Source organism: Barbus barbus, assembly GCF_936440315.1.
Source record: "Barbus barbus genome assembly, chromosome: 13".
NCBI lineage: Eukaryota > Metazoa > Chordata > Actinopteri > Cypriniformes > Cyprinidae > Barbus > Barbus barbus.
The window spans coordinates 28736288-28808376 of NC_136741.1; the positions used below are offsets into that span (position 1 = coordinate 28736288).

At 35.5% G+C, this 72089-nt stretch overlaps 3 protein-coding genes across 3 annotated transcripts in view; all 3 read right to left on the reverse strand.

Annotated features, from left to right (window-relative positions):
• Positions 1–1579: 1579 nt before the first annotated feature.
• On the reverse strand, positions 1580–28501 carry LOC306879082 (matrix metalloproteinase-24-like; the record flags this gene model as incomplete). Its single annotated transcript, XM_079431787.1, has 9 exons — positions 1580–1917; positions 5748–6014; positions 7426–7564; positions 8295–8509; positions 8638–8799; positions 11300–11604; positions 13070–13186; positions 13607–13755; positions 28376–28501. 9 exons carry the CDS (start codon positions 28499–28501, stop codon positions 1580–1582), a joined length of 1818 nt encoding a protein of 605 aa, XP_079287913.1.
• A 14106-nt stretch (positions 28502–42607) lies between these two features.
• LOC306879714 (protein FAM83C-like) lies at positions 42608–49009 on the reverse strand. The gene is made up of 4 exons (XM_079432858.1): positions 48284–49009; positions 47369–47536; positions 46926–47050; positions 42608–43764 (listed from the first exon to the last, which is right to left on the reverse strand). The coding sequence occupies exons 1-4, from the start codon at positions 48788–48790 to the stop codon at positions 42831–42833; spliced, it is 1734 nt and encodes a 577-aa protein (XP_079288984.1). The 5' UTR covers positions 48791–49009; the 3' UTR covers positions 42608–42830.
• A 9625-nt stretch (positions 49010–58634) lies between these two features.
• The window catches only part of LOC306879271 (ubiquinol-cytochrome-c reductase complex assembly factor 1), a 20279-nt gene continuing 6824 nt past the window's right edge, over positions 58635–72089 (reverse strand). Inside the window, exons 7-9 of the mRNA XM_079432077.1 lie at positions 64485–64562; positions 64243–64356; positions 58635–59559 (exon numbers count right to left, since the gene is read on the reverse strand). Coding sequence (XP_079288203.1) covers positions 59425–59559; positions 64243–64356; positions 64485–64562 — 327 coding nt within the window. The 3' untranslated portion in view covers positions 58635–59424. The remainder of the gene's footprint in view (positions 59560–64242; positions 64357–64484; positions 64563–72089) is intronic.

Consider the following 72089-nt stretch of genomic DNA (forward strand, 5'->3'; position numbering starts at 1 on the left):
AATACAATATGTACACGATTCTCTGCGGAATAAACAAAAAATGGCTTTTTTGTAGCTAAAAATGCTCGTTCCACAGAGAAAAACAAAATGGACTTTATAACATGCAACCTAAATGTGTTAAGGCAAAAATATCAGTGAAACCCCAATATTAAATGATAAACTGTGTGTTAAGTGAAGCCTTATAGGTAGTCTCGCCAAATCTACCATCTTAATATTGTGATTAAGATGCTACAAACCTTTTCTAATATACACCTTAAGCTTGTCAGGTTAATCCATAAAGTTCCATTCGAAATTCTGAAAACATCAATTACATCTCAGCTCCTTCCAATGTGCAATGTATCAGATCCATTCCCACAGCAGATGAGCACAAAGAGATGTGTTAATATGGTACAGTAAGACACACTTCACCGTTAAATAGCACAGTCGAAACCATAAAAGCACCCGACAGACATTTTTGAGCTAAGTGTTAGACAATCCACACCGAACACATGAAATTGAAGTCACTTCAACGTAAGACATACAGCATATTACGTTCATTCAAAGAGGATGGATGAACCGTTGAGAGATCATCTCTGGTAGGCAACGGTAACAAAGCTATTTCAAGCTATTACAAAGCTGTTCATGTTCCTGCCTGGCACCAGTGTTTCAAATATTACACTTGGTGAAAAGGTAAGGTCGTAGCAGGAGACCGTGCAAGATGGTTGGAAACATGACCTAATAAAAGCAAAATATAATATAGAGATTGCAAGAAATCAGGCCTATTGTGACACAAAATTACTCTCCTATAAAGACCTAATGCCATCAAAAAGAGATCCTCTTTTGTTGTCGACTGATAAAAACGGCAAAAGAATAGAGTACATTAGTGAGTGGGAGGAGGTGTTAAGACTGCCCTAGTTATTATAAATCATTCTTCCTACTCTGTGGAAATGGGTAGGCAGGTGAAGAAAGGAAAAAAAAACGCAAACAAACATTCAGATTGATGTTATGAAGCTAATTAGTTTGAAACTGCCTCCTAAACACCAATAAAAAACATGTTGAAGTCTTCAAGGAGTGCCAGCGGTGAATCTTTTCCCCCGTAAATGACAAAAGACCGCAAGTATTCTTTTCTATGGCCTTTCTACCTACATGGTTTTCAAGTCATTGTTTGTTGTTTTGCTTGTTTTGTTTCTTTGATAATACTTGAAATTCATGTACAAGTTTACGTTGACAATGAGACAAGGATTTGCTGGCGTTTCGCAAATCTGCGGTTACTCTCTGGGAGAAGAGAAAGTGATGGTCTCGGTCAAACTGGAGTGATGGTTCCTCGACCGTTAAGACTTCACCTGGTTAGCATAAGGCCAGGGCACAACTTCAAACGTTCAATCCTAAGAAGTTTTGTCCATTGGGCTCATGCTAAAAAAATTGCAATATTTGTTGTAAAGTTCTGTCTCAAGTGGAAAGGAAAAGGATACTCCCTTTCCTCATCTTTTGTTCCCGTTCTGGGACAAGGTTGTTCTGAAAACAGGCACTGGTCAAACCTCAGCATAGTAGCCCTCACTTATGTTCTCAAGCGTTTGGGGTCCATCACGCCCCCGGTCCGTCATACCCACTCCTGCACGGGGTGTTTGTAGTAGGTCACGTGCTGTTGGACGTTTTTGTTCTTGAACTGGAAGATAGTATATACAAGGACCAGAATGCACAGTGAGAGGATGCATGGGATGACCACAGCGATTGCGTTTACAGTGCTGGGTACGTCATTAATGGCAACCATGATGTCGACGTCATCGTGAGGGAGGTGACGGTTCTTGTTCTTTTCTACTTCAGACTGATCGCAGCCCATCCAGTCTTTGAGGATTGATTTGGGGTAGCCTGGCTCCACCGTTAACTTCTGGTTATCGAACTTCCAATAATCCTTTCCTTTGTAAAAGTAGGTATAAACTAGAACAAAAAACATATAAACAATTTATCAGTACATTTCCATAACCAGAATTCCACTATAGGTCAACAAACAGATAGTTCCGCCTCCAAACTCACATCACTGGTTTAGGCCCCGTTTACACTTAGTGCGTTTTCATTTTAAAACGGCATTTTAGAATGAAAACGATCCCCGTTTACACTGGCGTTTAAATTATCTACGTTTACACTACACAACCGAAAACGCATGTCACGTGACCATTCATGCAGGTACAACCTTAGATATGTATAGGTAGATTCCCTATTATTTAGATGGCGGACGCGTCTGCGTGCTTGGAGCGATCGAATGGGGAATCTACCTATACTTATCTATGGGTACAATAATGAGCATGATGTTATTGTTTACACGGTCGTCAAGGATACGCAGTGCGAATGTGGGCAGCCACGCCATCGTTTTCCAAAGTCTCAGTTTTGGTCTGTTTACACTAAAACGCAACCCCAGAGTTTTCAAAATTAAACAGGGTCTGTGTTTTCAAAAGTCTCCGTTTTCAACCTTTAAAACGCCGGAGTAGTGTAAACGATAGGCGTAACCGTAGCAAAAGTTATGCATTTTAAAACAAAAACGCACTAGTGTAAACGGGGCCTGAGAGAATGCTGCTGATGGAGATGCTCAAACAAAGACAGAAATGGTTTGAAATGCCACAGACCCAGTGTTTGCTTATTTATAGTATACTATCTGGAATCATTTGAGTTGTGTATTCATTTTATGACTGGAAATTTGCATAATTTTATGACTGGAAATTTACTGACTGGAATGAGTTATGAGTTAATTAGAAAATAAATGATTGACTAGGGATGTAACGATGCACCCTGTGCTGGTTGAAAATCTCATACGGGATCATGAGATGTTAAACGAATCGCGATACAACCTCTGAGGGGAACTAACTGTCTTTAGAAAAGTTTAGATGGTATTTTCTTTTCACCTTGCCTCTGTATAATTCATATTAAAGTAGTTCATAACTGCAGCGCTGCTTTGTTTACAGTGGCAACCAAGGAAAGACTGTATTGCGGCTGTTCCATAAGCGCCACCTGCTGTCAGAGAGTGAATTTGTTTTTTTCATGTTTCAGCCCATCTGCCGATTTTGTTGTGTGCAGATGTTTTATGTTGTATAGTTTCACAAAACTAAAGTCGGGCCATTCTGTTTTTGCTTCAAATTTCGAAATGATACAATCTAATTTAGATTAAAAACTGCTCATGTATCTTTGTTTGGATTGTGATTAAAATACAATGGTTGCCTCTAATTTTAAATGGAAAGAGTACAGGCAAATTGATTTCTTTTATTTGTGTTATTTATTTACTTTGTCCAAGCAATAGTAAAAGAACACCTTTTCATTTATGCCTTAAATCTCATTTTGTTAAAAAAGTGAGAAAATAGTATTGTGAAATCAGCATCGCGAGTTGAGTGAATCGTTACATCCCTATCATTAACTGTCAAGCTGTAAACAAACAGTTGTAAACATGAAAGCAATCATAGAAAGGAATTAATATAGACCTTATGTAGCTCCGTCCCTTTTCAGCACTGTGCTCTTTGTCTTTTGCCTTCTGTTTGTATTTCCACAGCGTGAAGGTAAGGTTGTGCAAATTTATGAATGAACAGCTTGTTTTAAAATCTTCCCAGTCTACTGACATTTGTTATCAAACATTACAATGCACATGATAACTTTTGTTAACTCTACAATAAGTAAATCCACTTCACCCGCTAATTACTCTGCTAAAGAGCTGCTGCAAAACCAGAAGTTCAAAGACAAATATCTAAAGATAGCTGTGCACTTGTTTCTCTGACACATAAGGTCAATAAGCAAATATTTGTCTTCAAGATGCACGTCCTTTTCAGAAAGCTCAATTCATATTCATGATCACAAAAATAGCTGTCCTTGTAAACACTCAATGACACAGTATTTCAAAAAGTTGTTCCAGTGTTATACAATCCCTCAGAGAGCTGTCAGTCTGATTGCCAATGCCACATAAACAGATGCTTTCGAGGCACTCACAAACCGAACCTATACGAGCACAGACCCAGAACTAAACGTAAATACCGTGAATAAGCTTTAGACAGCAACCCCTGAGAGTGTGATTGATGAAGTGCTCGTCCTTCCTATCTTACTTTCCCTGGTTTTACTCGCGATCTTGCCGAGCAAGACGTGCCAAATCCCTCTTGCAAAATCTGAGTGACAGAAAAATCATGAGCTATGGGCAAACCAAATAGTCCATATAACCCTCTTGGCTTCTCCATCTTGTGTCCTGGCCCTAGGCTCCATGTTGAGATGGAGGTTATGACATGACTCACAGAAAAGATGATCATTCCTTCACTGGATAATACTCTAGAGAGGAGGGAAAATCTGCAATTCTATGCAGCCACAGCAAAAATACTTGACTCTAGACTAGTGTGACACTTGAGGATTTACCATTCGACCTGACTGACACTAGCATCATCATCAGGCTCAGTATCCATATAGTCAGTAGCCATTTTGGTTTCTGTAGTGCTAAACTTTCATTTTGATTCTGATTATTTACAAATCCCAACTTTATTCACATTTTAGTTATATATTCAATATTTTGTTGGCAATACAACATGAACCAACATATGGAATATTAGAATGTTTTTAATCAAATATTGTATATATTTTATTAAATATTTCATTTAAAAAATTGCATAAATATATTTATTTACAAATTTTACATTTGAAAATGTTTGTAATTTTGTATATTTTAATTATAAATATAGAAAATATTACAGTTTATTAATATATTGTTTTATCAAATATTTCATAAAAATAAAATGTGTTTTAGAAATATTGTTAAAAATGTTTATTAAAGTCTAGTGGATATAAATATAAATATATAAAATATTGTAGTTTATTTCTATTGGGGCATGTAAATGTCTCGCTCAACATAAATTTCTCCTGTATTCCATTTCTTTCTATAATTAAACCACATTCCCTCTTCACAAAGTACCTTTCAATGATTTCCAATCATTTAGACATTATGTTCCCTGCATTAAAACATTGAGGGTCATATGATCCATTATATTAGCTCTCTACTGTAAACATAACATCACATAATACTGTATCTTGCTACAGTCAGCTGCCATTTTGCTATATTTGTAATCATGCATCGATTGTGACAGTGAATTTTAATACCCAAAAGTTGTGTCTGTCTTTCCTCCGGACCCTGTGCCAATCCAGACCAGCTATCAGATCACCACTGAGGATGAGTCAGAGCCAAAACAGTCCCTGTCTCAACACAACAATATTGCAGCGACTGCGCCACACAAACACTAATCAATTACTCTACAAGAATGAGTGGAACACAAGACCTCAGCGCATTTACTTCTATTACCTACTCAATAAAATAAATAAGTATGCCGCGATAGATGAACACTGTGTCAAAATAGCAGCAGCAGATAATACATGCAATAAATAGTTCAATGCATTCATTATAATCTGAATAAACCATTCTTCCTCCAAGTAATTTCAATCATGCTTACCGTTCCCAAGCAACACTGCGTTAATATTAAATGTACAGTTTCAGGTGTGCATTTATTGGTATTTTAAATCTGCTTCGACTGCAATTTATCCAGTGACAACTATCCATTTTATAAAGCTTTGCTGATTATAACAGCAATGTGTTGCACTGCAGTGCACTACAGATTAGACCAGTACTTCTCCAGAATTAAGATCAACCAACTTGAACTCCTCAAACCAAAGGGAAGCAGTCATATAAAATGCCCACCGATCACATGGCTGATTGCCACATTAAATATTGATCGGTTATTGGAAGCTCGATGACTCACATCCTTCTCGACTGATGAAAGCACCTTGCGGTGCATCAGGGATGCCCTTCCAGACGCTGATGGGTTTGGGATAGCCTGGGTCAGCCGTACGCTTCTCCTCGTTGTAACGCCAGTACTGGTCGCCCTTGAAGAAGTAGGTTTTGCCCACAGGTTCCCAGCGTAAGGCTGTGTCGATGCCATCGCGGGGCAGACAGTTGCCCAGCTCTACTAGGCTGTGAGGATACCCGGGCTCTGCTGTAACCTCTTTGAAGACCCAGTATTTATCCCCTAGAATCAAAACAACAGGCAGAAAAGCAGCAGTAGATAAGGTCTATTAAATGGGTTATATTGAATTATATTATCTCATAATGAAACAATGTGCTTATCTACGCCACATGTTTGGATATATATGGAAGCTTATTTTAACCAAGGAATAATAAAATAAAAATTGCAACATTTTATACAACAATGCAGTCTGTTTTCCCGCTTAATTCTGTGTTTATCTATCACAATTCTGTCTTTTTTTTTTTCTTTAAGGTATAAAGTCTGCATTTTGAGATATTAACTATATACAAAATTATATAAAATATAAAAAAGTAAGAATTGTGACAAGCTTGTTTCCTCTAAGGAGTAAGGAATAAATAAAAAAGGTAATTGCAACTTTTTATTTCACAATTCTGACTTCTTTTCTGCGACTGTCAATTTTTTTTCTCAGAATTGTGAGAAGATATAGATAGATAGATAGATAGATAGATAGATAGATAGATAGATAGATAGATAGATAATTCCATCTTCAGATATTTTTTATTGCATGCGACATTACTTGTGATTGTGCACTGAATTTTGCAAATAAAATACATTTTATATACATTTTATTTACAATACACATACAATAATACATTTAAAATAAGATTAGGCTCATTATAGGCATTATTTCAGCACAGACAGCACTTGGGTAAACCGCATCATGTGTAGTTAGTGAATAAGATGCTGAAATGCCAGCATAACTTGAGTTCATCGCCCCTTTATCTGTTAATACCGATGTGCATTCTCTGAGATAACCATAGGGCATCCTGCGAGCTTGTTTTCTCATGAAACATCACAGAACAGGAGACTCGGGCTATAAATATCTCACCCAACCTCTCCTTGCGCAGCAAGACTGCGCGGGGCTAATTTAATGAGAAAGAGAGGGGGGTGAGGACGGCGAGATAGAGAGAGATCGTTTGAAAGGAGGGGAGGCGAAGGAGGAACAGACAGAATAATAAAGTACTGAACGGATTCACCCACAATCTAACAGCATTTATCTAACCTTTAACTCAGTGTACCTAGGCTTGTATTAAAAAAGGTACATAAAATGTACAAGTGCTGATCTAGAATTAGTCAGCCTGAGCAAAATATGGTGGTTTGATTTGAAACTGATCCAAAGGCAACAGATGTTTAATGGATCTGGCTTCTCTTTATTATCCAGGCCATATTCAGGTAGTTAATTTTATGGCTTCGGGATGTATTCGGTATCAATTTATAGTTATGACAAAAGATGTTACAAAACAATCAGAGTTATAAAAACTAGCCTGAGGCTGCACTTTTCATATCAAGCAATAAACACTGGGTAGTTTTGTTAATGCTTGATTTTTAGTTGTTGTTGTAATATTGTTTTGATTAATGTCATAACATCTGTTGTACGGATAATAAATCTTACCTTTGAAGAACACAAATTTGCCATCTGATCTCTCGTAAGCAGCGTCAATGCGAGGAGGTAGACCCTTCCAGAACTGCTCTATCAACATGGGATAGCCTTCCTGAACTTTGTTGTTGCGCAAACGCCAGAACCAGCGATCCTGTGACGAGTAAAAGAGATTATTTTGATCAATTACTGTATGTAATTCAGATCTTCAACTGAGTCGATTTCAAGTAGGGATGCATAATATTAAAAATCTGTCTAATATTGATGAGAAGATCATTATTTTCACACTGATTAACTGATAAATGGCCTAAATAAATAAATAAAAAATACTACAAGTGATTCTAGGCCATTATGATATAAATAATACAGTATAAAATAATTTCAAGATTTACTAAAAAAATACAATTAATAGAGTTATTAAAGGGAGGAAATGAGATGCACAATTAAATATCCAATATTTAAAAAATATCCAATTATTTATTCAATATTGTAAGAAAGCAATACATTAAAAAAAAAAAAATCACCAATATCTCTATAATACATTGTGCATCCCTTCTTTCAACAAAGCATACTGTATGAGTTTCTTTCTTCTGTTGATAACAAAATAAAATATTTTGAAGAATGTGGGTAACCAAACAGTTGCTGGTAGCCATTGACAACGCTGGAAGTCAAAGGCTACAAGAAGCTGTTTGGTTACCAACATTCTTCTAAGTATCTTCTTTTGTGTTCAACAGAATAGAGAAACTCGTACAGGTCTGGAATGAGTAAATGATGACAGAATTGTCCATTATGCCAGATATCAGATGGATTATGCTAATTTTATTAAGATCTGCTTATATAAAGCATCTGTGTCAAATACTGGTAAAAGAACTGATGCAACTCACCTTAAAAACAAACATCTCCCGCCGAAAGAAGGCCACAGTGTTGAAGTTGCCATCGCAGATGTTGGGTTTTCCATTTCCGGGAGAGGACGGCCGATCTCCAGAGGGTGGGCGAGCGGGGCGATGCCGGTCGTGTTTCCTCTCAGAGGTGGGGTGTGTGCGTCGTGCAGGTAGAGTAGGAAGAGGTCGGGTGGGCTCCAGCATGGCTGTGGGAATACCTGTAGAGGAACAATGTTTATTCTTCAAAAAAATACATGCAGCCATCCTGGCATCCAAAGTATATTCTATATCCTTGCTTAGCTCCTTAAAAAAAAGATAATAGAGTTGATAGAGATGATAACTCTACCGTAGATTTTCTGGATCCCCTGAAGGTCATCTAGAGGCAGTTTGAAGTTGTGTGTGTCCATGTACTGGTAGAAGGGGGCCATGATGGCACTGGGGTCGTTGGAATGTTCCAGACCCAATGCGTGTCCCAACTCATGTACGGCCACCAGGAAAAGGTCATTCCCTGAAAGGTAAAGGTTAACGGTCAAACCATCTTTGAATCAGTACTAATCAGAACTCTATGTTGGATGCAAAATGTAAAAGTATGGCATGTACTGCATGAATAAGAATATGGAAGCAGGAGAATTACCAAAGCAAAGCTTAAGGCTCTGCATATTTGATGTATATTTTGTTAAAAATAGTCCAAAATAATAAGAGCTCCCATAGAAATTCATCAAATGCTGAATCAGCAGTGAATAAATGTGTTCATTCTATCAATATAGGAATAGTTCACTCATAGTTCAGCACACTTGGGATTTATAAGTAATGTGCTACTTTTATAGTGTGTTTGGTTTCTTTTGGAGCTTGACAGCATCCATACTCATTTGCTTTCATTGTATAATGCACCTGGGCAATTGCATATGTATATGAATATTAAGTTAAGAATCAACGTAAAAGTTAAAAGTTCTGTAAAAAAGGTATGGAAATCAATTCTGCTGTCTTCTAAAACAAGGTGCAGTCCATTTGGTTATTAGTTTAGAGAGGAACTAATGGTGACAGGAATTTCCCAACAGTTTTTCCCAATACTCGCAATTGCTAGGAAAAAACTCTGAATTGTTATTTTATAACTCTTAATATTTCTCACAATTGCGAGTTTGTATCCTGCAATTCTGACATTTTAACTCGCAATTGCAATAAATATATATATATATATCCAGTACATATATATATATATATATATATATGCTGTGGATATAAGATTGTTTTTGTATTGTTTTTGTTTTTTGTATACATCAATTTATCAGTTTGCCCTATTTAGTTCTTCGCCTATGTAGACAGGTAAAAAGCGCTCTTTCTACCCAGAATCCTAAAGGAATATCTTGTGCATGGGCTGTAAGTGTACGCTAATACTAGAACATGAGTCAGTCAAGACTGACATGTTCAGATCTTTGGAAACACAGAAAGGATGTGACACCATATCACTCAAATCACAGAAATAGCCTGATCTGTTGGTTGGCGTCTCTGGGTGCTACAAGTATCAGATGGCTCACAAAGTGTCTTGTACATTTTGTTTACAGACTGCGTCCCTTTTCATAGAGGACTCTTGGTCAAAGCCCTTCTGCTTTATCAACCCTCACACTCTCTTCCTGTCCAATTTAACTGTGTATTCCATTCCCCATCTCTTTGAAAAGCAATAGATTTTGTGTTCTGTTGAGGAGTAAGTGTCATTGTGAATAAATGAAATATAAAATCTACATCAGCCGCTGAAGATAAATACATCTACTAATTGTAAACCGCTTACTTTTGATCTGTATCCACTAGGGCTGATAGGGTGTATAGAGAAATAGATCTGTAAAGAAATATGTGTGTGTGTGTGTGTGTACGTGAACAAGGTACAGATTCTGTGGTCTATAAAGCGTGTACTTGAACTGCTGACACTGCAGCACACAGGCAAAGATAACACAGCAAATATGCAGCACGCAGGCATGGCTGATGCAAGTGAAGAAAGAACGCAATGCTCTGTGTTTCTTTATGTTTCCCCTGTGGCATCTACTGATGCTCCTCAGCTCCCTGCTCCAGTTTACCACTGGAGAAGCTCCCAAAAGATTCGCCTCTACACATCTGACTGATCTTTCTATCTATAGCTGCAGAACATACTAGAAAAACCATCCTATTTAAGCCATCCATTTAATCTAATGTTTCCCTACTAAATAAATTAAAAACATACATTCATATGAATGTAAATTCAAAATAGACCCACAAAATTAAATAAAACTCATATTACCATGTCAGAGATTGTGAGACCAGACAAGCCAGGTCAATCTCTCTATATTAAACCATTAGCATTCATCATTAAATAGATCCACAAAAAAAAATCTAAATAATATAAATAAACATTAAATAATAAAATAAAGTTTAATATAATATAATATGAAAAAATATTACTATGTCAGAGATTATGAGACCAGACATGTTAGGTCAATTATTCTATATTAATCCATTACCATACTTGATTAAAGAAAATTAAATTCACATACAGGAAAATTCATCATTAAACAGAGATACAAAAAATTTAAAATAATACAATAAAATAGATCATAAAATTGAGCCACAAAAAATGTAATAAGTAATTATTTAATTATGTAATTATTATATTAAATTATTCATTATTATTACAAATAATATCAAGCAAAATCAAATAAAATTTTATTAAAATTATATATAAATATTACTTATCTACATATTACTAGGTCATTATGCTTGATTAAATTAAAATATATAAATTCACATCCATGTAAATTGATCATTAAATAGAAACACAAAAATTGCCAAATGAAAAGTAAAATAAAATTCAAACAAAAATTTTATAAATTTAAATAATAATACAAAAAATTATTTGTGAATCCAGACATCTTAGGTCAGTCATTCTATATCAGCCACTGTCATGTTGGTTTGATCAAAAGACATCCTAATATTAGTTTAGATAATAAAATCACAGTTTAGCATCACAGCACCACACTTACCGTCGTGATTGGCGTTTCCTAACGTCCAGGGCTCATCAGAGTCGAAGTGTGTGTCTCCGCCAATTCCAGGACCGGGAAAATATGCGTGAGCTAAAAAACCTCCCTCTCCATCAAAAGGAGAACTGTCACCATGGAAACCAGAGGCAAAGAAGATCATGATGTCCGCCTCTTTACCCTCGTTCTTGATCTCAGAGTAGGCCACTTCCTGAAAGGTCAGCGGGGTCACTGTTTGCCAGACGTCGAAGGCCTGGCGAATGGCCCTCTGGGTGTCTTTCTCGCCCACCTTGGGGGTGAAATTATGTATGCTGGAAACAGGAAAAAAAGGAAGAACATTGGAAAAAATCATAAATACTTTATATTGTGCGACTTAATATTAATTACTTAATTAAAATTAAATATTACATGGAATAATGCATTAAAATAATGCTTAAAATTGTTTCCTGTGGCTCAAACATGGCAAAACTTGATGCAAAATGTAAAATTAAAATGGTGAAAAACAAAACAAATATACAAACTTAATATGTGGCAACATTAGCAAGTAACTTTAAGTTGAAGTACTAAAATGTCTAAAACTAAAGCTAAAATAAAAATATAAAAAACTAATACAAATGACAAAAGCACAAAACAAAATTACAAAAACTTGAAAATATAAAAATAAAAGCTAATTCAAAATATTAATAATGCTATAATAGTATATAAATAATACTAATTTTTCCATATCAAGTTCCCTATGACAGCATGCAGTGCACTGAAGCAACCTGCTCTATCATTGCACCGGTGTGTTTAGAAATGTTCTTTCAACATGAATCCGCTCTGCAATAAACTGAAGCGAATGCCGTTTGAGTTCACAGCACTGCACTGTTACATAAGAATTAATCTGCATAAAAAATTTCCTTGAATATAGGGCAAAAGTTAAACCAGGCCAGACACCTAAGGCAGAAGCAGATGGTTGTCTCTGACACACAACTGCAGGCACACACGAGTGAGAACATCACATTGGATTAACCAGTGACTGCAAACCAAGTTCTACACTGCAGTAAATGACTAACTGAAATGAACAGAGCTTTAAAACAGACGGAAGCAGACAAATGTTTGCAAATGATCTGATTTCATGTTTACGCCAATAGGAATGCACCACAAGTACAAAATATCCCAGAATCCCTTTTCTTCAGCTCATTTAAGCTGAGTCAGCATCATGTAACTGTCTAACATAGTCTACTAAGATAATATAAATATTACTTTTATTACATTATATTTTTATAATATATTATACATTTATGTATGTATATATAACAATTTATTCTATATCACTACAATTATATTATTCATTAAAAACTATATTTGTGTGTGTATATATAGTTTTTAAATAATAGTATACATGTAGTTATTTAATATATATATAATTATATACATATTATATCTATGTATATTACATTAGATTTTTTATAATACATTGTAGTGTAAATTTAGATATGCATATACAACATTGTATTCTATATCATTTCATTATATAAGGTAGTTTTAGGTTTCAGAGACAGACATAAAAAATAAATAAATAGGTTGAGTGGATTTTGTGAGGCATAACAGCAAAAAAATTAAAAAAAATTAAATCCTACAATGTGATTTCCTGGATTCTTTCCCCCCATTCTGTCTCTCATAGTTGAAGTGTACCTATGATGAAAATTACAGGCTTCTCTCATCTTTTTAAGTGGGAGGACTTGCACAATTGGTGGCTGACTAAATACTTTTTTGCCCAACTGTATGCTTTACCTGTATGTGATCTTTTTCTCCCTCCATTTCTGACCAGTGAGGGCATAGCGTTTATTTCTCCTCCTTCGGCTGATGTGAGGGTGATCTGGGACTCCACACCGAGGTTTTCTCATCCACCTTAAAACATGTAGATAATGAATAAACCAGAAGACACCAAACAACTGTCAGAGAAAACTCTAACACTATGTTTACAGTTTTCATACTACCGTACATCAAATATTTTAAATGTAGTGCTAAAATCATATGGAACACCAACGAGACCAAAAACATGCATTAAGTAAATAAACTGGATGAATTTTCATGTTTACTTTACACAAGAATATGTTAATTCTGACAGTCTGAGGTAAGTTATCCTTTCATTTTAGTGCATATTAACTCAATCTAAGCATAAGACATGGCTGGTCATTTGATCTCAATGACTTTAAACACTACTGTTCATCTTATTAATCAAAGACACAGTATTGATGTAGCGTATGCACTTTAGCAGCTATATTGCCTGTTCATGATTTTCATGCAGTAAAGAGGGCTGTTACTAACTCGATGGTGGTTTGATCAAGCACTCCCGTCACTGGAATACCATAAAACCGCTGCATGGCAGCGACCGCCGACTGCATGGCTTTCTCCGATCGCAGGTCCGATGTCCGGATGTCATGAGGGAGCAGGTAGCCATAGTTCTTCAGCCATGTCTACAAAGAAAGAGACGTTACATTAAGAGCAAAAGTTGACTAAAACAATTTTTTTTTTTTTTTTTTAATAAAAAAAAGTAATAAAATGTAAAAAACTGAAACATATCTCATTTTCATTTAGTTAAATGCACTTAGATGTAGGGCCTACTAAAATAACTAAAAGTAAATCAAAATGAATAAAAACTATACAAATGACAAAAACAAAATTACTCAAATTTAAACTAAATTTTGATGAAAATGCAAAATATTAAAAAAAAAATTCAAAACATTAATAAAACTAATACTTTCTCAATAGTAATAAAATAACACTGACTAAAGGGCATTAAATACTGATGATTGTAGTATATCTAGAAATATATCTAGAATGTGAAAAGAAATGCAAAAAGCGATGTCATTTTTCTGAAACCATCTTGATTGCCATCAATCAGCATCAGAACTGCAGAAGATGACTATGGTGAAAAAATTGCAGCATTTTGGATCTTTGACAGACCTTATCTTAAAATATTCTATTAAAAAAAGTGAACAAAAGGAGCACTATCAAGTTCTAGGCTCATAAAGATGTGCTATTTTTAGGGTTATTAATAATTTATGCAATTTTAATTTTTTGATGCTGGTGCACAGAAATGACGCACTTCACCTTTAAATATGTGCGAACAAAGGGAGAAAGCACAAACTGTATCAATAAACAGATGCCGTCTAGGTCAGCCACCTCATATAAACTTCATTTGTTCTCAAAGCTCAGTTCATTTCGCATGCTCCTTGATCTCAACATATTTAACAGCACAAAAATAAAACTGAACTTATATAGAGCATCCCCATCCTCTCATTCCCTCATCTCAGCCTCCTCTCTCGGCTTTCATCTCTCCCTGCGGACGGGCAGAGTGGAGAACTAGTAAGCAAAGCCCTCATTTTAAAGCACTGCACACATGGAGAGGGGCTCTTTAATCGAGCTCATGGCTTAGAGTCCATTTTCAGCATGAATATTTTAATGCTGGAGTTTCTAGTCCTTTCCTTCTCAGCATGAAGCAGGACCATCACAAACAGCGAGACAATGCTTCAAATGGAAATCAATCCTTAGGTCACTACACGCACCGCACTGCTTCTATATCTGATGTAGAGTTCATTAGAATTAAAAAACTCAATATAAAATTACACCATAAAGTATGTTTTATGATTTTTAGATTTGAGTCTCTATAGAACAGAACATCAAAGAGATATAAAGCTGGACTCTTTTGACTTGAGCCAATAAGAAACCACCTAGAAACCACTTAGAAGACCCTAGCAACCATCTACCTGAAAATAAATAAATGTTAACTGAAATAAAATAAATGTATTTCTTTTCAGATAATGCCAAGGTTTAGGTTAGGTTAATTAGGTTCATTTGATTAACTAAAATAACTACTGTAAAACTTAAATAAAATTTAATAATAAAAAAAAAAAAACTATACAGACATATTTAAATAGAAAATAATTTAGATTTTTTTTTTTACAAAAAATAAATAAAAAATAACAAAAACACTGAAATTATGGAAATATATTATTTTAAATTTGAAATATTAGTAAAATGAATAGTATCTCAATGATACTAAAATAACACTGACTAAAGGGCATTAAATACAGATGCCAAGATAATAATGATAAAATATTCAAGAAATATAATTAGAACATGAAAAAAATAATCCGTGTATCAATCAGCCATCGATAGCAACTTCCAAAAATCTACCTAGAAATCCTTAGAAAAACTATGATATTGTAGCTAGTTTTTCATGGAACTGCACCAATTAAATGTAAAAATCTAGTTCTGCAATATATAATTTAAGTTTTCATAAAATTTTAAACCAACATACTCTTTACTGTTGAAATGCAGCAATAAAGCACCTCTATATATAATGCACAGTCCTACAACACTAGCATTATTTTGCATATTCAGAATGCTGAAATGCAAACTTGTACCAGTGAGTACACCCTTCTATGACATGGTTGGCTCAGCCTCCATGGTAACAGAGGCTCTGTACGGCCCCCTGGGAAATTGTACCCATTAAATAATTCACCAACGCTGTTACTGGTGCCGTCATTATAGCATGGCATACAGCGAAGTCTGAAACCAGCACTAGACCCAACAATACATGTCTCATCCACTTTGATAAATGTGCGATCTGAAGAACACAAAAGGACTGTGACAGTTCAGCCCCGTGAATATTAAGCCGCAGGACTATTTCCGTTCCGGTACTTTGAATCGGTAAGATTCAGTTCAAAGACAGAAATCCACATTTCTTGGGAAGTATATAAATGATAAATTGTTCTTGTGCACTACACAGACATCAAGGATGGAGAATCTACTTAAAGGGATAGTGCACAATAATTTACTCATGTCGTTCTAAACCTGTATGACTTTATTTCTTTTGTGGGACATAAACTTGCCACTCCTGTTCATACTGTATAACAAACGTTATTGGGGATACAAGCTCCAAAATGACACAAAAAGCACCATAAAAGTCATCCACACAACTTGTTACGTCCCATTTTGGGGTAGAAAATATATTCCTCAACATTTCCTTTTCCTTTTATTCCCAACATTCCCAACCTTTTATGTTCCACAGAAGAAAGAAAGTCATAAAGCTTGGGTGATAAATGATAACAGAATATACATTTTTTGGTCAACTAGGGTTAAAGGAATAGTTCCAACTACATGATAATTTGCTAAATATAGTTTTTATACTTTGCACTGTAAGAAATTATGCATGCAATACACAGTACAAACAAAGTACGCTTTGCAGCATCATGTATCCCACAATGCAATGAACCCGACAGCACTTCCAATTCTAATGTGATGAATGTTCATCTCTTTCTTTACTCTTTTGATTGGATTGGTAATGAAGAGTTTGACTGGATTTTGTTTTGTTTTTATGAGCCAATACATGCATTTGGCTGAATTAATCATGCAATGTTATGAGGTCATGTAGCATTGTTGGCAAAATGCATTCTTTTTCAACATTGTTTTTTTTTTAAGAATATAGTATACAAATTACACAGCACAGTATATATGATGTACAGTACTCAGTAAGCTAATTCTGCATTCCAAACACTGCCAAGTCTTACTTTGAACAGCTGTCCCTGAAACTTGAAATCCTTTCGTCTCTGCTGCCAGGTGGCATGGAGTGATGATATTCTACCTTCATGAGCAGCATGCGGTAACAGTCCTCCATGCGCTCACCAAACAAAAGCAGCCTAAACAGATCAGATGAATTTCTAGTAGCAGCACACCTGACTTTGTTTAGCATTTGGTGGGAAATAATGCCTAACCTCAATGTATTGGGTTCAAAACAAGCCAAGCTCTATGTACAGCATCTATGACTTGCGGTCGATTGCCACTTAAAATAACGCCAATGTAACCCTCAGTTTGTAAAATCTAGTAAATCGCATGTGCTGTAATGCACTTACAATGGAAGTCAATGGGACAAGACATTCTGGAGGGTTTAAAGCTTGTTTGATAAAACACTTTCAATAATCATTTGCCCTTGCAAAAATGTGTGTTTTTGAGTTATTTTGAACTTTCTATTAATCAAAGAATTCAGAAAAAACGCATCACGAAAATATGAAGCTGCACAACTGTTTTTAACATTGATAATAATAAGAAATGTTTCTTGAGGAGCAATTCAGCATATAGGCATGATTTTTGAAGGATCGTGTTACACTAAAGACTGGAGTAATCACAGGAATAAACTGCATTTTAAAATATATTACAATAGAAAATAGTTCTTTTAAATTGTAATAATATTTCAAAATATTACAGTTTTTAATGTATTTTTAATCAAATAAATTCAGCATTGGAGAGCTTCTGTTCTGCTTTTGTTCTATTCTGATGGCACACACAATGAAATACTTTAACACCGATAAACAGTACATGGATAAGAAGTCTGCGTCTGACTCAAATTACATTGGATTGTTCTGCTGAAACAGCACTATATTGCTTGTGAGACTATCCAGAGCTCAAATAACGCCTGATTACCTGATATGCTGTAATGTAATCTGTGTAAAGTTTCATGTGTTTTACCTCAAAACACTGTGTGCTTACAAGCTGAATCAACCATCAGTCATCTCCTAAAATTTAAAGGGGATTTTTTGAATAATTATTTCATAACCATTTCCACCTTCTCTCGGATCCTTAGAAATAGACTGTTTTTGATATCATGCCAAACACTAAAAAACATCATAAACCAGTTAACTCCAGTCTGACTGCTTTGTTGTTGGACGCCTAGTAGACTAATTGGCTAATCAGAAAACAATCGATGCTGAAATGTGCTGCATAAACTGTTAAGATCAGACTGAAATCATGAGGTACATTGTTAAAAAACTTTGTAGAGCGGCATTATACAGAGAATATTACAAAGCAGGTATAGTATCAAGCATGCACTTACTGCAGTGTTACTTTGACATTATTACTGGCTGTAAAATTGTGATCACAGCCCTGTAATTGGCCTCTTTGAAACACAAGATGTTCAGGTCGTTGGAGTCTCCTTTCTCATAAGTGTGTGCTAATGAGTAGGGAGTCACAAAAGCAGTTGGGCCTTCCATAGAAAGGATGGTGTGTGCATTTAGTTTGAGGATTTGCGGGGCATTGATCGGGTGGCATTGCCTCATGACTTTTGATATCTTGTGTTTCAGAGAGAAACCGCATGTCACATCATCAGTGGAATCAATAAAGGTTCAGTTCCTCACAGTGGTGCCCCGACTGCCTATGCACCGATAGAAGAGGGGTGAGAATTTAGTACAAATGACACATTGAGCCATGGTGCTCATGAGTTTGAGGCTCATGTCATTTCCTGCTCCTTTCTTATCCCTATCATTTCCTGTTCTCTCTCCATTGTTCAATAAATAAAAGTGGAGAAAAGGCCAGAGGTGATAACGGTGTTGGAATTACAGCTGCACAATAAATCAAAATAAAAATTAATTTGTGATATTGCTTAGAGTGATTATTGAATCCCAAAGGCGCTGTGTGTTTCAAAGTAAATCATGGCACAACTCGTGATCTAGTGTTTAAATACATAGACACAAACTCATTCTGCATTTCCTGTAAATCTGGGTTGCATATAACATGCATCTGGGAACGCAACATGCGCCAACCATCTTCTCAAACTAATAAACCAGAGTTTCAGCCAAAATAAAAGACTGATTGTTTAAAGTGTGAAAATTAAGACAAAAATATTAAAAACAAGCCATAAATACTAGTATTGTATCTAACAATTCCACTGTACCATAAAATGATTATTATAATTATTGTATGTTTCTTAAAGGGGTGCTATTATGCTCTTTTACAAAGTCTTGATTTTGTTTTGGGGGTGTACTAGAACATGCTCTCATGCTTGGTGGTTCGAAAATCGCATTATTTTTCACATAATTTACATTATTACAATACCTCTCTCCCCGGCTGGGCACAAATGGCTCGATTAGTTCCGGGTTTGATGAAGGCCCGCCTTATGAAAAATGAAATGTGTTGTGATTGGTTAGCTGTCCCAGTGCGTTGTGATTGACGAACAGACTGTTTCAGTATTGCCCCGCCCCTTGCCAAAACAGCAAGTTCATCAATAATGCTATATCATCTGACCTCGAGAATATTGAACAAGAGGATCGCGCAGAACCTTTGCACGCACAAATATTGCAAGACATAATAGAGTGGTAACGTTATTGTTGTTGATTTTTTTGGCTAAATCACGTTTTAGACGGGATGTCAACAACAGCTTAAAAATAACTGCATTGACTATGCACAGATAAGTGCAACGGTAATATGTAATATGTTTATTGTTCTTTAATTCTAACATTATATCATGAATTGCACTGAAACTGTTATACAGTTGAATTTATTTATACCATAGTCCCACAGAGTTACACTATTTGTGGCGGCATATATATGCAAATTAATTCTCTGCCAGCAGGAGGCGCTATTGGAGCGGGAGAGAGCGAGGTTTCTCCGGTAACGCTGCACACAAAGCAGAGCTCCGCTCACAAACGCTGCTTTATCAGACATTATATGCAAGATGAAATGAAAATGACATCCAAAATTTTATGAAAACAGTCGGTTTCCATCAGAAATACAGTGATATAAAAACACCCGCACCGGGTTTAGATTTTGAAACGTGCATTGCTCAATAAACGTTCTCCCCACCCTCAAGCCATTCGAATTTTCGTGGGCGGGACTTATTTTTGTGATATTACAAATACAGGAAAACAACTTTGTAGTCCAAACGAGCCGTTCGTTGTGTTTTTTTTTTACTAAATATCTCCCTTTGGAGTGGACTTTGAGATTTGTAACTTTGTAGATCTTTTTATGCCCAAACATACACACTACACACTGACTACAATTCAAAAAGTGAAAAAGCATAATAGGACCCCTTTAAATACAGTGAAATATTACAAAATTAAAAATAATATTAATAATAAGACAGTCATAGGCCTATATGTTCGTAACCTACTTAATTTTACAGTTGTAATGTAAAATAAAATTATTATTATATTTTTCTTAAATACTAAAATTTTTTACAGTGGAATTTATTTGTACTATAATATTTCTTATTTTGTTTTATATTTTTATTTAAGAACAGTAATCATAATAAAATATAATATTTATGAAATAATTACATTGTTATTATTATTTTGCAGACATGTTGATATTTAATCACATTTTTATATAAAATATAAACAATAAAAAATACTAAAAATGTATTTAAAAATTGCAAACACAATTTTTATCCGAAAAAAACATAACGATCAAGATTCTTCCCCAGTCATATTAGGGGTTAACAAACATGCTTTTACACATCTGGTTGGTGTAAAACATAATAACAGTGCTAGAGCCGTGGCCTAGCGGTTAGCTAACACACTCAGCCATGGCGGGTGACATGAGTTCAAGTCTGACTTGCATCATTTCCCGATCCTGTTTACAACTCCTTTCCCATCATTCCCTGTCTTTTCGTGACTGTTCTATGAATACAAGTGGCACAAGGGCCAAACAAATAACGTTAATGACAGTACTGGAGAGAGAAACGGACAGAGAGGGAGAAGATGAAGAACAAAAAGACAAAGGCAGTGGAAGCAAGACAAACTGAGCAAGACAGAGGAGAGAGACGAGGATGTGGACGGGGAGGGGAGAGGAGAGGTGGAGTGATGGAGAGAGGAAGATGAGAGCGCACAGTAGATGGAGACGTGGGGGAGGGGAACAAGACAAAGACCGAGAGAAGAGCTGCTGCTTGTGTTCATATCAAACACCCCCAAACGAAAAGATACAGATCAAACGCTTTAAAACCACAATGATTAGAGCTGCAATGACAGTTATTACAGTAATGTAGCCATGGTAATGTAAAATCCATTATTAGCTGCACAGCAAATGTGAGCAAGCAAGTTAGACACATGATGAGTTGCACCAACAAGGATTAAATTAAGCCTAGTTTAGAGCTAATCAAGTATTTGTTGATCTGGGTTTTATTTTAAATGGAGTTAAGTGTTGCACCACTTAATTTTAAACTGAGATTAACAAATCGGGGATTAGAATTCTAACCTGCGATTAAAACCTCCATCTACAATTAATTTTCTCTGCCATGATGGATTCGTCGTGTAACAGCAACAATGTTAATATCCTCTGTCTCTGACATAAATTGCTTTTGTCAATAAAACTTGTAAAATGTCTTTATAAACCGCTATGTTTTTTCAAGCAAGCAATGAAAACTTTGAGGCAGTGCATACAGATTTCATAATCTTGGAAATATATTTATAGTATCAATTAATGGAGTAGGCTATAGCTTATGACAAAACAACCAAGATAAGAGAAAATAACTGGCATGATTCGCAGAGTTTGGTACCTCCGCTCATGACAGCGGCTCCCCATCCGTTTGATCGCCGTTGTTGTGCCGAAAAAAGCACCCTGCCAAATTATGCACCCCCTAGTATTGGTAGGTTTAGGAGTAGGTGTGGGGGAGGGGTTAGGATTAGGGGTGGGGTTGCGATTAGGCAATCAGGTAGCGATTTCAACGAGGGGATGCATAATCTGGCAGGGGTGCAGATTTCGGCACAACACCGTCCAGCACGCGTGTGGAGCGGCCGTGAGAAACGAGAGGCGCGGCCGCGATCCTGTCTTCTTTTCTTTGTCGTACGCCGAGATGCACTGAGATAAGTGACGCATTCACATCCCGGACTCGATAGCAGACGCGAGTTTACTACAGGCTGCCCCGACCCTCACAATCTGCCTGCTCAGTGCGCTTTAATTTTCATTTTTATTTATAATAAACAGCTTTCTGAGACCTGACGACACACCCACTGTTTCTGTCTTTGTTCATTCAGCCACATATACTGTAACTGTAAATGCACTTTATTTTATTTAAACCTCCTCACCTGTAAATTTAAAGTTAATCCCTAATTGGGATATAAATCTGAGTTTAAAGTTATGGAGCAACAGGATTAAAGTTAAATATAAAATAAATCCAGGATCAACATGATGGTTTAAATGTAAACCTGCTTATTTTTAAACAAGGTTTAAAGTTTGGTGCAACAGAATTATTAGATAAACCTTGATTTAATCTAGATTTAAATTTAATCCCTGTTGGTGCAACCCAGAAAAAACACTTTAGCTTACTTTTAAAAAGAGTACATATTACGGAAATAATATACTTGATGTAAAGTTTTTGGACACTTAATTGCATGTTATTTGCAATTAAATGTATTATGGTTTAAATTGAAATGAAATGCAATTACACTGTAAAAACGAGTTTTGGAAGTTGTAAATAAAACAAAAATTATTGTAATGTGTTTTTCAAAAAAATATATATTTAAAAAAAAAGTTATTACTCGCTGTTTCTTTGTAATTAATTGTGAAATTTACTAGCAATTTCTGAGTTAAAACTGCTTCAACACCATTTTTCAGTGTAGCTGAGCTTAATAAGATGTGCTTATATTTTTTTTAACTTAAGTAGGATTTAAGTGCATCTTTATAATTTCATAATTTCTTCTATTGTCTATGAAATATGGTTAAAATATACCGCTTAATGCACTGACAAGCATTTATGGTAAACTAAAATATATCTTTGTGTAATTTCAATTGAAACTTGTATGTTGTGTGCATACATGTGTATATATGCATATACATATACATATATATATATATATATATATATATATATATAGTAACTACACATTTGTAATGATGAAGTTATAACCTTCTTTTATTTTGCATTTTTGGCAGAAACAAAACTGAATTGAAAGATAAAATTTAAATCTTAATTAAGGATTAACTTTAACTTTAAATTTACAGGTGAGGAGGTTCAAATAAAATAAAGTGCATTTACAGTTACAGTATATGTGGCTGATTGAACAAAGACAGAAACAGTGGGTGTGTCGTCAGGTCTCAGAAAGCTGTTTATTATAAAAAATAATGAAAATTAAACCACACTGAGCAGGCAGATTGTGAGGGTCGGGGCAGTAACAGTACTAAATAAACTAATTTTTGACATTTTAAATATTGTCAAAATGTAAAAATGTGTTGGCTGTCCTGTGCAAAACATCTTACTATATGTTGCTAGTGTTTTTAGCACATTGCTATAAAGTCGCTAAGGTGTTTTGGGTGGTTACAGGACTAATTATGCAATAAAATGAAGATTTAGTGTTAGTATTCATTCAAATTCCTAACACTAAGTACAAGCACTAGCAATCATGATGCTGCTTTTCACAAGTTATCTGAAAGCTGACACGTCAACACACTACATAACACAGCACAACCCAAAAAACAGGTATAAATAGCATGACAAAGGCAATGCACCATTCAATTTCAATTCAAGTGGTGATACCAGGGCAGTCTTTGTGTGAATTAATTAGGTTTTTTCTCTGGCTTTGTGATTTTTCTCCCTCTTTCTTTTAATTTCTCCCTCAGCATGTGGTCTCCTGAAGAGACATATTCAGGACGAATTAGACTTTTATATGAGGAAACTGTGCCATCCTTATTTAGTTCCCTGCATGCATTGCAAAGTCGAGGACTGCTTTCTCTCAGCACATACAAGCAGAACTAACAAACACAAAGAAAAACACAACATTGTACAGCTTCTTATTGCGCTACAACAGTAAACAGAATATTTCATAAAGAAAACCATGTCTTAATCCTACAGTAAACAGAAAAAATACCATAATACCATCAAGAGAGAATAAAACAAACATAAACAACACAACAATAGCTTCCTTCACAGCTTTCACCGCATGAGACTCGCTAGGGACCGGAGCAGTGTTCGACAGGATCCTGAAGTGTGTGTTTCAGTGTATACTTCACACACTTCAGAGTCTCTGACACGCTTTAACATCCTTTAGAGGGTACGGCGAAATACATGTCTCACAGTCAGAGACAGACAAAAATTAGGGCAAGCAAATATTACACTTCCTTTTCCACACAGCCAAAGCTTCTTTTGTTTTTCAACCTTTACAAAAAGTACTGTAGCGTTACCATAGTACAATGATGGTAACAGATAGTAATCCTTATGGTACTCTGATATATTGCCCATGATATTGTATGATTACCACGTTTATTTACATGTCAAAGTAATGATTGTAATTGTGATTTAAGTGTTTGTAAGATGTCTAATACTCTAAATAATCTATTTGTCTATCTATCTATCTATCTATACACTATATGTATATATATATATACACACACACACACACACACGTTGATTTTTGTGGTTTATGGGGACTCTTAATAGGCGTAATGGTTTTTATACTGAACAAACTGTGTGTGCTATTGCCCTACACCAACCCTACACCTAAACTTAGCCCTCACAGGAGACTTTGTGCATTTTTAGATTTTCAAAAAAACACCATTTGGTATGTTTTTTAAGCCTTTTGAATTACGGGGACATAGGCAGTGTCCTCATAAACCACCTTCATATTGTAATACCTCTGTCATACCCATGTCATTATACAAATTTGTGTCCTCATAAACCACATAAACATGCACACACACATATATTTGTGTATTTACATTAGAAAAACATTAATAATTAATTTTAGGATATCTGACACAATCTGAAACATAAATCTTCATTAAATGAGATGTTCATTAAATCTCCTGAGCTCTGCAAGGCCAGACTCTAAGCCACAACACTTTCCTCTCAAATACCGTGATAAATGATTTATTGAAACAAAACGACAATAAAGGTACCCAGCATGCTTCACAATCCGTCTAGACCAGCGCTTCACCAAAACAACTTCAAATCTCCATTTGGAAAATGAAGCTTTTCTACAATCTGAATGAATTTCCTCGCAATGCTCCCCGACTCCCTGTTATACAGTAAATGTGTGCAGTTCCTTACAGGAAGCAACCGCTGAGCATTTATATTCAAATCCAACAAACTGGTGGGGCTTAACTGCTCCTGTGGCTAAAATTAAACTGTCAGATGGAGACAGCAATCTAAACTCGCTGGGCTACAGCTTCTCAGACTCTGTGACATGAGGGTGAAGAGGTTTCGTATCTCCACACGGCTAGACACATATAGAGAAATCAATTGATAGTCCAGGAACGGAACTTAATCAGGTTGGAAATCCTGCACGACTGAATATAGAGCCAAACCACCAAATAACCAAAAAGCTCCAGTATGCCTTATATATGTTTCCTATGCAACTAGCTGAAATAAAATCAGTTTACGTTTTTTATATTTCATTTTATTTCAGGTAATGTTTATTTAATTTCAAGCAACATATAGTTTTTTTATAGTTTTAGTTCCAGTTAACTATAACAACCCTGATAAGGAAAACCTTTTTATTATTAAAATAAAACTGAAATAAAACAAAATATAAATATTAGATGAAAAACTGAAACTTAAAAAACTTAAATGAAAAATGTTACTTTGATGACTAGCTGAAAAATAAGTACTAAGAAGTACTAAGAAATTAAAGCTAAATAAAAATGTTTAACAATTAATAAAAATGACAAAAGCATATAGCAAAATTTCTAAATCAAACTATAAAATTGTCTTTTTAGAGATGCTTTACAGCAGAATTGAATTTTGTTTGCATAAGGCTGTAAGGCTGCTTTGAAACAATGTATAAAACGCTATAAATAAAGGTAAAATACAGTAATGCATACATGGAAAATACTACAATGCAGTACTTCGATATTAGAAGATATATTATTTTTTTTCTTTTCCAGGGACACCACTGTATTCAAAGCATAAATACTAAGTCAGGTCTAAGGCAACAGTCCAAAACTAGTATTTGCTAGTATCCTACTCACTGCATGACTTGCTTGGTAAGTCGAAAAACAACAAGAGCCTTACTACAATATTATCATCCTCACCAACTGCCATCATCATTACAATTTCCCTCAACAGCAGCTCCACCCGGTTCTTTGTCATTAACCTGCTCCAGCTGAGGAACAGACGCTTGGCCAGAACTATATATGACCAGTACTACAAATAGCATCTTTACTGCTGGTAATTGTTCACACAAATCAACCAAACTGCCCAATCCACACACAAGTCACTGCTGCTGTGATGACTGAAGATATTTAGTCTTGTGAAGCTGAATGTATCCTGAGATAGGAAGATATAATCTATATGGTCTAATCTGATATCAGAGTCTTAAAAGATTAATATCTGAAAACAGAATGAGCAGTTAACTGGATCATCATGATCATATTACCTCATCTTGATGGGATACTGACATTGAAACCTCTTTTCCCATCATTTTCAATACCTAACAGGAACCTTCACTTAAATATCAGTTTATTTGTCTATGCACATTAGGCACTATCACAACTCTTATGATTGCAATTTACAAATTAGGTCATGAAGCCGAATAATGTGTGTAGCCTGATAATTGTGCACAAACAAAATTTGATTACATTGTTTTGTAGGTAATTAATCAAGGTAAATTGATATTGTGCTTAAATTGTGTAACATATCCAATAAGAATCAGTATATATTATTATGTGCAATCATACTAAAGCTCCTGCTGTAAGTCATGAATGAAACAAAGAAACGGAGGCTTGAAATGCTCCTGGCAAGTGAACTGGAAGAACAGTATCTTATAAATCTATAATGTTGCCATTTTTGGCATTAAAAACTAAAAGATCTAGGTTTAAATTATAATGTATTGGTCTTTTCATCATTATTCTGTCATGCATGATGACTTTCAAGTCTTAAATTGGTTACAAAGCAACAATGACAAGCTGTTTAACGCAACATTTGTACAATTTATCCACTTTATTTACATAATAGCCTCTTATACATAGCAAAATCAACCTCTCGTCAAGCAATCTGCACCATAAAGAAATGCTTTATCTTTAAAAATTGTGACAGACATAACGGTAAGATCTCTATTCACCAAGTAACCCATTGCCACAACAAAGCTGAATCCAACAGCTCTGGCTCGCTACTCAAAAGCATCCCTGCCTTTCCCATCAATTATGGAGGAACCTATATTTGGAACACACACGAAAACAGTAGCTGCACATCAAAACAAAAGCATTGCATGCCTATAAATGCAGCTTCTCTATATATAACAGAATCATTCAAAACAGCTCTTGGGTCCTTAAGGAAAATGGTTGTGCTATCTTAACTCAAGGTCTTTGTCCTGTTTTTGCTCAATAAGATGCACGTTTCTTGAACAGGATCAGTTCAGTTCTAACATTGCACTGAAGCATAAAGGCTTGAACGTGTTGCCCTCAAGTAAGACAAAAGATATATAGGGTATAATAAGGGAATGCATGTGCAGTGAGTGGCGCAATGAAATTATCCAATTACTGGCAACCTGATAATGGCTTCAGTGTGCTGTATTTCCAGGAAGAGCTAACATAAAACACTTAATGTCTGTCTGGGGCCGAATATAAGGCAAAATGGAGCTGAGAGAAATATAAGAATTCATTCACATGTGGATTATTTGGATTCATTGCTGCACTACCTGTAACACAAATGCATTTAAAAGATTGTAAATAATGCATATCAAGATTAGTACTATTTTCAAACATGGTAAATGTATTCAGATGTGGGTGCATTGTCATTGTTGCAAATATGCTTTACCTGTAATGTCACAAATAAATAAATAAAAATATTGAAAACAATGTTTCTTAGATATGGTCAATTTATTCACATGTCCATGGTTTGGTTGCATTGTTAATGTTGTATTTTTACACTACCGATAATGCCACAAAAAAACAAATTATGATAAATAATAAAACAAAATTAGTGCGACTGTTTTCGAATATTTCGATGCTAGAAGAGTATGGTTTGGGTGCATTGTTATTGTTTTACCTGTAGTGTCATGCTTATTTACGTTGTTCGTAATTTGTACGAATCTTAAAATATTAAGTATATTTATTTAATGCTGGTTATAGCTATTATTTAACATGATTTTAAAATAAACGCATTGCATTGCTTGTTCGTTTGACTTGTTTATGCATCCCTCAATCATTATTTATTTACCATGTTTGACCTACTTCAGCTAATAAATCGATTTGAATATAATTCATGTTTATCTGCTAGCCAAACGCTGCGCGTTATAACGCATCCGTATGGTGATGCTCAATGGAACAGGTCGCTTGCACGCGCGCGCAGCGGAGGAGAGGATGGTGGACATGTCATCTCTCTACACGTACCTCAACAATGAAGGTCCTCTCTTCTCCACAAACAGACACGACCCAGAAGAGAATGTGGAAATAGCATGTTTTCCAACAGAACCCCGGGAGTCCCGTCTTTCTCCCCCTGGCTCCCACCCCCGCCATGATTGTCCCCAAATTCCCCCCACTGTCCGTTGATTTCCAGGCTTGACTCTTGTGTTTGGTTTTATTATTTCAGAAAAACAACGAGCGTCCTATATTCCTGATGGTGCTATGAGCGCTTCTTCTCAGTCGAGCGTTAAATTCGCAAAGCCATTTTGTGTCGCGTCTTCTCAGGGTGCTGCGTTGAAGTGATGCTGCGCCGCTGATGCGCTCGAGCGAATGCAGTACAGTCAGCGCGCACAGACCCACGCGGGAGTCCGACTCCTTGAGCGAATCGGTTCATTTGAACCATTCGTTTCAACGAATCGTTTATTAAACACATGGCAACTACTTCCACAAAGAAGGATTTAGAACGATAAATAATAATATATATATATATATATATATATATATATATATATATGTATTTTTTTAACTGATATAATATAAAACACTTATTTTCTATAACACAAATATGAGAAATAAATATTTTTTAAGTTTAACAAAAAGTGTTCACTTGCTACCTGTAATAGCCTATAAATGTGGTGGTGTCGTATTTCATTCATTAATTGGTGAAAAAACACAAAATTAACAACACGTCACACAATAATTGATTCAGTATTGAGTTTAGATTACTTCATTAACCACCCTATATCATTCTTCATTTCAGTTCATCAAGTAATTCGCTCGAGATTGATGCAGTTTATGTTTTGATTCACTAAAAAGAGCCACTCGTTCGGGAATCGAACTACATTGCGATTCCTTTTTTATTATTCAATATTAGAATATGGAGCTTGTTGTTGCTTATTGCTGGTCTTGACTGTGTTTTGTGTCACTCAAGCTTGTTTCTTAAAAATACAGAAATTTACTCAGCTTTTGCACTCAGATATTTTATTTCAATTTCATTTTACTTCAGTTATTTTTAAAAATTAGAATTTTTTTTATCTTGATTTAAGACATTGTAACTAATGCAAACTGACTCCGTGAATCACTTTTGAATGATTCTTTTAAAGTAATAGATTCAAATGACCACATAATAGCCTGTTTCTTTACCAAAAGTATAAATACTTTTATTTACATGTAAATACATGCACAAGCACCTGGCATTCATGTTAACATTCAGGAAAGGGCCATTTCATTGGGTTGAAGAGCTAGCTACTTCAAATATCAGAAACCTAATATTGCAGAGCAAATTAAGGAATATGATGCAAATCAATTGAAATGCTATTAAACTCACTAGTCATGGCCATTTTTATGCACACATTCATCTCTTGAGATGCTCGACTTCAGTTGTTGCATCATGGGCTGGAGTTATTCAGGGTGTTTAACATGTAGGAACCTTGATTATCTGATGCAGCGATGCAGTAAATTATCTTCATCCAAACTACCATCTCAAAGACCTCCCCTTCAGGGATCACAGCAGGTTTTGAGTTCTTTTGAGGGAAGGGTCACAGCCGTGAGGAATGGCAAGTCAGAGAGACGGGTTGTGCGGCTGGCCCACGAGGCTCTGTATCTGGGTCACAGCGTGCAGAAGCTCCTCCAGCCCTGGAGATGCTCCTCTCTGCGCTGTGACAGCCATGGGATGGAAGCCAGAGCATCCAAGATGAGCAGCAGGGGAGGCCTGATTTCTAACAGTCTCTCCATCTGGAGCTGTGTGAAAGCAGTCAGACACACACACTTTAATGTGAGGTGTGTGTAGTTCTTTTGTCTTTTAAAAACAAAGCCTTAAAATATATATATATTTTTTAATTATATGCTACAATTTGTCTAGTAACTCGACAGATGGAGTTCTGATCGGCTGCATTTGTGGCTCAACATGTTATGCTATGTGCAGATATACAAAATGCTTTCGGATCCCACTGTGTAGATCATTATAGATTCAGTATAAACACACAAAAATACATGCACATTATGTTTTAAAATATATGGATATCAGTGTTTTTTAATTTATATATCAATATCAATTTTAAAATGATTGTTATACTAAATTTGTTTTGTTAATATTTTGAATTAAATATTTTAATTTGAGATCAACTAAAAGTAATTATGTTGTGTGTTTTTGTTATATTTATTAGAAAAAAAGTCTATATAATATTTTTTTAGATATTTTAGCAATTATAGAAAATATAGAAATGATAGAAATATTGCCTTGGAAACTAGTTGAAATAAATAAATTTAAGTTTTATTCTATTCTATTAAATTGTAATTCTTTTTTTATTCTATTCTATTTTATTTCAATTCATGTTTATATTATTTCAAGTAACAAAAATGCTTTTTTTATGATTTAGTTTTAGTGAACAATAGAAATAATCACGGTCAAATAAAAGTGTTTACTGCAAAACAGTAAAACATTATACAAGGAATATCAGATTGGGTTAATTGTTTAAAAAAATCATGTTTATGCATTGATTTTTTTTATTAATATTATTATTTTGGGGTGCAATGGTGGACATGTTTTTGTGAGATTCACTTATATATGATCAATAATAATTTCATAAGTAAATGAACATAGAGCTGGAATTAACACAAAATACTGCATTAGCCCAAAGAAATAAACAGCAATCAATATGTAGGCTTATATGTAGCTTATTAAAAATACCTCTACTAGTGAAGCTGCAATGAAGTCATCGTGGAGTGCTGATAAAACACTGAACCACCCTGAACAGTGATTCTCAGACAGACTGACCAACACATTTCACCCACTCACCATCTAACACTGCATCTGCAGAGAGAGAGAGAGATTGTCCTCCTCATCCATCTGTCTCTCACTCCCACATCACACTTTTCTAGATTCTACAAATTAGCATTGCATTGTAGATCATGTGCTACTCTTACAGTCTGAGTTGCATAAAATGTTCTTTGTCGTTCAGTGAAAGGTTGATTTTCACTGTCCGATTTAAACACTTATGCACTGAATAAGTCTGGTTATAGAGTGTAGCTAAATAATCAACTTATTTTTAAAGACTTATTTTACATTATTTTTATTTTACAACTATTTTTAAGTTACATTAATAGAGACTGGTAGTCACCAAAATGTGTCCATTTGTTTATTATATTACATTATTATATTATATTATATTTAGTGCTGTCAAATGATTAATCGCATCCAAAGGTTTTTGTTTACATAATATATGTATGTGTGCTGTGTATATATTATGTATATATAAATACACACTCATGAATATTTCAGAAGAATATGTTGTTTATACATTAAATTGATTTATTATATAAATTATATGAATATAAATATATAAAATAAAATACATGTAAATATTTTCAAAATATATACTGTATGTGTGTGTACTTATATATACATAACAAATATACACAGAACACATCACGATGAATTCGTTTGACAGCACTAATTATATTATATTATATTATATTATATTATAGCATATTATAGCAGTATCTGTTCACAATTTATAGATAATAAAGCCAAAAATATCTTCCAAAAACTTTAATATTTCAACATGAAATCAAGACTGTTATTGCAAAATAAGAAAATAAATGTCAGTATTTGTTGATGTTGCACTTTCAAGTTTTTCAAATTCAACTTAGTATTATATATACTACTATAGTATTTGATTACTAGCTATGATAGTATATAAATAAATAATTCGTTTTTAATTTGAATTTATTTTTATATTTACAGTTTTCATTTTAGTTTAAGTTTTAATAATTGAATTGTTTTGTCATTTTTTGTCATTTTCTAATTTGTATTATTTTAATTATTAATATGTATTCGTTTCAGGTTTATTTGAATTACTGAAAATGATTTTTAATAGTTTTAGCTTTAAAACTAGTTAACAATAGCAACACTGAACAACTTAAACGATGATGCATTTAACTGTGGACAAAATCCTTTTTAAAATGCAACACTTTCCACAACAAAAGCATTATTAGCATCCCTCATTGGCATGCCTTTCTTGATACCGAAGCATTCGGAAATAAACAAAAGGTTGTCAGTATCACTGCTGACATTTAAGAAAGGTCACCATTATGCTGAAAGGGCAGTTAAACATATAACGTAGATTCAGGAGCAGTCATGAAAGCATAAAACAGAAAGAATCAACTAGAAGGCATTCAGAGATGCATATTACCTTCAATGAAAATGCTACCGCTCATTACATATTCCAGCCCAATGGCGTGTGTATGTAATGAGAGGCATGACTCAACAAGCCAAATGGGATCAATCAACTGATTCAGCACCCCTGCGTCTGAATGCACTTCAAACACTTAACAATGTTTGTGCAATGACGAACCTGGCCTTGGTTGAGCAGTTAAACGCATTTGGTGTGTATATTGGTGAGTCATCTTTGGCCTGGGAGACATTAAGCTGATTTCATGTTCCAAAACATTAGGAGTGAAAACTAATCAAGCCCATCTTCTCTTCCTGTTTTGCTTTTGGGCCCTTAAAGGTCATTGGGAGCTACAAAGCTGTCCATCATCAGCAGATCTGTCAGTCTTATGATGCTTATTGTTCCAGATAAATCAATGGTTGCTTGCAATCCACCTTTAAATGAAGAAAATCTCCAATACACTCCCTTGGCAATGTTTAATGCTGTAGTTTTGAGAACTGGGCCGCTAAGTTGTCTCAAGACTGCTGGTGTGCACATATGCTACAATCCTACCTAATCCTGCTTTACAACTGTGCCTTTCTGCAGGAAACTAAGCCATCAACCGCTTCGGAGGAGCTCTGGGAAAACTAACTTTATCCACTGATCCCGTATGTTCCCATAAGAGTGTACATATTTCTGGGAAATACGCAGGTGAATATGTCTTAAATTTCAGATCCTCTTGGCTTTTTATCAACATTTGTTTACATTAATTAATGCACTGGGCATTATTAACTATGAACAACTTTTCCCCCCTGCAGCATTTCTAGGTTAATGGAAACTTATTAATATGCTATTGTTTATTGTTGATTGCTAAAAATGGTTTAGCACACTATGTTCAAAAGTTTGGGGTCAGTAAGATTTTCTGAAAGTAAAAAAAAAAAGTCTTCTTTGCTCACTAAAGCTGCATTTATTTCACACAGTAATCAGAAAAACATTAGTATTGTGACATATTTGAAATATCACAATTTAAAATAACTGGATATATTATAAAAATGTAATTTATTCCACTGATGCAAATCTGAATTTTCAGCATTCAGTCTTCAGTGTCACATGATCCTTCAGAAATCATTCTAATTTGCTGATTTGCTGCTCAAGAAACATTTATTTTTATTATCATTGTAAACAGTTGTGCTGCTGACTGTTTTAATGGAAACATTATTTTCTTTGACACTCAAATTAGGCTGTTGATTCCTTAAAAGGATAGTTCATCCAAAAATGAAAATTCTGTCATCATTTACTCACCCTTGCAAAACAGTTTCTGGTCCCTATGGAAAGTCAATGGAAGTCAATGGCTACCATCGACTCTGGTTAACATTCTTTACAATATATTCTTTTTGTTGTCATTATACAGGTTTAGAGCAACTTGAGGGTGAGTAAATGATTTTATTTATTTTGTTTGGGGAAGTTGTGGCCTAATGTTAGAGAGTCGGACTCGTAATCCAAAGGTTGAGGGTTCGAGTCTCGGGCCGGCAGGAATTGTAGGTGGGAGGAGTGAATGTCCAGCGCTCTCTCCACCCTCAATACCACGACTGAGGTGCCCTTGAGCAAGGCACCGAACCCCCAACTGCTCCCCGGGCGCTGCAGCATAAATGGCTGCCCACTGCTCCGGGTGTGTGTTCACGGTGTGTGTGTGTTCACTGCTGTGTGTGTGTTCACTGCTGTGTGTGTGCAAGTTGGATGGGTTAAATGCATAGCACGAATTCCGAGTATGAGTCACCATACTTTGCAGTATGTCACTTCTTCTTCTTCACTTCACCACCAGGGGTCCCTGTAACCCGCTAAACTGCTGTTGTGAGTGAAGGATGCATGCGTGAGCAATCAAATGTGGGCTGAATACATCCAAATAAAACTTTTATAAAGACCAATTCTAAGCATTAAAAAAAAAAAAATTGACAAATTTTTCTGAACTGCGTCAAGACAGTTTTCTTTGAAGAAAGAGTAGTTACTTATATGTAAACAGGACGATCCAGTTATATTAAATAATATTTTTAACGCAAATGCGAGATAAAACAAGCCAAGACAGGATGTTGAGGACAAATTCACTTTCCATAAGCCAACAGTGCCACCTCTGTTCAAGCGGGTATAAATGTCTTAGCATAGCCATAGCCTATAAGAGACTCTTATATCAATTTATGGCATAATTTTTATGGCATCGCGAGCACCAAGTTAATCTATAACGTGTTTCTTATTCTAGCTGTCATGGATTCAGCTAAACAAACTGACTGTGACATATAGGTTTAAGACTTAAACATGCCAGAGCAGCACAGTTACAGTTTGAGCCCCACCTCAGCTTTCAGCACAGATTAAACAGTGCCTGTGGCATATTATCTAAAGTAAACCACCAACTGCTATATCTCTCTCTGGATTGGACGAATCACACAAAAACACATCCGGCTCATATTTAGAAAAGACACATGAAATGGAACAGTTTTAACATATAAATCAAAGTATTTTTTTGTAATTTTATATATATATATATATAATTATTAACAATGTTGTCACAATACAACAAGAAAAAAAAAATAATATATAATTACTTTACAAATATTTTATTTTGATTTGAAGACCATACAGATTTTTTTATTTCATTTTTTTATTATTTATTATTATATATAATATTGTATTGTATTTTTAATCAATAAATTGAAGGCAGCACAATAATGTTTCCATTATAAATACATTAGAAGTATTTTGATATAATAAAATTTTAATATAATAGTCACTTCTCTACTTGAACTAATAAATAAATAAATTAATAAATAATAAAAAAATGAACATTTGCATTTTATTAGACTAAGGACAGTAAGTTAGTAACCGCCCAATGTGAGTCAAATATCACTGTGCATTATTCAAATGATACAAAAGTGTCGGAACATGACAGAACATTTATTCTCAGAACAAATGAATCATCTTGGCACATATGAAGCATAAATGAATGAAAGCTCTCATGGACTGTGAGACTGTACCAGTTCTCGCGCTACAGTTTGCTGACAAGAGCGCATTAGCACCAGAGACTGATTAACAGCGGCCCACTGTTCAAACACTCAGATATCTGGCACAGGCTCAGCCACATACTTCAGCCAAAAATACCTTAAAATGTCATCAACTTGGTCCATATTGCATCACATTTTTGAATAAGACTGCAAAAAAAAAACCTTTATCCCAGTAACACTTCAGAGCACTCAGACACCTTTTGGAGTGCACAGACTGTAACCAGACATATTGGGGAAGTGGATGTGCCCGTTGGAAAAAAACTGGAAGGCTTTGACTCACCCTGTCTCCTGTGGCTTTGATGATTGTTAAAGAGGAGCCTTGGGGGAAAAAAGGCCTTTGTCAGTGATGCTAGTCAATAATGGGAGAGAGCATCAAGAAAAAAAATGTTTATATGCACTACCAGTCAAGAGTTATGAAGCACCTACTTAATCATTCCGATCAATATTATATTAATAGCATTGAGACCAAAAGGGTTTAAAGACCATACAAAACATGCATTTTGATTTTAATTTAATTTAAGCCACTGTTAGTCAAATGTGTCAAAACCTTGACTGGGATGGGATAACATAAAAAATAAAAATAAAAGAATGAAGTTAAATGCAGTATAGAATAATTCATAATCTAATAATGTGATGTAAAAATGAAAGCAATCCTTCCTCTTACCTTTAACCTACTAGCAGCAACATTCAATCAACTTATTGAAAATACCAATGTCAATCTCTTATTGAATATGTCAAACATCTTTGCGTCTGAATCCTTTGCATGGTTAAAGGTAGTAAGGAAATCATACCACCCTAAAATAGAGTAAAGCTATTTGATGTGACCCATTGAAAAACAATGTTCTGAGTTCCGAGTAAGAAAGGGAGGAGATCTGGCAAAGAAAGCAAATAACAAAACACCTCTCGACACTCTATCAACGTGGCTTGATATGACGCAGTGATGGATTTACACAACAAAAACACAAACCAGTCAGAAGATTGAAACCAGTCCATCTACACTCATAAAAAGCGTCTTTGCTGTATTCATACAGGTTGTGTACGGTTTGTCCTTTAAGGCCAATCCTGCAAAGCTGAAACTGCCTGGAACACAGTCCTCAAGTCATAGAAAAGGATGTTAACAAGAAATTAAAATGGACACCATTTACTTTAATTAATGTTACCCTTTGCATAGACCCACCCCTTTTGTTACTGTTGCTATGTCCGACAAGTCATGGCACCCTCACGCCACACAGTGAAAAATACAACACGGAGCAAAGAGGAAACTGACAACACACCGACAGACCAGACAGAGCAGGTTACTTTAGAAAGTCTCAGCTTTCAAAGTTTGGCATTTAGTAAGAAATTCAAACAAAAAACTGAGTTTTATCACTGTAGCGCCTAAGTTAAAGCGACATGTGAACCGATCATCTTTACTAATTATAGCGCAAAATAAACATGAATGAACATAAGAAGGTATCTTTTACTCAACCGCGCAAAGACGTCAATACACACCATTTTTCAAGTTCAAGTCCACTGATATTAATCTACTCTCCTGTCTGGTTTGTTTGCCAGATTCTGTCAGATCGCCTGTCAATCAAATTCCCTGAGAAGGGTCACTCATACAAATTAAAGTTCCAAAGAGGATTTTCACAGTGATGCCATAGAAGAACCATTTTGAGTTCCCTGAGGAAACATTCGATGAGAAGTTCTAAAAAGAACATTTTAATAATCCAAAGAACCTTTTCCCATTATAAAGAACCATTTGTGAAGTGGAAAGATTCCATGAATGTTAAAAGTTCTTCATGGAGCCATAAATTCCAATAAAGAACCTGTATTTTTAAGAGTGAATGGGTCAGGAAATGACACACTACAGCTTTAATGCTGCTTAACACTAATACAGGTTATGGCAATAACAGCAAGTAATAAAAGATTTGAAAAAAGCATTACCACTGGGATGTGTCGAGTTGCTCTCAAGGGTGAACTTGCTCTTCTGCTTCCACGTTCTGATGACCATTTGGGTTCCCAACAGACGGAGACTTATGTAAACATGGCCTGATTCCTGGGAAAAAATACTCATCCTCCTCATGCAGACTCAATATTCATGATCCAAGCCATTACTGCAATGGATAAAAATCAGTTGACATGAATTGCTTTATGCAACACACTAATGTTTTTCAGAAATAGGATATTTAACAAGAAAAAAAATATATTGTTGAGGTGAGACCTGAATGAAAATGCAAATATACCCATCCATTAAATACATTTTAAAACATAATGCATTTTTGGATCATTAACCAATAACACATGTGGTCATGAAGAAGGTTTTAAATGATTTTTGTAGTGAATGAATAACACGCACCAATGATTTGCTCACAATAAAATCAGGAACATGAATTTGAAAGTAAATAGGGTCGGGTTCCTGGGAAACTACGAGTTCTCTCACATAATAAGCGGTGAAAAGCTTTTCATAATAGGAAAATTTTCACAAGGAAATATTCGAAAAGCAAACCAACTCAACAGAGAAATAACACAATGAAGAGCATTTAGCGATCATTTTATGTGGTTCAGTCCTATTTAATTTCAGCACATGATTCACAACACGCAGCTCAGGAGTCCTGTCAGGTAAGTTAGCGGTTAGCGGTTTGCTGTAACGCTACATGAGCACTCTCATCTCAGTCTCTTTGACTTTGAGAATGGTTAATGATGTGGGCCCAAGCTGAAACAAGACCATGAGGGTAAAGTTACTCTCTCCGGCACACTAACAGACAACAAAGCAGGTCAGCAGTTTGAAGCATGCAAATCCAGTCCATCCTGCAAACTTCTGTATGAAACAAAGACACATTTAGACACCGCTTCCTATACAAAAACACATAAACAGCAGCCTAAAAAAGTATTTAGACACTTAAACCTAATGATACAATTACAGGTACATCTCAAAACCTTGAATAGCATGAAAAAGGTCAATATTTTTTGTCACTCATTTCAGAAAGTGAAACCCATATATTACATAGATTCATCACACATAGAGTGAAATATTTCAAGCCTTTATTTCTTGAAATTTTGATGATCAATGTTCGTCTTCTGGATCACTGCCAAGTCAGCAGTCTTCCCCATTATTGTGGTTTCAAAGAACAAGAGATACCTGGAATTTATACTGTAGGGATGGTCATTAATTGAAACTCAAATGTAAATATTCTAATATTTTGAGATACTGATTTTTGACTTTCATGAGCTGTAAGCTCTAATCATCAAAATTAAACCAAAAAGCTTTTGAAATGTTTTACTTTACATGTAATGAATCTAAAATATATGAAAGGTTCACTTTTTGAAATAAGTTACAAGAAAAAATGAACCTTTTCATGATATTCAAATTTTTCCAAATACTTTCAACTAAAAACAAAATCCCTTGCATTTAGAGCCAACAAGCTTGATGAGCCTAAAACCCTTCATAGTTTCACCAAAAGGAGCACTTTGAAAACACACACACACACGCACTTATCAAGAAACACATAACTTCCTGATAAAGGGAAAGGGAAGTGGTGTGTGGCCAAGTATGGTGACCCATACTCTGAATTTGTGTTCTGCATTTAACCCATCCAAGTGTACACACAGTAGTGCACATACACCCGGAGCAGTGGGCAGCCGGGGAGCAGTTGGGGGTTCGGTGCCTTGCTCAAGGGTCTCACCTCAGTCGTAATATTGAGGGTGGAGAGAGTGTTGGTTATTCACTCCCCCACCTACAATCCCTGCCGGATCTGAGACGCGAACCCACGACCTTCAGGTTACAAGTCAGACTCTCTAACCATTAGGCCACGACTGCCCCCTTTCATCTTTAAACTTTCCATCATAAACTTGACATCTTTCAGTATCTGTAGCAATGAGAACCTATAATTATCTAAATCCCTCATTCCAGTATGAAATGACTTGTAATTTGGCCTAATGGTTTACAGAGGAAGATGATGATCTACGGCAGCTGAGGGGTGAGCTGCATTCATATAGTCTGATGGCACGTGAAGATTACATTCACGCCAGTCATGATGAGAACGTGGATTGTAAACGTGAAGTGTTTCTGTAGAGGATCATGCAAAAAACTGCACTGCTGTATTCAGTACGTGTTAACCAGGAATGTGGATGTTCTGGTCAGGCAAGGTCTTTCACGTACGTGGCGTTGACAGGCGACTGTCCTCAGCTACTTTGAAACTGCTGCTTGTCAAACTACACTGTAAAAAATGATTTTCTGGTCACACTTTAGTTTGGGGAACAATTTTCACTATGACTTTTTTCTCTCAATAAACTCTTAATATTAACAGTTACTTAAGTTTAGGTGTACGGTAGGGTCTAAAATATTGTCATGCAGAATAAGGCATTAATATGTGCTTAATATTCACTAATAAACAGCCAATAAGCTAGTATATGCGTGCTAATGAGCAACTTGTTAATTGTGAGAACTTGTCTACAACCTAGAGTGTTGATTTTTAAATTGTATATAAAATAGATTATTAGAATACAATTCAAATTTAGCTTTATTATTTAAAAAAAACAACAGTTTTTCTATCTCAAAATTTCACGTTTAATTCTATTTAATTCAATGCTATTTCTTTGTAATTATTTGTGAAATTTACTAACAATTGTTAAGTGAAAACCTTTTTTTCCATTTTACAAGAAAACATTAAGTACATACTGTAAAATAGTAAACATGAATTAGTAATTTACCGTTGTTTCATTTTAAATTAAATATGGTATTTGGAATTAAACGAAATAAAAATTATCGTAAAGCAACTCTTTTGAAAGATTAGTTACGTAAGATATTCAAGTACTAACATAAACACTAAATTACATTAAATCTATATTTAGGGGACCTTTTCTTTAAGATCTGATCAGTTTTCTGCCATAAGAATAATAAGGGTGTCAGGTAGGGTGAAAATCAACTAAACATTGATTTTGCAACAAAAAGCACCAGTAAAATTAAGTTTGTAAACACTATGGCTTTGAAATGATAATTCATTTAAGTAAAATATCCAAACTAAACAATTTACTGAAATCAATCAGTCCTCCATGTTATGCTACATTACTGACTGAAAAGTTAGTAATGCTACTATTTTTAGTCAGTAACTCCCCCAAATCTGATTTAGCCTATATGAATTTCAAAACATTTGATATATTTCTCTATAAAACATGCTGTTTGTTACTACGCTTACAAAATCTGGCTTGTAAAACAAAAACTTTATTGATGTATGGTCTTTGGTAACACTGTTGGCAAAGTTCTGCAAGTCACATGTAAAGCATCACATGTAAAGATTTGCGATTGTAAATGTATGTTACACATCTAAAACTCCCAAAACAGTTATGCTAATAGATCACATTTTATAATGTTCGATTTTCATAATTATGTACATACAAAAAGACAACAAATAAAAAAAGCAAGCAACAAAATGCAATAAAGGCAAAAGTGCACTACCAAGAAGGTGAGCAAAAATAATAAATGATTAGAATTGATAACTATTTTAGGCACTAACTGGGTTACTAGTAAAGCACTAGTATGCTCAAGGCCTTCCAAGAGGTATTCAGCAGGTGGATCGGCAGTTATTGGCTTGTGTAACAAAAGTTAGCATTTTACCTGAATCTGTAATCATGATCAAACATTTTAAATAATCCAACTATAAAAGGATCTGCTCCCACCAAGCAGATATTTATGTTGACGTGGATATGAAAGGTAAAACCTGATCTCGGATCAGCATCTTTACTCTAGATCTCCGGTTTCTCAGCCGCTTTATGAAGGTATTTGGTGAAGAAAGTTGATTCTGAATCAGTCCTACAAGAAAACTTCAACATCTGAAGAGTGCATCTTCTTTTCAAGCTCACCTATTCACAGTATCTCCTAAAAGCTTCTAGATTAAGAGTGATCTGTAGTCAAACATGCATATACAAAGAGACAACAAAACCATAAAATGCTAATTAGCATTCAATGTAGGCTGTCGCACACACTTCTACACACAAATCCGCTTCATTAGCACTGGTAAATAACAAAAGGTGGAAAGGCTTACCTGTTTAATAAAAATAATAATAATGTAAATATTGTTTTCCTTGCAATTAGCTACTATTGCATCAGTCCACCGTGAGAGGCGGTGATTCTAGGCCTCACTGAATTAATACAGTACTTTATAGTTAAGCAGCTAATTGCAAAGTGCATTTTAGAGTCTCTTAATGCATGTCTTCAGTGACACGAGAATCACATTTTCGTACAAACACATGAGAACGTTTGGAAGACTATACGCGTAACCTCCTCAATCATGCTATCCAAGGGTAATACTCAGCGGCAGACAGAGAGGCTACATTTAAATCAACACCATCTGCTTTGCCAGCTAAAGTGGCAGACCGGAAAAAAAAAACATAAAAAGTACATGCCCCATGAAGGAACGGTTTGTATGTAGACTAGGTTTTACACTCTACTGAAAGTATTATGTACAAAGTACTAACGCTGCCTTCAAATCCTGTAAGAATGATCATATTTACAACATGAGCCACAACAATGTCGTAATCACCAGTGGAGGAACTTGGGATTTTCTTTAAGCAGACCTTCTGAATTTAGAGCCATGCAAATTTAATAAATAAATAATTATTCTTGGTTTTGGAAAATGATGTTTGGAAAAATGTGAGGAAAAGCTGATTTTGAAAATATTTTATGTACTGTATGTTATGTTAGAGGACTTGTCCAAACAAATATAATATATAATAATATAAAAAATATATTTAAAATATATTTACCTTTCTAATTTTCTGTGGAAAAAGAAAATACTGATAATTAACATTAACAATATTATCTATAAAAATGTTTTATACAGCTGGGTATATTATGAATAACACAAATGTATAATTAATACATGTTTTAAATGTAAATAAGTAATCAATTTACTCTTTATGCTGTTGCTCAATCACTATTGCTTCTTGTTTTTAAAAAACACATCTCAAACAAAATCACTTGAACACGTCGTAAATATGATTTCCGAAACTTCCCGGAAGAACTTGCAGGCAGCATTAGTACTAAGCATTTTGTTTTTATTACAAAGACAAATGCACAAAAAAACACTCCTCGCCTCTCAACCCTGGTTGATTTTTTGTCTTGTGTAGAAAAAAAGAGCAACAATCACACTCCAAGAAAACTGTCATCCCAGTTTTTTTTTTCATCCCAGACTGTTGCACAGTCACAATAACAGCTATGTACAAGAGTCGACCAGAAAGAATGTTCAGTCCGGCCCGGCATTACTGAGGTATGTTGTTCTTTAGCTCAAAGCGACTGTATACCTGTTTGGATTGGTATAACTTGTTGTACTGGTTGACAAGGTCCAATTTGCTGTGACCCAACGTCATGCGTTTCTCGTCCCGCCGATGTATCCTGTCCCTTGGGATGGGTCCTGGTGGAGGAGGACCTTGCTTACTCTCTGGTTCGTTCTGAGAAGGATCTGGCCCGCCAAACGGAGAGGAATGAGTAGGAATCTTCTGGAATGAGTAGGAGTCCTTCTCTTTTGAGCTGAACAAATCATTGAACTTACTAACGAACGGGGTGGGAAGTCGATATTTGGAGGTGATCTTGTTGTCGGTTGGACACTGTTGAGTTGGTGATGGAGGTTTTGGAGAACTGTAGAGACCTGAAGTCTGGATTTTGGATGTCTGTCCGGGAATGTTTGAGTGCAAGTAATCCGTCGCACCTATTTTGGACCATTCCACACCAGCGGTTTGACCCAAGGAAGTGCGCTCGACCGCCTGACTCCCACTCGGAGAACCTCTTCTATTGTGGGGTCCTGAAGGCTTTTGAAGCCCCGGACTCGTGACGCCCTTCCTGTCAGGAGGCTTTTGAGAGTTTTCGGGGTTCTTCTTGTCTGCTGTGACTTTACTAGGTTTCATGCCTGGAGGAGCTGCTTTGATGCTGGAAACGCTGTCACTGGATTGGCTACTGGAGTGCTCAGAATACACTCGCTCCCTGCTGCTGTAGTCTGCAAGAAAGTCCAAGCCAAAGTTTGGTACCGGCATGTTGTAAGAGTAACTGGGCAGCCCTTCATCATCTGGATTGTAGAAACGGTCTATTATTTGGGAATCTGCATATATGCAACGGAATTCGCGATCAAAGCATTCTGTAACTTGGCCGGTGAAGTGCATTAGCATGTTGTTGTGAACCATGCCTGAAAGCCATGTAAAACTAGAGGGAAGAAGAGAGAGAAAATGTCATTTTTGATACTTCATGGAAAATTGCATAATTTACAGGAAGATAAGATTCTTAAAAATATCCCATCTAAAGGAATCATTCATGAAATATGAGCAGAACGAGTTATTGTATAATCGATCATAAAACCAGTCTTGCATAAATCATTGCATTGTTGCACAGAAATGTATTCTGTTTTATTTCATTTTGAAGCGTAACAAAGTTTTTCTTGGAAAAATTCCATAATTTACAGACATTTATAATTTACAGGCATTAAATATAAAACGGACTATAAAATGTCACATCGATACAAATGGGTTCATTCATGAAACATGAGCAGAACATGTTTCTGAAAACCATTCTTAATGGCATAAACCGTTGCATAGAAATTAATTCTGCTCGGGTTTCATAAATGAGGTTCAAAGATTCTGTCCTGCCAGTTTTATGGATGGTTCAGGTGAATTATACTAACAAGTGTTTAACTAAGTTCAAGCTAACCATCTGTTTATGGCATTACTCAAATGTCTTGCATAATACTGAAGTAAAAGAGCATGTGATAAGCTTTACATTAGATCATTCCGATTTGTAGGTTAACCCTATAAAGTCTACAGTGACGTATTTGATATATGAATTTCTAGGGCTTGTAAATGAACAACATGATCAAAAATTGGCTGAAAAACCTGTTGTACACATGTTGCCTGATTGATAGTTCATAGTTTTTTAGCAAGTGAAAAGCCTTTTAGTACCATTATAAAAATGTCTACCTTTAGATTTTCCTGTGAATTACTTGTTACTTGATTATCCATACATAATTTTTAGAAAACCATGCAAAAACATGAGTATCATCAGGCCGCCGAGGAAAGTTTATTTGTTCATCTCTCAATCGTCATTGTGTTGCATTGCATCACATATTTTGAAACTACAGAGCATTAAATATCATCTTACCAAGACATATTATCGAGAGATTTATATTTATACGGATTTTATGCAAGTAGTCTGCTACACTGTGAACATACGGCCAAGTATTGTGACCCATACTCGGAATTTGTGCTCTTTAACCCATCCAAAGTGCACACACACAGCAGTGAACACATACACACCGTGAACACACACCTGGAGCAGTGGGCAGCCATTTATGCTGCGGCGCCCGGGGAGCAGTTGGGGGTTCGGTGCCTCGCTCAAGGGCACCTCAGTCGTGGTATTGAGGGTGGAGAGAGCACTGGACATTCACTCCCCCCACCTACAATCCCTGCCGGCCCGAGACTCGAACCCGCAACCTTTGGATTACGAGTCCGACTCTCTAACCATTAGGCCAAAACTTCCTGCCCACTGTTATATAGATCTCACTGATTTGCATTACAAGCTGAATTTTTTGCTTATTTTTTGGTCATATAAATTTCAGCAACAGCAAGAAATTTATACGACTCCCCAGAATTTTAAAACTTTATCAAAAAGTTCAATAAACTTTCATTTCAAAAAACAAACTATTATTTGTCAATATGTCAGGCTTTACAGGGTTAAAAGAGCTCAAAATACAGAAAACTGTATCCCAGCATGCATCAATCTCAGTTAATAATTTCCTTCCTGGTGAAAAAGATCTAAAAAGTCTAATCTTAAATTGTTAGTAATACATTTGCAATCAATTTCCCTTTGAACTGTATGGATTTCTAATCAAACAAAACTCCCTGTTGTCTATTATGTGGGCAAAGCCGGCTTTAACACATGAGAGTGGCCTCACCCACTATCCACACTACTGTGTGCTAACACGCATGAATTTATCCACGGGCCGCTATCAGTCGCACTAACCCTGAAATAACAAGACAACTCCTTCACAAACTCATTCCTCCTAATAATCATAACTGAGGAGCAGATTAGCCTGCAAGACTGAGATCGTTTGTTGGGTCTTAACAAGCATAATTGTTCAAAATCAACATAGTGCCTGCATAATTCATCAGTTTAACTAAAAAAAAATCCATCAAATTAGCCACAGAGGCTTGAAATCTGACAGCGACGACGGCGCTGAGGCTAATGCTAATGCTCAGGCAACACGTCTCTGAGAAATGCAGAATCATCATGTTTTCATCTACAGATGTCTGCTGGAGCGCATGAGGTTCATGTCCTGCCAGAATGCTGCCATGCGCTAAAATTATTTACATAATACAGAGTGATATGAGTGGAATGAGATAAGCCTGGACTGATGGGTATTTCAACATGAATAATTTAAAGCAACTGAATTCCTCCTGTCAAAAATGTGTGTTGCTTCTAGCGTAGTTGGCTTTGAAAAACTTGCAGTGACATGCTACACAAACATACGGGTTAGCAGGTACAGCATGTCTGGGTTAATATTGTCAACTAAAACTTCTAAAAACAGTTTTATTGAAATAAAGCTGAAATGAAAAAAATATTAGATAAAAAACTTGTGAAAATGAGTTCTTAGCAAATAACAGAAATACGTTTAAGGTTGAAGCACTCAATGCAAAAATAGGGCACAACGTACTGTATTAATATGAAGGAATTTTCCATATTAATTTTTTACTGGTGTTTTCCCTGCATTTTGAATTTATTATCGTGTTTTAGGGTTAACGGAAATGTCAGTAAAATTACTGGATAATGTCCAGGCAGGAAATGAACAGTATTTTTTAACAGTGTAGAATTACTTAATGGAAATAAATAAACTAAATCTAAAACTAATGTTTAAATAAATTAAACCTAACTATATTTAAAAACTAATTAAAAGCACACTCAAATGAAAAATAAAAATAAATACTAAAATTAAAATGAAAAAAAAATTAAAAATTATTCAGAGATTCATAAAAATATATTATAGTATATAAAATAAAAACAGTGGTCTGGCACTGCCATGTACTAAACTTTCAGCTGTTAATTCATATACCTTTTATCAAATCAGCCCTTTATAGATTTAACAACTTTATAGATGTAACCAGTCAACATCATCTTAACACTGTGGTAAAACCTGCTCATCATTTAAGCAACATGACTCTTAAAGCACCATCGTTAAAAGATCTCATTAAATTACTAAGATTTACAGTAGTAAACATAACTCAAGTAATTGTTGGTAAAAAAAATAAAAATCAAGATTACATAACAGGATTTTTAAAACTAAATTACACAATGCATAAACAACAGGATTAACATACCTATATGATCCAGCTATGACTTCCTCACAGTCAATGAGCATGAATTTTTCTTGAACCTGACCTGTGAATTTTTTCCCACTTTTGGTGCAATACGTGTCTCCACACACACTTCTTATCCGCATATTCTGAAACAAAGCAGCATTAAATAAATGTTAATTAATCATTTGGTTAAAAACACAGAGAGTATATTTTGAACGCAATTAGAATCTGAGTTTTGGACTGGTACACAAATAATATTAGCAACAGAATAAAAAGCTGTTTTGTTTTGACAAAAATGCTTTTGAAATGTGTGCTCATTCATCTTGACATTTGCTGTTGACTGACAGATTTATTCATATACAAATCTGAGAACACCCAACGTATTGAACACTTTCTTAAGACAAGGATAAGAACTTGTGAGCTGGACCACACCATTTTTATGAAAGCGTCAGCGTCTGACTTACACTCAAGTGTGAATTCTGGACGTCCAGTTCTGAGCACATGTTCAAAAAATAGCCGAGATTCTTCTCGTCCAGTACAATATACACTGGAACCCGGCGCTTGTTGGAGGCCTCCATTAGGTCACAGAACAAGTCGACGTCTGTAAAAATATCCATGACTACAGCGATAACCTGTGGTGTAAAAAAAAAAAAAAAAAAAGGTGTTAGGGCATGCATTAAAATAAACCACAAACTCTAAACATTCATCACTAATTACTTTATTACTTTCAGGGGATCATTGCATGATAATTATCAAGCAATTTAGATGCTTGGAATGTTTAATGTATTTTTTATGCAATTTCAAATGCTCCAAGTGATCTCACCTAAATTTAGTCACAGCAAAACATTTGGGACATTTAAGTCACACTTATAAAATGTCTGAATGTAACTGTAACAAAAAAAACTTCACTTTTATGCAATGGCTTTCCATTATCCACTTAACTGCTGATTTTAAGTTAATTTATGACGTGCATTTGAACAGCACTGTTTTAAAACTAAACCAGCTTTATATTTGTTAAAAGCTTTATTTGGAAAGTCTTTTTATGCTCATTGTTTTGATATTTGTAGCCATTTCAAAAACATTTACACAGGTTTATGTGTGGCAAAATTGATTTTTAGGAGTCTGATCATTTCTTAAGCACAATCTGTGGTGCATAAAAGTTATAACTGAAAAAAAAAAACATTTAAAAAGAATCCAGGCTGTCCAAATGAACCTGTCTGAAAGATGTTAAATGTATCTTGTTTACGTGTGACGTCACACGTCACATACAAAGCAGCCACATAAATGCAAGTTTCATGGAAAACTTTTGTAAACCACAAGGAAACATCATTAGAAAAATGTTTTGTACATTTTTTCTACGGTACGAGTGTTTTTCTTACCTTCTTGGCTTTCCTAATAAGAGATCGAATGAGATCTTTGACATTTTGCGACTTGTCCCTCTGGAAGTGTATCTGCGGTTCTGTGGGTCCAAGTCGGTTGGAAACCTCTGGCCAGCCCAGCTCCAACAGTGGCGGCTCTGCGTCGGACATCATGGGGAAATAAGTCCCTGAAGTGAGCTCGGAGACCGTGTCCCCTTCCTCTAGGTCCACTCCATTAGTACCGCTCTCCTCGACGCCACTTTTGGCCACATTCTCGGCGATATAGCGTATTTCCAGCGAGGAAAGAAAGTTGACTTCTCTTTCGTCCTGCAAGACCTTTTTGTACTCCTTCTCTCCGTGCTCCAGGAGCGCGTCGGTGGCGAGCCGAGCGGTTTCGTTGTGGCTGAACTCGAGCGATGTTGTTCCTTGTCTCCAGGGGTTCTTCACCTCCTCCAGCCTGTTGGCGAGCTTTCCGAGCGCTTTACGCGCAGGGTTCGGCGTCGGACGCAAAGCCTCTGAACTGATCATTTCCACGACTGACGTTTGTCCAAGTAATCGGAGTTTACAAAAGCTCAAACAAGCATTCAGTTATTAAAGCAGGTGTATTCCAAAGCTGACCTTGTTTTGTGGCATGGTACTTGGAGTGCGTTATTCCCAAAGGCCTCTCCGAGTATTGTTGTGAGCTGCTGGGAAACTCAACACTGCGCTCCACCTGCGCGCTCACCTGCCCTGTTCACCCAGCGGCTCCGCCTCCTCTGGCGTCATGTGGAAAGAAACCTATGGCAGGCCATGTTAACAACATATACTTGATGGAAAAACGCAAACCAAAAATATAATTCATTGTTAATGGATATCTATTTATGAAATATATCATATATGAACACTAATCATTAAAACTACTAGTTATTATACATATTATTATAAATAAAATAAAAGAACAAATGAACACAGCACAAGACAAGAATTAAATAAATATAATTATTAATGTTTATGACATATATAATATATTAACAATAATATTATTAACATTATTATCACTAAGAATACTAATTATTATACATGTTAATATAGATAAAATATAAGATAAAACAAATGAACACAACACAAAATAAGAAAATAATTAAATAAATATTATTAATAATGTTTATTTATTTATTGGTATTACTGTTGAATAAATGTTTGAATTCCGGATCTATTCCGGACGACTTGAAAATGGCTATGGTTACCCCGGTTCTCAAGAAGCCCTCTCTTGATGCCTCTGTTTTAGATAATTAACGGCCTATATCCACCTTACCGTTTATATCAAAAGTAATGGAAAAAATTGTGCTCCTACAACTTCAGTCTCTTTTAAATGATAATCACATCATTGAAAAATTTCAATCAGGGTTCAAACCACTCCACAGCACTGAAACCACCCTTGTAAGAGTTTTAAATGACATTTTAATGACTACTGATTCTGGTGTCTCTGCTGTGTTAGTGATGCTAGACTTGTCATCTGCATTCGACACTGTAGATCACGAGGTACTCATTTCTCGTTTGGCATCTCATGTGGGACTGGGGGGGGGGGGGGGGGGGGTGGTTTTAAATTGGTTTAGATCATTCTTAACAAATAGGAGATTTGTGGTAAAAACTGGATTTTTTTTCTCGGCCCCAGGCAACATAACCTGTGGAGTTCCTCAGGGTTCTATTTTATCTCCGGCACTCTTTTCTCTTTATCTTCTTCCTCTGGGGTCTATTTTCAGGAAACACAACATCTCCTTTCATTGTTATGCCGATGGCCTACAAATTTACTTGCCTATGGCTAAGAAAACAAATTCTGCCTTTGATGCCCTTACTGCTTGTCTTGCTGATGTCAAATCATGGCTTTCTAAAAACGTTCTGTTCTTGAACCCAGGTAAAACCGAAGTTATTGTTTTTAGTCCATCTGAACGTATCCAACCCAACCTCGGAAAATAAATTCCTTTATCTCTCCCCATGTTCGGAATCTGGGTGTGGTGTTTGATAATTATTTAAAATTTGATAAACAAATTAGTGCTGTAGTAGGTTCTAGTTTTTTCCATCTTCGTTCGCTTTCTAAAATCAAGATCTACTTCACCCCTACACTCCGACGAGGGCTCTAAGATCAGAGGGTAAACTTCTCCTCCAGACCCCTAGACCTCGCCTAAAAACCAGAGGATCTAGAGCATTTGAAGTGGCTGGCCCTACCCTCTGGAACAACTTACCAGTTCACATTAGAATGGCTTCCACTTTATCTGAGTTCAAGTCATATCTTAAAACGCATCTTTTCTCTCTGGCTTTTAACACGTAGTATGTGTGCTTAAATGGTTTTAACTTGGTTTGGTTGTTGTATTGGGTCCCTAAATGGCCCAAAATGGTTTTAATTTGTTTACTATTTTCTCTTCATCATATATTATTATTTGTTGTGCAGCACTTTGGTCGGCCTTGTCTCGTGCTTAAATGTGCTCTAGAAATAAAACTGAACTTGAACTTATTTATTAAATAGAAAAATAAATGAACAAACATTATTATTATTAACAAAAATAATAATTATCATTATGAATATTATTCTAAATAAAAAAATCTAAGGAAAATAGCTAGAATAGAATTAAATAATATTATTAATGTACTTGTATAATTAGTAAAAAAAAACATTACAATTAATAACTATTATGCATATTATGCTAAAACAAAGGAAAAAACACCAGAATATAATTAAATATTATTATTGTTGTTTATTTAATTGTCAAATACACAACAACACCATTATTATTAATAACAAAAACAATCATTATTATTATGCATATTATTATAAATAAAAATAAGACAAAACAAATGAAAACAGCACAAAATAAATAAATATTAGCAACGCATATTTTTAAATAGTGAACAAATACACGTTAATAATAATATTGACAAATATTATTATTCTTATATAAAATAATGATCAATCAAAAATAAAATAGACACATTTGAAGATAAATATACAAATATCAGAAGCCCGTCTTAGGGATTAAACAAGATAAAATGGATACTTGTTAATAAATGTTAACATGGCTTGCCATACAAAACCAAGCAGAGGAAGCTGAGCTTCAAATAATTGTGTCAGCAGACAAACAATCTAGTGTCCTCAACTTGGCGCCCATCACACTGTGGAATGGATAATGATATTAAGATTCAAATTACAGTAGATTTTATTACTGCAGATCGTTTATCAATAACTTGGCCAAAGTCAAGAAAAAGTAGGAAAATGTAGATAACAAGTAATAATACTTTTAATTGCTTGATGAGTAATGTTTAAGTCATATAGTTTAATTTGCACAACAGTAACTGGAGTTTAGGACAAAAACGACATCATGTGATCTCTCGATATGGCGGTTCTGCTTTTGTGAAGCATGTCTGTCTTATTTGAATGGTAAATATACAGGATGTCACTTGTTCGATTCATTTACATGAGCGATGTGTGGAGATGATCACGGAGCGAAAAACGGCACAGTATGCAGACCTACTCAAAGGGCTGGTCTTTGCAGGATCCTAACTAGCTGTGCAACAGTTTTAGAGCAAACACTTCACAAACATCAGACAGAACTGTGTTGTATTATACTTCTCAACTCTCTTCTAAATGATACCATTGCTGTTGGGTTTTTTTTTTTTTTGTCTCTATTGTCCAGCAGTGAGATATTTTTGGGTCTTCCTGTCTTTCTAAGGTAGCAGCCACCCTGAGGCTCGGCCAGCTGTGTGAATCATAACTTTTCCATGACATACAGTTATATAGTTGCAGAGAACATTTACACACAAAAATTCACACAGCTTTCTAGCCTAGAAAATGCATCTCAGATGTCTGATGTAAACAGCAAATTTAATTGGGGACTAAATGTATATAACACAAAAAACATCTCCTGATTAATCTGCAGTTGACCTGAAGACATCATTTCTGACTGCTACTGTCATCATCCAGACGTCTCATATACAGCACATTGTGGACAATCTTATGCTTGTCGTGAGTCACAGGGAGCTCTGAATAATGGGTTTACTGTTTTGGAGACAGTACATCTGTCCATACTTTGATGATGAAGGGCAAAATTAGAATTTTTGTTCATGAATAAAACGAGAAGAGTTCAGGCAGAGAAATATTGCGCTTTTGTGAGTTAAACAATTGGATTCAAAAGCATGGGAGCACTAGTGAGCTTTTCTAATGTAATACAAAATGTTTCATTGAATTATATTTGAGTGAAAAGTTACAGAATGAGAATAGTTTCAGTATTTAAGTGTAGTCCCCCCACCACACTTTTATTCAGCAGGGAGAAATGAAACTGACCCAAAGCGACAGACATTTAACACATTACAAAATAGTTATATTTCAAAGAAATGCTGTTGTTTTGAACTTTATATTAATCAAAGGATTCTGAAAATAATGTCTATCAGTGTCCTCATAAATATGAAGCAGCACAACCATTTTCAACACTCTTGAGCAGCAAATGAGCAAATAAGAATGATTTCTGAAGGATCATGTGACGCTGAAGACTGGAGAAATTATGCTGAAAATTCAGCTTTGCATCACAGGAATAAATTACATTTTATAATATATTTAAACAGCTACCAGGTATTTTAAATTGTTAGAATATTTGACAATATTTCAGTTTTTAATGTATTTTTGATCAAATAAATGGAGCCTTGGTGAGCATACATGCTAAAACAAAACAAAACAACAACAGCAAAAACCTTATCAACCCCAAACTTTTAAACAGTATATGTAAATAAACTTGAACTTGGTTGTCAGAAGAAGCATAATGGGCAGGTGCGTCTCCTCTCAGACATGCATTATGAGGCCGTGATCCTGCTGAAACAAGTGAAGCTTGTACTTGCTCTTGCTCAGGGCGGTTTACTGCCTTATGACATTACAGCCGTACCGTTGAGATTTCAACATCAACATGACAAGCGTAATCACTAACTTTACCTTTCATAATAGATTAAATCAAATTTAGTAGACCTTTAACAAAAAGAATATCACCGGCAGATTGAATGTAATTGTGTTATAAAACCAATAGGATAGGCTGATTAATATTGTGTAATTGGGTTATATAACCAATATAAATATATATATATATTTGTTAAAATATGTTTCTAATGTAAATATATATCCACCTTTTTCTTGCCGTAAAAATGGGTGCGGCCATTTGTAAATTTTATGGGTCTGGCTTCCGGTCTCATCCGTGTCCAGTTATTTTTAACTGTACAAAACAGTTCGTTTTGCTGCTTGATATTGACATTGGTGTGTCTTACCATATTATTTTAATGTATTCTCTTAATCATGAACACACTGGTTTGTAGTGCAAACAGTTTTACCGTTTACTCGTTATTTACCTATAGCGGCTAATGAACCGGAAGTCTCGTCCAATAGGCTTCCTTCCGCGTTGAAGAAAAAGGTGGATAGAAGGTGAACTAAATAAAATGAAAAAAACTTTTTTAATATCCGATTAATTTGATATTTTTGTTCTACTGTCTTCACTAGGCTAATTGACATGACTGTATCTAACTTTTTTACATTAAAATGTTTCAAAACCATTTTGATTTGAACTGACTTCTAATATGGCAAAAGGCTCCGATTCCTTTCTCAAGTTTGGTGAGCGGGTGCGAAATTTTGCGAAAAGGGTGGATTGCTTTATGGCAGCAACAAACGCACCACTGCATCCAAAAACAAAACAAAGAAACACACTGCAAATAAAATGTATTTGTTTGTGTTGTGAGCATTTGCAGTGTGTTTCTTTATTTGGTTGTATTGTGAGCATTTGCAGTGTGTTTCTTTATTTGTTTGTATTGTGAGCATTTGCAGTGTGTTTCTTTATTTGTTTGTGTTGTGAGCATTTGCAGTGTGTTTCTTTATTTGGTTGTATTGTGAGCATTTGCAGTGTGTTTCTTTATTTGTTTGTGTTGTGAGCATTTGCAGTGTGTTTCTTTATTTGGTTGTATTGTGAGCATTTGCAGTGTGTTTCTTTATTTGTTTGTGTTGTGAGCATTTGCAGTGTGTTTCTTTATTTGGTTGTATTGTGAGCATTTGCAGTGTTTCTTTATTTGTTTGTGTTGTGAGCATTTGCAGTGTGTTTCTTTATTTGTTTGTGTTGTGAGCATTTGCAGTGTGTTTCTTTATTTGTTTGTGTTGTGAGCATTTGTACCATTTGTACCACCTGCTGTCAAACTGATGAAGATATTTTCTTGATTTGCTTGTGCTTTTTCTATTTGCATGTGTTTTCTGAAGTTGCAGCGTATTGAGCTCTCTCGGCCACTGTAACGCATTACTTCCCATAAAAAGTAACTTTTTTAGGACGTAACGCAATATTGTAATGCATTACTTTTAAATGTAACTTTCCCCAACACTGCATACAGTTGCTTTAAATATTTTGTACATATGATGTGGAGAAAAATTGATGTTTGCTTGTGAAACACAACAACGTTCCGGGTGGTTGTCAGGGTGTTGCTATGTGGTTGCTAAGGGTTCTGGGTGGTTTCTAGGTTTTAAAACAAACCTAACCCTAAATATGAGCAGTAATAGTAATGATTGATGATCAAATTGTAAGTTTAAGTTGATATAATTGACTGTAGACTTCTGTGGAATGTAATGAAACTCTCTGGAGAGGGATCAGTTTTCCTGTTGACACAGTTAGAGGCTTTATGATGTGAAATAGGTATGAGTATCTGGACAAACTGGCTTTGTCAGTTCAAAAGAGATGATGCAGTTATTGCTGCTCATATTAACATTTTACAGGTTCATTTCTTGAAGAAGTGATACAAGTGTGATGGTTGTTAACTGGTAGAGCTATAAATAAATTCATACTGATTAGTGCTAGCAGGAAGTAGTCATGCCAGTAATGATGTCATTATTTAACCAGTGTGATTTTCTGTCATATGTTGGTATGCTGTTGACTTTCTGAGTAACTTACCTTGTTGGCATTATGAGTTTTACAGATACATTCCATTGAAGACCACAAACCAAACAGGCTCTGGTTCCTGGACCTGCAGGCCAAACCAAGAAAGGTTTGTACAAGTGCAGTCAGTGGATTTCAACCATTTACAATTATGTGATGAAAAACAACATTATAAAAAAAATCACTGTAAAAAAAAAGTTCAAAAGTTCCAAAAAGTTGTTTCAATTTAAAATAATTTGTTACCCCCCGCTGACTTAAATTTTTTACTTTAGTCAACTTGAAATTTTAAGATACTCAATGTTAATTTAAGGGACAACTGGAATATTTTAGTTGACTAAACTAAAAATTTTAAGTCAGCGGGGGTAACACATTATTTTAAGATGAAAATTATTATTTTTTTTTACAGTGATTACAGAAGTTAGCTACAGCCCCCAAATTCAGCATTCAAGGAGTGCAGATATTTTGTGAAACCTTGCTTGTTTTACTCTGGTTGAGTCTGCGTGCTGCTTGATGACACACAATATTTCATAAATAGGCTTCTTATCATGGTAAAAAGTGATAAGTTGACTTATCTTAAAAAAATTGAGGAAACCAGTTGCCTTAAAATTATAAAGTAATTAATAATAAAAAATTTATACGTTAATGTATAACTTTTTTTTTCAATTATTATTTACAATTTTTTTTAAGTTAAGTCAGCATCACTTTTTACAGTGTAGATTGTAACTCATGTTAACTATTAGTCAGCTGCTCGTGTCTACCACTTACCATAAGCACCACTGAGGCAAGCAGTTTTTGCCCTGAGAGACCTTTGTTTCAGAGAAGTAACCATTCATTACTTCAAGAGCTGTGAGTGATCCACCATAAAGCAGACTCAAAGGTCCTTCATGAGTTGAGCTGGGAAAGGTCATCACAGGAAGAGCGTCACTGAAGCGCGTCGTCTTGTGACTGTTGACTGCGAGCGCTTTATCTCGGCAGATAACCTTCAAAGACACCCCGGCCAAAAACAGAAGTCTTGCTCAACCACAGAAATAACCTCCATTATCAGGTGAACAAACGAAAATAAAAATACAGGCAGATTGTTGAAAGAGGGACACAACTGTAAGATACTGTGGTATATCTTTCTCTTCCACACTTCGAAAATCATCACACATGCAATGGCCACAAAACCATTTGGAAATGACTTAAAAAGCCAAACTTAAAGTATAAATCTCATTGCATTTCAAATCAAGTGGCATTTGAAAGAAAAAAACACATTCAGCGTTCACTTTGAAGATGGATGTAGGAGAGGGAGGCGTTAATCATACAACAGGATTTGAAACACAACATTTAGTTTGAATTCAAATCAGCAGCAGCCAATCAGATTGCTTCTCTAATGTAGGCCACACAATTCAGTCATATCCAGAGACTGATTTTAGATGGGTGTAACCGTTTGTTTTCCCTGAGAAGCTTCAGTTCAAAGCTTTTCTTCCCACAGTGAGATGGCATTTGGTGAATACACCTACAGCAGATCATTCGTGTAAACACAGGAGCGTTTGCATGCGGCGTCTTGCTGATCTACCTTTGTACAGTTTCTTACCCTAATACGAGGGAAGCTGGAACATGCTGAGAGACTGCTGAGTGGATGAACAGGAAATGTTAATGACCCCATTGTTCATGTTGACACCACAGTGAAGCGAAGTGTGGCTTTCTGCTCTGGCTCATCAACAAATGACCAACATTTAAAACAGCAAGAAAATAGTTCAGTTTTACTATACTGCTTAAAATTATAATATATATATATTTAAAGCCTCTTATGCTCACTAGTGCTGTTTTATTTGATCAAAAATGCAGTAAACTCACTAAAACATTATTAGAATTTTAAATAGCTGTTTTCTATTTGAATATATTTGGAAATGTAATTTATTCCTGCAATGCAAAGCTGAATTTTCAGCATCAGTCTTCAGTGTCACATGATTCTTCAGAAATCATTCTATGATGATTTGCCGTTTAAGAAATATTCAATATTTCTTCGTATTTTGTGGAGACTGTGATGCCCGTTTTCAGGATTTTTGATGAATAGAAATTTCAAAAGAATTAAAAATGTAAAATCTGTCTTTCCTGTCACCTTTAATCTGTTTAATTTGTCCTTGCCGAACTTAAGTATTCATTTATTTATTTTTTTAAATCTTATTTTGAACTAGTATTAGATGAAATGATGAACAAATAAGATGTAATAAAAATATTGCTACTTTTTTTTTTTTGGCGAGGCATTTTAAAAACATCTATTTAAAAACTGCCTGAATAAAATCTTGGACTGGTGATATTAAAGGCTGAGCAATCCAGTAAAATGTACTTCATGCACAATGGAGTCTTACGGAAATGATATAAATGTTAATAATGAGACCAAGAAAACACCATGCTATCTTAAGGCCTTCCAGGCAACAAGTAGGACAATTTGTTTTGAACCAAGAAGAAATAGAAATACCTAAAGGACTGTCTGAAATAATTTTAAACCACTTCCTTACACGGAACAAAAGGCTGTGTCTGAAGTGAATTAGGGAATTCTGTAAGACACTGAAACTCAGGGAAGTTACGAAATGATTCAGTACACAGCAACTGGATGTCAAGTAATTAAAAAGGCTTGCCAGGGAATGACAGCACCGAGAACAATCCTGTTAAACTACATGTGTTCTATCTCACCTGGTTTTGCCTGTCATAAACTCTAGATCTCACAACAGCTTTGTGTTTATCTAGGTCAGAAAACAGAGACTCCATGAGGACGTCAGCAAGGCTACGGATCTAATAACAGATCCCAACTAACAAATTAGAGTTAATCACCTGTTAGCAAACATAAAAGCTGTTCTCAGCTCAGCACATAAAAGACTGTGAGCAACCCTCAGGGCGACAGCAGCATCATGTGAGCAGGAAGACGAGAGAGGTTGAACAACATCTTTATGTGTGTTTATCACCCTCCACTGACTCATCTGTTTAACCAGTGTCCCTACAAAACCCTGATGACAGCACAGAAACCTGAGTCTAAACGCCACTCAAACAAAAGCCACCAAGACAAAAATATTCAACAGTTTATCAACATTTTTGAAGGCAGCAGGGTAACAAATTATTTTAAGTTGAAACAAGATTATTTTTATTTATTTTTTTACAATGTATATATTATTTCTGAGATAAATTAATTTTGAGAAAAATGTATTTGAAATTATAAATTGAGGAAACTATATTTGTATAAACAGAAAGGAAGCATATTATTATTATAATTGCATTGTGGAGGTATTTTGATGGTAATAAAACACGTTTAAGACATTCTCATTACCATGATGATGCAAAAATGTCATTACTATAATGTAAAACATTAAAATTTTATAGATGGTAGATATTGTATATTTTTATTTACAATAGTTTATACTGATAGAATTAAAAAATAATAATTTAGCATTTAAATTTTTTTTTTTTTTTTTACTTCAGCACAAAATAACTATTACAGTAAAGATAATCCTCAAAAATAATAGGAATTAAGAACTAAAATGTTACAGTTATGTAAACAAATGTGAACAAAAACAATATGGTTCTAAAATAGACTTCATTTTCATTTTGCTAATTATTATTATTATTATTATTACTACTAGTATTATTGGAAGATTACCTCAGTAAGCAATACACTTTATAGATAGACAAAGAAATTCCTGAGCGTTTATCAAAGCAATAAATGGTTGAGCTGAAACAGATATAGACATAAAGAGTGAGATTCCTGTGAAGTCAGAAGAAGTCATTACTGGAGACATGCTTTTATTGGTGGACGACCCTGACAAATAGAAAATACACTCACATTCACACACACACTCGAAACATCTTCCTCCAACACATTGAGAGCGAAATAAAAAACAACAACAACTATTTGCACTGTAAACGCTGAGGAGAGGTACAGTGAAAGAGCCAGGAAATATTCCTTTAAATATTGCAGCCATATGGAAAGACATATAAATACAAGAATTCTCTATAGGTTTAGAAAAGGAGAGTGCAAAACCCTTCTGATGAGTCCTTAATACTCTCAATAAATGTGTGTGTGTGTGTGTGCACATGTGTGTTTTTGTTGTATTCATATCAATGTGTTGACAAGGGAAACTGACAAGCCACCAGGGAAAGTGAGTCAGGGAAAGACATAAAGGAAGAGGGTGTGACTAATCAGGTGAGTGCTGCTTCCTGATTGGCTGCTCGTCTGCTGATTGGCAGCTATAAGTGAGATGGCTCTCAGAGACCAGCATCATTGTAGGTGGGGCTGGGAACCTTCAGGATGCTCTGGGCGTTTTCCTCCACCAGGGGGCGCCATTTCACTTCTCCTGTTAAAAGCAGATCCTCCCCATCCAGAGCATCGATGAACTGCATCTGTGTGGAGAAAAAGAACATCTGTATCATCTGTGGCTGCTAAATCATCACAGTATATTCTGACCAAATATTTCAAATGTGTTGTCAGGATAAAGGCTATTTCTTTTTTTCAGAAATGTCAGGTTGAAGCAGTTGACAAAATTACAAAAACGTTCAGATTGAAATGAAAACGGAAAATTATATAAAAATAAATGATTAAAATGATTTGCTTTTTCTTGACCATTTTTTTGTTTCATATTTGTTTCATGGTTTATATTCCACTGTAAAAGCCATTAAAATGCATTCCAAATGTGCTTTGGAAGAGGTCTTTTTATACGATGTAGTGCTTAAAAAAATAAACAACATTATAGTCTGTGGCAATAAACAGCAGCTTCCCATCGTGAAAACTTGCCACAAGTGTGCATGTGTATCTGTTCACCCGGGAAATAAAAATAAAAATGTTCAAAAGCTTTTTTTTGCCAAGCCTTTAAGATATGACTATAGTTTACTATAGTGTAAATTGTGACAACTAGCCCCAGTAAACTCTACAATGAATTCACAAAATACAAGCGTGGTCCAAACGCAGAGGCTGAACCTCACACGAGACTGAACGAATCCAGGTTCAATTTACATCATTTCAATAACAGCGCTGTAAAAAGAAAGACAGACTCAATGAATTCCCCTCCTAGTGTTTAAAACAAGCGCACTAATTTAAACTGGGCTACAGTGAAGACAGCTGTGCTAATGAACGCAAGACCAGAACATCGTCCTGGGAACTAATTACAAACCGATGAAAACTCAGTTTCAGCTATAAAATCTGACTGGATGAGCCATCTGCTGAACACACAGATATACACCGCTGTTCAAAAGTGTGCTCGGTATGATTTTATTTAAAGATATTATACGTTCAATACACAAGAATGCATTAAATTGATCAAAAGAGAGTTAAGACATTTAAGACAAATAAATGCTGTTTTTTAAACTATTATTCCTGGACAAATCTTGGTTTCCACAAAAATATGAAGCAGCACACTACTATTTCCAACATTAATAATAATCAGAAATGTTTCTTGAGCAGCAAATCAGTATATTAGAATGATTTCTGAAGGATCATGTGACACTTAAGACTGGAGTAATGATGCTGAAAATTCAGCTTTGCATCACAGGAATAAAATACAGGCTAAAATATATTCAAATAAAAAAAAAGTATATTAATATTTCACAATATTACTGTTTTTACTGTATTTTTGATCAAATAAATGCAGCCTTGGTGAGCAGAAGAGACATAAAAACCAACTCCAAACTATTCAATGGCACTGCATGACCCCAATGAATATTTGATGATGCTTTTAAGTCAATTTTGGAAGTGGACAGACCTGGTCACTGTATATTTTCACAATGAATGTATATGAAAGGTCAGGAACCTTTTTCAAACCATCTCCTTTTGTATTTCACAGAATAAAGGAAGTCACAGGGGTTTGGAATGACATGAGGTGGAGTCAATTTGCTTATTTGAGGTGAAATATGTCGTCCGTTTCATTTCCAAACTCAAACTCACATCTCAGCTTGGAAAAAAGCTGCCACATTTTAAATGAGCCAATGGAGCATTCTTAATGCAGCAGGAGTTTAAAAACAGAAAGTCAAACACACACACGATGATGTCAGAGCTAGCGGGTGTTTGTCGAGAGCAATTAGCGTTGAATAACGATGCAGTGGCGCACTTCGTCAGGAGAGGCCACTGCAGCCATGACGACGGTGTCCCTCTCTGCGCTGTGTCATCAGTCGGTGCCATGCTTCATGTGCTGCACCTGTGACTGTTTTCTTTTCTTTTCACCTTCTCACTCGCTTCAGCTCTCCTTCTGCTTCTCGCTCCATCCTGAGTTAAGCAGGCCCCTGACAATCGGGGCCCGCTGGATGACGCTTATTTGTTGTTTTTCTTTCTTTTCTCAGAATGCCTGCGCAGCCGCTGCGTATAACACACTCCTCTCGCAAATGCTCTCGTTCGTAATAAATTCCTGCCCGCACCTGTAATGAGCTCATGGCCTCGGCAGTGATGGAGAACCAACGTCGAATGATGAGAGCACTTGATGGGGTCTTGATGGACTTTGTTCCAAATACTCATACACTGATAGATAAAGGTAATGGGAAAAGGTCACAAAGTAAACTCTAAAGGTTGACATTTTAATATACAGTAGAAGACATGAAACTGTTTAATACTTTTGAAATCTAAGACAGAAGTCTGAGCTATAGCAGAAAAAAAAAGTAAGAGACAACATACTGTCAGCAAGTCATAACAGAATAAACCCAGACCAGGGTCAGGTCTTATTTTGGGATAATGGCCATCAGACTATACAACATCCTGTTTATTACAGGCCAATTCAGCAAATAAATAAATAACTAAAAACAAAGCACTTACCACCTACTATGACAGTAATAGGTTGTTGTATTCATTTGAATGGAACATATACACTCGCTTCGAACTGGAATTATGGCAGAATATCTGGTGATGTCCACTTCACAGGGCACTTACAGCTGAATTGAACGAACGTCGTACGTGATAAGAGATATATACAAAATATGCAGAGCAGGGGGGTGCAAGGACTGGGACTGGGAAACGTTGCACTAAGGCAAGCATCACTAGTAGAAAAAAAACTGTGCATTTAATATTAGTATATTAATATTCAAAATAATTTACAAAAATATTTTTATTTTCACAAAATTAAATAATCCCCAAAATATAATGAAATAACACTATTTAAATATTTGAAATAAATACATAAAATAAATAAATGTAAAATAAAATCAATATATGAATAATCTCATTGCCAAACAGACAAAATACAATAAAAATAACAAAAGAAATAAACACACTGTAAGTTTATGATACCTAAAACATTCACAACATTGAACATTGTTACCCATGAAACATCTGAAACACTTTTTCCTAAAACAACCCGAACAGTTCAACCAGCTCTATTTCAGGTCAAGATCTCAAGTCTTGGTGGAAAAGCTTATTGTTAGCAAAATTACTGACACACGTTGGCGTGACAACACTGGCAGATCAACAGTTCCTGTTTGTGTTTACATCCGTCTCACGCCACTCTGGCCAGAGGGTAAGGTGTGCGCTGGAGGAATCTCTCAAGAGATTCACGCCAATGAGTGAGCTTGTCTATGAATGTGACACAGAATCAGAAACTGTATAAATTTCACAAACGCCGGAATTACAAAAGGATTTGGAACTAGTAATTGTGTAGGAGACAGAAGTTGGGCTGTGCAATAAAAACAAAAAAAAACAAAATAAAAAAAATCATATGGCAATTTGTTTTGGACAAATTCTGTGCAATTTGATATATATATATATATATATATTCATTACATAAACTATCTTTCAAAAGTTTTGGGTAGGTAAGAGTTTTTAATGTTTTTGAAAGTGTCTTTCACGTTCACTGAAACTGCATTTATCTGATCAAAATTGCAGCGTTCATAAATCCAGTCTTCACTGTCAAAATAAACTGTTGCTGCTCAAGAAACATGAATTATTATTATCAATGTTGAAAACAGTTGTGCTGCTTAATGTTGTTGTGAAAACCTTGATACATTTCTTTCAGGACTCTTTGATGAGGAGAAAGTTCAAAAGAACAGCATTTGTTTGAAATTTAAATCTTTTGCAACATTATAAATGTCTTTACTGTCACTTTGGATCAATTTAATGTGTCCTTACTCAATATAAATCACTCTCACGTAAACCAAAAGTGAAAGGAGTATTTAATTTTTTTTTTAAATAAAAAGTTAACTTTGCTTTCACATTGCATCTGGAGTGATGGGATCTTAGCACTTTTCATTCACATGGTTACAGTATTTTTTGGAACCCAGTTAACCTAAACATATTATATTATATACAGTATATTTATATTCATTATTACTCAAACACAATCTTCCATCCCTTCCTCAGACTTTATAACTGAAATATACCCAAATGAATTAGAAGCTATTCAGAATACAAGAAGACATGAATCTGAATCAGGAAATCTGTACCAACCCTCGGGCATAATTTTAACGCTGCACCAAAAAACATGTTGTGAACGGTAGACCAAAATTAATTGCAGTAGTGATAATCAAAATCTTGATTATATTTTTTCATTAATATACCTGTACATCCAATACATAATATACCTGTACATACAAAACTGTCTATTTTAATATACCTGTACATACAATTGTTAATTTGTACATTGTTATACCTTAGTTACTTGTTCTATTTTCATTCTTTTATTATCCGTGTCATTCTGTTGCACTGTGGAAGCTTCTGTCACGAAAACAGATTCCTCGTATGTGTAAACATACCTGGCAATAAAGCTCATTCTGATTCGGATTCGAATTGTGCAGCTCTAGCATGGATGTTGTTGAGGCTGAAGAGGGGCTCATGAAGGGGTGAAAGGGAAGGGAAAGCTCTCCACAAACACACAGTAAATGCTGAACCCAATGAATGTCACATTATGGGGTGGAGTTGGGGGGCGTTTTCTTGCTAAACACAGTGCCAGTTGATTTGAGTGACGGAGTGGGTGATGTGCAGCACTCCAATGTGTTTATATGTGTGAGGAAGTCAGAGCTGTATATACACACACGTCTCTGTTTGCACAGGAGTAGAGAACTGGCCTCTGACCATCCACACACACACACACACACACACACACACACGCTGACCTGTTTGCGGACGTATTCGACCATCAGCTCGAGCTGTCTGGGGTCTTCACACTGTCTGTTGAACATGTTTCTCCAGAGCGCCGCCGCAAGAATGCAATCGTCTGACAGAATTCCCTAAAACATACAGAAGAGAAACATGAAATGCCAAACTTACTGTTAACTCTTGACAGTGCTTGATTGACTGTTATGATATGCAAAACTAGTACTGATAATAGTCAACAACTTTGGGCTTAACCGCTTACCTCATCATAACCAAAAAGCGCAGCATAAAACGTCTCCGTCATCACCTTCATGCTCTCCTTTCGTTGAATGGCATCAATCTATGGAAAAGGTCATGTGAAACAATGAATTAAAAAACAATATTCAGACCACTTCACCATAATATGTGACACATGTGACCTTAAAGGAAACTAAAAAATAATAATAAAACTAAAAATACAATTGAACTAAACCAAAAATTTAAATTTAATCAAATTAAATTGTATTAGTCATTAATGAAGCTACTATCAGATAATTTTGAACCATGAAACTACTGAAAAATACAATCACATCACATTTATCCTAAAATAAGAAGAGATTTTTCACTGGGACTTTTGTTTAGCTTTTTAAAGCATCAAGGTCAAGTGAAAAGAAATGAAGTAAAACACACCATTTACACCAGTTTGGACAATTAGTATCCAACTGAAATATTGTCAGGATGATTAATCACACAACTTCCTGATGTTGATATTATGGGCACTGGCCAATAATTCTGTTGATGAAGTTAAATAATTCTAATATAAAAAGGAATAGAACTAGATAAATAAAACTAAAATAACAATAACTTACAAAAATAATAAATTAGCCATTAACAGATCATTTTGGACTTTAAAAACAGCCACTGAAATGTACAATCATATCATACCAAGAGTTGAGATTCTTCACTGTGACTTTTGTTTGCCATCAATTAGATAATAAAAACACAACTAAATATTCAGACTAATTTGCCATAACTAGTCACAGATCGAAAATATAAAATAAAATAAAAATTAGCCATTAACAGATCATTTTGGATCATGAAAAGTACAATATCATCATACTATGAGCAAAAAAAAAAAAAAAAAAAAAAGAGGAGATTCTCAGATTCTCACACCATGACTTTTGTTTAATTTGTAAAACATAATTTAGATGCAAACAGGTGATAGAGCGATTGAGTCTCTGCCTAATACTGAGGTCACAGTTATGCATTTAGTCAGAGCTGGAATAGTCCTTGGCATTAAATATCAAACATGTGGACGATAACGCAACAATCTTAACCTCGAAAACAAAAGCAAGACTGGATCTGAAGCGAGGAGCCGGCCCAGGTGCTTCACTCCATATGAATATAAACACACATATGCACAACGGCCACAGACACCAACCCTTGGGAGGTTTGGGGTCGGGAGATTTTCAAAACAAAGGTGTTTATTCTTAAGTCTTGTATGTCTGGTTTTCTGCATGCTAGGAGTACGTCGGGTCACAGCGTGTGTGTGTTCGTGTGCGCACGGGGCAGAAAAGCACCTGTGCATAATTACGCAGACCTGCAAATAATCAAACTCATCTGGCTGTGCTTCAGCTCTTCTACCCGCCCCGTCTTCTCTGCACGCTCGCTCTCCTTTGTGTTCCTGCCCACAGCTCCAAACATTCGACGCAAATATGTGAACATTCATTCTGAGCAATTCTCTTTTGCTTTCACAGAACGCTACAAATCATTTTATTCAACTGAACAAATATGAGTGAATGACTACAACTACTGGTCACCAAATGAATTAACGAACAAGTCAATTGCTCCAAATGACTATTTCTACTGAAATACTCAAAAGGACAATCACCATTTGCCTATTACTGGTCACCAAACGAATTAATGGAAAAGTTAATTCACATTTATTTAAATAATGCTTTATATAATACAAATAGTTTGAAAGCTGCTTCACAGTAATAAACAGGAAAACAATGCAGCAAAATTCAATTATGAAACAACTTAGTCAGTTATGAAATGACTTGGATTTTAACTTATGAATCTCTACAGAAGGCAATAGTGTCATTGATCAGCTCAATTGAGTTCAATGTTGATTCAGTTCAGTTCAATTACAGTGTCGATGATGAAAAGTTCATCATTTATGAAACAAATTCAAGTCAGCTATAAGCAGCTCTATAGAAGACAACAGTGTTATTATTCAGCTCAATTTAGTTTACTGTTGATTCAATTCAGTTCAACAAGTGGTAATGTTGCAAAATTCAATTATGAAATGACTTCAATTTTATCTGTTAAACAGCTTTCCAGAGGAAAAAATAGTGTAATTTTAGCTCCATTTAGTTTGATGTTGATTAAGTTCAGTTTGATATATGTCAATGTAAAACAGAGAATAGATTCTTTTTAGAGTCAACTTCCAGCCCTGTTTTATGTTAACCACTGCCAATGGATCAATGCTCGAGTAAAGATGTTTGTAACCACTACAGTAATGCACAGTAAGGTTTACATACTTCACTGTTTTCCTCTCCTTTCACTTGCTTCCTGTCTTAAATGTTTCCCTCCCAGTGTCCACCCAGATCTCCCCTCCCTTTCATCCATCTTCGTCCCTTCATCCTCCTTTCCCGTGTTGAGACGTAGGTCGGTAAGACCAGGCTGCGATATTTAATCCCTCACACTAATCAGGGCAAGAGACCAAAAACTTGCTTGAGAAGCAGAATCTCGCCCCATACCACCAAATTAGTGTCATATCTCACTTCACTGTTATTACTATGGCTTAGAAAAACTCCTAAATCACACACACACACCCTGGCACACTCGTGAGTGTGTAGAGGTAAAGTTCAAGGGGGGCTGGTCTAACATGGCACAAATGACAAGTATTTTAGCACAATTAGGTGAAGTAACCTAACCGTAGTGAGGATTGAGTGAGTGGGGGTCCTTCCATTTCCAGCGCTGTAACTGTATCCCGATCTAACAGGACGGACCTGTTACAGACCTGCCAGATGTGCTGATTACACTCCGTTTACACACGATTTTTCACAGCTTAAAAATAACGCATTTGGGTCGGGCACAAAGGGAAATACCTCCTCACTTCTGACCTGTGAAAACAGACTTCCACATCAGGTCAAAGTGTGCGCACATGTTCCCATCTTCACAGAGCCGGTGTTCCCAGCGAATACAAGCTGTTTATATTCAGGGTTATTCCATTATCAATTCATTATATAGTAACTTAAAGGAATACTTCAACCAAAATGACAATTCTGTCATAGTTTATTCACCCTCTTGTCATTCCAAACCTGTTTGACTTTCTATGGAACATAAAAGATGGCATTTTGAGGAACGCTGGGGTCTGAACAACATTGGATCCCATTTGCTTTTAATGCATGAACAAAAACTCAGACATTTTTCAAAACATTTTCACACAAGAAAGTCATACAGATTTTAAACGACATTAGGGTGAGTAAATAATATAATTTTTATTTTTAGCAAACTGTACTTTTAAGTTATTACATGAAGTGATAATGGAATAACCCTAAACATTAAGTGCAATAGGTAATGTAATATTATACAAACTTTCCTTGAATTAAAAAAAATAATAAATTATATTGCATGTAATTGTATATTGCAATAATTATATTTTTCAAAGATGAAAACTTTTTTCCGGCTAAATAAAGTAAGGCCATTTAGCCAAATTAGTCACTGCAAGGCATTAAGTATGTAGTAATTCTAACAGTAAATCTAAATAGTAAAAAATAAATAGCATCCATCTATAAATATTAATATTTTATTTGTTTAGGCACGACATAAAATAAAAGGATCAAAATAACTGAATAAATAAAGAGTCAAGTTATTTGTCTAGCCATACTGAACATGAAATGACTGCACAACATAACATAAAAACAGTCAATCAGAATATATTTGATGTTTAATATGCAGTTATGTGGATACGGATAATGGACCAATTAAACCGGCAAGCTATTGCTGAAAAAGAATCGACAAGTAATCAATAAAATGATGCTTAGTTAACAAGTTACCAAGTTTTTAATTTAATTTAATTTAACTGTATAACTAAAAATACAAGCAAAAAACGTTGCCATGTTGTTAATGAATTTGTAATGTTAGCAAATTTTCTCTGCTTAAAAGACCTAACCTAAGAGAACACAAGAAAAAGAAAGACTGGGATGGAAAATGAGGTCACTTTTCTACGGTGCCACTCGATGGCCGCTGCCAGGACTGAGAGGTCAAATGTCTTCGGTCCCGAATGTACCTGCAGCCAAAACGTGTGCCACGACACGACCCCACTCACATCTCATTGAAAATCATGTCGAACCAACATACACGCTCCGAAAAACTGAGGGCAACTTCATACACGTGATGGAAGCGAGCCGCTGGGCAAAGTGACGAGTCAAAAGTCAAACGCCTTTTCCATTTCACACACATTTAATTTCATATAATAAATGAATGAGTTCTGATCAGGAGAGCTGGACATAACTGATGAATGAACATGTTTAAGCGTGTGTTTATAAGCTAATTGCAACTATAGGAATATATACATAAACGGGCCAATAGGAGGAAATTAGGTCATGTGTGTCAAAAAATGTCAGTACATTTCTATTAAAAAAATAATTTAAAAGAAAATAAATACCCATGAACTCCCAGAGCTCATAAGGAGTCTAATATTTAAACATTGAAAATATTTAATAGAATCTCTGTTATAGAATTCTATGTATATGAAATCTAAAGGATGCTGATGAACATTCCATATGCTCCTTTTCAGTTTACCTATAAATCAGAACAACACGTTTATGGTCTCTACATGGGTACACAGAGTTTTACAAAAAAAACACAACAAAAAAAACCATGCATAAAGTGCCATTTTGGTCCATGACATAAAATGAGTTTGACATTCCTTGCAAGAGGGCAACTTTAGGAGCCCAAATTTCATCTGGCCTTAAATTTTAGCCTTATTATTAATATACTCACTGCAATTCCAATGTTAAATTGATAATAAGCTTGTAAAGTCTTACTGGCTGAAAAGAGCACCTGAAAAATGAGAGGATTATATTAAGAGTCCTCGTGAGAAAATGGAGATTTTTGATTTATGGGCTCTGGGAGAGGGGGAAAAGTGACATTATGGAAAAAGTCATTGCACAGCATGGCATAAGAGAGGTGCCGAGTTCATTAAATACACACACACACACACAAATGCGGACATTTAAAGTGTTTTTAAGTGCACTTATTTTACTCCAGTGCTTACCATCTTTCTCTCACACAAGTCTCATTAAGGCTTTTTGCTCAGTGAGATGGGAAGAGAGGTCAATCACATTAAAATGTCTTTTCACGCTATACTTAACCAAGGTTGAGGTCAGTTATTAAACCTAGCTCAAGGTAGTATGACACAAAAAGGGACATCATTTACTCACTCATTTCTACTTAATGGTTCTTTCATCGAACTTTTGCATCTTTCTTGATACTTAAAGGGGTCATATAATGCGATTTCAAGTTTTCCTTTCTCTTTGGAGAGTTACAAGCTGATTGTGCATAGAGATAAGATCCCTGAAATTGCAAAGACTAAAGTCTCAAAACCAAAGAGATATTCTTTATAAAAGAGAAGACTCATGCCACATGTCTACGTAACGATGTGGAAATATTTGCGTAATGCTGCCCAAATGTTCACGCAAAGAGAGAAGGCATGGTTTCAGTAACCGCAGTAGTGTTGATGCAGCCAGGGACAGGGAGCCGCTGGGAGTTTCTAGGTGAAAGCCAAAGCACTTTATTTGACCTTCCGAAAGTAGATGTATTTAGGAATCATTAAGATTACTTACAACAGAACAGCACAACCCAGATGCTATCACAGCGCATTTTATGGACGACTGTTTCGTGAACCTAGGAGAGGAGGTAATTCTGACTTTGCTATGACAATCTGGCACTTCTGAATCAGTGACTGCGAGTAAATTTTGTTATTAGTTTAAGTATTTGCTATTGACTGTTCAAGTGCAGAGTTTTGCGCATCGTGTGTGTGTGTGTGTGTGTGTGTGTGAGAGAGAGAGGGTCACATCACAGCACATCAGCTATCTTAATCGCGGCTTGTGTGCAAATACATACGAGCATCACCACTGTGTCTGTCACGCGACTCTGTTCCCCTCTCAGGCTTGAACTGATGGTAAAACTATGGACATTATTAACGGTCTTTACATTTATTTTGAAAGCTGAAGCTCACGATTATGGAAAGGGGCATTACATTTCCGACAAGAGCTTGTGGTGTTTGGCCAATCACAATGCACTGTGCCAGTTGGCCAATCAGAGCAGACTGCGCTTGTCGGAAGGAGGGACTTTGTAGAAAATGACACGTTTGAAAGAGGCGGGGCATAGAGGACCTACAATAATGCACAGTATTTGAAAAATAATGAATTTTTTGAACATTAAAGCATGTCAACATATCCTGTTACACCAAATACACAAAATAATGATCTTCAAAAAAAGCATCATATGACCCCTTTAAACTTAAGTCCCCAGTGAAAGTTCAATGTAATTGTAGGGAGAATCCAACCAGCACATCAATAAAAAAAATATTTTACTTTTGTGTTTCACAGAAGAATTATAGTCAAACTGGTTTGGAATGACATAAATGATGAACATTTTCATATTTTAGTGAACTATTGATTTAAAACAGGGCGTCCTAAACCCCTAACGATACGCATTTTGGATGTCTTCCTAATCTGACACATCCATTTCAGGTCTTGGAGTGGCTACTAAGGAGCTGTTGAGTTGAATCAGGTGTGCTTGATTAGAGAGGCATACAAAATATGCAATGTACTTCTGGCACACCAGGACCAGGGTTGGGAAACACTGCTTTAAGACAAACAGACTGTACATGCTGACAGTTTCACAGATGGACAAGAAGTAGTTATAAATACAGATGCACAGATGTACATGTTTATCATCTTGTATTGACTGCATATTTACAAAATCAACTTGTTAATTAGTTGCCTGAGCATGTCGTCCATTAAGTATAATTTTTTTAATATGATTTCAGAATTTTAATTTTTCCAATGTGGTCAAATAAACTACTCGACGACTCAAAACTGCTAATACTCTTAACTGACAGTCAAAAGAAATCTGTCGACGGCTGGCTCGCATCCAGCCTTCGCATGCTCTGGCATATCCATAAGGTCGTGGTGACGGATTAGCCTCCGCTGGTATGATCTGGTTCATGTTAACTAGTTCACAGTGTTATGCAATACACTGCTATATGTTATGTGCTATATATATTTGACATGCACAGATCTGGAACGAGTTGAGCTTGTTCTTAAAGCATAACTAATTCAGTCCTATTATTAAGATGAAGACGGAAGGTAGAAGAGATGGGGGGACGTCAACAAAGAGAGGTGTGGGGAAAGAGAGAGAGATTTCTGTTTTCACAGCTGGGCTGAAGTCTTGTTCCCACCCTTTCTGACAGCAGTTCCCCTAAGGCGCCTTGCGTTGGCTTCCTCTCAAACACACACACATATATATGCGCACTCTCTGCACAGCAGAAGCATGTCATGTTTACTGACCTCGCAGAGATTTAAACACCTTTTGCTACTCCGCTGGACAGCGATTGGCTCCAAATGCCTCCACAGTCTGTAGAGCATAGTAATTACATCCTAAAAGCTAAGAGTGAGTGTGTGTGTGTGGGGGGGGGGGGGGGCAGTATTTTACTGTATTTCACCATTTTTCAACATATCTAAATAACAGACCTGATCATAAGTCATTTCACATGCTACAACATTTGGCGGACAAACTATCTGTTGTATAAAAAGCAGAAAGTACTTAGTGCTTGATTCATGAGACTGATAGGCTGTGATCTTAAACATTA

Bases quoted from the DNA above. Each gene is read 5' to 3' on its own strand.
- LOC306879714 (XM_079432858.1), bottom strand. From the start codon at position 48,790: ATGATCAGTTCAGAGGCTTTGCGTCCGACGCCGAACCCTGCGCGTAAA. The intron at 47,537-48,283 runs GTAAGAAAAACA...TTTACACCACAG, and splicing joins TTATTAGGAAAGCCAAGAAG to GTTATCGCTGTAGTCATGGA. The intron at 43,765-46,925 runs GTATGTTAATCC...TCTTCCCTCTAG, and splicing joins GTCATAGCTGGATCATATAG to TTTTACATGGCTTTCAGGCA.